Genomic DNA, 72,089 nt, shown 5'->3' with positions numbered 1-72,089 from the left:
AGGTTGGTCCAGTGTGATATCAAAGTAAGCTGTTGTATTCATCCCATTTGTCTCGGCAATATCTAGCTTGTCCCCAAAGTTTTCGTCTGATTCAGCTATGTCTAGGTTTAATGTGTAAGTAACTCGATCTGATCTTGATTCTATGAATCCATAATCCAGAGCCAACTCAGCGTTACTTTTGTTTAAATCATACTGGATCAAAACCTGTCCACTTCATGATTCAGTCAGTATAACTTGATGGTTTCTGGCAATTAAGGAGACACAGTATGCTTGCGTCTACTACAGTTAGATTTTAAAATGACCAAGAAAAGTATATCAAGGGGTCACAAAGATCTAATGATCCATAAGTTAATTCCAGATGAAACACTTCACTAATATTTATGATAATTTCAGCACTCAACTTTAGTGTGGTACACTGGTACTGCTTCATAAAACCAACGTATATTACCTGCTCACCAGCCTTGACTGGTACTGGGCTACGCAAAGAAAATATAAGATCCCTTGAGAAAAGACCAGCCCCCTTGATCTCATATGCATAATCTTCTGTGGTTATGCTGGCGCTGTGATTGATCTGTATGTTGTAACATATATTAGTCAGCAGAGTTAATTTTCAACAAAAGCAGTTGACATTTGACTAGAAACAAAACAACTATGAAGTAGACATTCTATCTGCTGCATTATAGTTGTACTAGAATTTCAAATACCAATATTAGAAGAAGGTATGAGATTGAAAATTATTATTATATTAGGCATTGTAGTTCCTCCAGGACTTTTCCTCATATCGTGACGCGAGAGTTTTGTGCACTAGGAATGACCTTTTGCAGCTTCTCGTCCAGGAAATTGTCTCAACAACTAAATTGGGACATTTGAAAACGTATTCCACGGATTTCACATATTTTCAAATTTCAGGCTACATACGCACAACGTAGTTTTGTTTTACATAATTAACAATTTATTTCATTCCCTTTGTCAGACCAGTCTATGACAGATGATATGAATGGCCACTATAGGTTTTACATAAAAGTGATATGGAAGAGATAAAATTATGGTAAAATATCTAGACACAATCATAGGGGTAATAACCTAGGATTTTCGATCTCCTGAAAGATAGAAATAGATATACTAGGACCAGGTTGGATACAGACGCAAACCAGCAGCTTTTTTTAGTTTAGGATCATACTAAAAAAAACATTCTTTGTTAACTAACACTACTTAAAATTTTAAAAAACTGCAGACAAAACTATATTGGATAAGGAGAAGAAGACTTACCAAGTCTGCCAGGGGGATGAGAACAAGATTTTGTCCACGAAGACGAGAAAAAGCCCTTGACCTTAGTATTCCAAATGCCCACAAGAAGTCTTCCACTGTTATACTAAAAGGGAAAAGCTTCTGATTTGGAAGTATGATTTCTTCTTCAACTCTCAAGAACTCACTTTTCACATAATCTTTGGCACCTACTGTTGTGCTCAATAGTTGGGTTCCTAAATAGTCATTTTTCAGTTAAACTGCTATTTTTGAGCTTAGACTCGGAATTAGGCAATCAGCAAAGTTTTTTTTTTTTGTATCGTAGCCCTACGGGCTCACGCAATAGCTTGCAAATCACGTGAACCAAGGTAAACCGCATTTAAGCGACAGGCTAGGCTTTGACTCAGGAGGCATAATCATAAATTCTCCTCCCCTCCCGTGGGAGTGAGATTCGAACCTGTGACCAAGAGGATAGTTATCCCCTCTTTAACCAACTGAGCCAACCCTTGCGGGCGGCAATCAACAAAGCTTAACATTAACACAAGTATTATTAGCTAAGAACTAGGTAAATCAATCCATTTTGATTCAACAAAGTTATATACATTAATGCAACTGGCAAGATTCAACAAGAAGCTCAGTTTAATCTCTATAAAGACAGAGCCCCATAAAAGTAATTATTAAATTCACAAACTGCTAGTTAAATATCCAAGGAGTTTGACGAAATGATCACCATCTTGATACCGAAAATTCCACACTACGTAATTACCGGGAATGGTTTAATTAAACTACAAAACTAAATGTAAATCGAGGTCGTATTCCCAAATTCAGCTTCATGATTATGCTATTCTAAAATAGATAACCAAGACAAATAGATAATCAACACTAGCGCAGCTTAATCAAAGAAATTAGCCACTGTTTATGAAAACTAAAAAGCAAAGGATAAATAAAAAAGTTAATCAACTGACCTTGAATCTCATATAGCTCCTCTTCTGACCTGCAAAAGAAGTTACCAAAAAAATACCAATTAGGAATAGCAATGTCGCTAACAATTAGGAGTAGCAATGTCACGACTCGTGACTCGAAACCCAACTCAATTTTACAATAATAAATCCAAAAATAACACAGCATAATTTGATTAACCTGAATTTGATCAAAAACAAAACAATACTTTTACTAAAATTTCATTCCTTTAATTTCTACATTCATTTTTAGCAAATTTCAGTAAAACGATACCAAATTGACACATTTACGGACACGACCATAAACCGGAAATCCTCACACACCACACAACAAATATCAAGAAACAAAAGACAAACCACAAAAGCAAACTAACCTACCAAAAGATAGTAGAATCAGTGAACTCAGGCAAAACATTAATATATTTCCTCCACCAAGATTCATCACCTCTAAGCTTCTCTCTAACAAGAAACAAAGCAACACAAACCCAAGGCTTCAATCCACTACACACATTACCAATCTCAGAAGCAGCAACAGTATCAGGATTAATCCAAAACTTCTTAGGAATCTCCAAAACAACTTCATTTCTACTTATATCTCTCTGTGCAACTAATCCTAGCCCTTCAGCTACAACACCAGGCTTAGCTGGAGACTTGTGGGTCACCACCTTTTCATCAGACAGCCATTGCCAGAATGTTTGAACTTGCTGAGCTGGAGGAGATTGAACTGGGAGGAGTGAGTTAATGTAAAAAGATGGTCTTTTTGAAGGTGGTTTGAAGTTAGAGTGATGGTGTTTTAAGATTGAAGATGATTGGTTGAGATAGAAGAGGGTTGACATTGTTTGTTTAGTTGCAGAACTGCAACTGGTGGTGAAGTGGTAAACTGGTAATGATAGTACATGCTGTGTGTGTATTTATAGCTACTGGATTTTGGATAAGATATCTTGGTTTAGTGTACATTGTTTATGTTTTGTAGAAGCTAAAAGTAATTTAAATTGAGAAAAATGGCCCTAAGTACCTAATATATAATTAGGAGTATTAAGCTCTTAATTAATTTTATTTAAATTTATGGGAATATTAACATTACAAATAATTCTTAAAAATTATAATATAGGTAACTATACAAGTATTAGGAGATAAGTGAATAGATCGACAATTCAGCCAAACCAAGTATATCGTAAAAATAAGAATACATTAACTGATTAATCGGTGTTTGGACAATTCTCGTCTTGATCAATCACAAACCGGTTCAAAGTGTATTTTTCTAAAAAACGATCAAAAGTCGTTGGATTAGGTCAAAAATTGGTCAGTTCGGTCAAATGGTGATAACTAATTAAAAAAATATTTAAAAAAAAATTAAATTCAAAATAATAGTTAATATTTAATAATAATATATTGACTTATCGTGACTCTCATTTGTCCTAAATCCTAATTTCTAATAATCAAATGAGTTTCTTCGATTACATTACATTTATTTTTCCCGAAAATTTACAGAATGATTCATTCATTTCAAAATCTCCCACAGTTGATTTGCTAGATAACTAATTTTAGCAAATCACGAATTTATATCTAATTCATATATATTAGGTATCAACTTTTTAAATTTTAAGTAGTGAGTTATGTATAAATCATCATTCGAAAAAATATATATATATATATAAATCACTTAAATATCAAATTTGTTCAATCATCTTAAAAAAATATATGTGTAAATTACTTAAATATTAAATATGAATAAATGTCATGTGATATTATTTTGTACATCTTATGAAAATTTAATAAACTTTAAATAAAATTATATATTATTATTTAATTAATTAAATTACTTCCAATTAATCTCCTAATTAATCAATCAAATTAATTAGTGATTATTCACTCAAAGATAACTCCAAAAATTTAAAAATATGCACTCCAATGGAAAATGTTAATCATGTTGTAAATTGATTGTTATTGTCAAATATTAAATAGTAAGGCTAGGCTTAAACTTGAAAATCTTCACATTACATTTAATTTCCTTGTCTCTTGTTTTGGCTATAAATAGCTTCGTTTGTGATTAATAAAAACACACCTCCGAGCAGCAACATTCCTCTCATTGTTTGCATTCTTGTTTTATCAGCTCTTCAACCCTTTCATTTAATCCAATCCAGCTATTGGTATAATATAGTTAGTATTTTACAACACGTTATCAGCACGAAGCCCTGCCGAAACTGAGAAGGTATAATTTTAATTTAAATATGCATATATATGAGTAGACGTGGTTACACCCTCTACATATAATTTATATATATATATATATGTGTGTGACTGAAGTACACGTGGTTACACCCTCTACTAATAATTTAAATATATATGGCCGGAGCACCGCCTATTAAAATTATTTTACGGTACCATTTAATTTTGGGTAATACCGAAATATAGTGGGAACCTTATTTTATAAATTGCATAATTATCGGATAATAACTTTGCCCATAACTAACTTATGCAGGATTGTCCACTTTAATTTATTATTGGTCGGAGATAACCTGTATACGCAGACGTCCGTATGGCGGGTGAAAATCCATTTGTCATTTTATATATAGATTTGTTTATATTATCAATGATAATAATGATATATACATTGATTATTGCATACTTGTTAACGCACCCGATTAAGTAGGATTTTATGTAATATTTACATTGATGAATTAAAATTTAATAATTTTCGTGTTAATTCAGATTTAGTATGACAAATATTACAAGCTTGTCGTTCATTTCCTTGGACATTTATGACGATAATTATTTATCATGGGTACAAGATGTAAAGTTGCACTTGGGTTCAAAGAAATTAAGCGATACAATAAAGGCAGAAAATAAATTCACGGCTGAAGAAAACTTTACCTCCATAATTTTTCTCCGACACCACATGTATGAAGATTTAAAATCTGAGTACTTAGAAGTCGAGGATCCTTTTATTTTATGGGAAAATCTAAAGGATAGGTTCGATCACCAGAAACTAGTTTATCTACCTGCAGCTGAAAATGATTGGGCTAATTTAAGACTTCAGGATTTTAAGAGTGTCCGAGCATATACCTCTGCTTTGTTCAAAATAAGTTCTAGGCTTATTATGTGCGGTGAGAAAGTTACGGAAAAAAGAAAAATCGATAAAACACTATCAACTTTTCACCCCAACAATATCAACTTAGCAGAGATATACAGGGAGCGCAAATTCACTAAATTCGGTGATCTTCTATCAACTCTCCTCGTTGCTGAACATAATCATGAATTGGTGATTAAGAATCATCAATCCCGTCCAACAGGATCTGCCCCATTACCTGAAGTAAATAACATGTCATTCCGGCAGAATGTACGTGGAAGAGGGTATAGAGGTGGACGGGGCCAAGGGCGGTACCGTGGACGAGGTCGGAGCCACGAGCATTTTCGTCCATATAACAACTCTGGTCACCGGAAGTGGCAATCTGAATCACAGAGTAAAAGAAAGGCATCACGAGGAGGAAAAAATGAAAATGTTTGCTATAGGTGCGGCATGAATGGGCACTGGACACGTAATTGTCATACCCCAGATCATCTTGTTAAGTTATACCAATCTTCTCAAAAATCAAAAGAGAAAATGGTAGAAACAAATTTCGCCAACAATAACATAGATGATTTCTCGAGAATCACAACTGGATGAATAAGCATTAATGGTCCGAATGAACCTAACGAAACTCCCATATGGGAGGCTGAAGATTAGTAGTGTGTATTGTGTGCTTTATTTTGTTTGAATTATGTAGTGTGTTATGTTCTTATCAAATAAATTATGTTTCTTAATTATATACAGAATGGATTCTGAAGATATATGCATTGCTGATTGTGGTGCAACTCATACGATTCTACAAAACCAAAAGTATTTTACCCAAATAACCAAAACCAAAGCTCAAGTCGGATTGATTTCCGGCGTATCTAATATAATTGAAGGTTTTGAAAAAGATAGTTTCGACGTACCTAACGGTACCCACATACACATTTCAAATGAATTATATTCTAGTAAGTCTACTAGAAATCTTCTTAGTTTTAAAGATATTCGACTCAATGATTTTCACATCGAAACTACCTCTGAGACTGATAGAGAATATTTTCTTATTACTTCCGCTAATCCTAGCAACAAGAAAATTTTAGAAAAGTTTCACTCACTTTCCTCAAGATCATACATGATGAAAATTAGAACTATTGAGTCACACAATGTCATTGCTTCCAAACTCATAGATCCAAAATCTTTTACTCTTTGGCATGAAAGATTAGGTCATCCTGGCGTCTCTATGATGCGTCGTATTATAGAGAATTCTACTGGCCATCCTCTTAAAGATTTTAAAGTTCTCTCCAACAATGACCTCCCATGTTCAGCATGTTCTTTAGGAAAATTGATCACTCGACCATCCCCTACTAAAGTTCAGCTTGAAAGCCCAATTTTTCTAGAAAGGATCCAAGGCGACATATGTGGACCTATACACCCATCATCTGGCCCATTTAGGTACTTCATGGTATTAATTGATGCCTCAACTAGATGGTCTCATGTTTGTCTTCTCTCAACTCGTAATGATGCTTTTGCAAAATTACTTGCCCAAATAATCAAATTACGAGCTCAATTCCCAGATCATTGCATCAAGTCAATTCGTTTAGATAATGCCGGCGAATTCACATCTGCAACTTTTGTCGACTATTGCATGTCTGTAGGAATCTCAGTTGAACACCCAGTTCCTCATGTACATACACAAAATGGGTTAGCCGAGTCTTTTATCAAAAGACTCCAACTTATTGCAAGACCGATGTTGTTGAAAGCAAAATTACCTACATCTATTTGGGGTCACGCAATACTTCATGCTGCTAATATTATTAGGATTAGACCAACTTCCTACAACCAACATTCTCCGCTACAACTGGTACTCGGTCAAGTTCCTAATATTTCTCACTTCAAAATTTTTGGATGTGTTGTATATGTACCGATTGCTCCACCACAAAGATCGAAGATGGGAGCTCAAAGAAGAATAGGTATCTACGTTGGTTTTGATTCCACATCTATAATTAGATATCTGGAACCTCTAATTGGAGATTTATTTACCGCAAGATATGCAGATTGTCATTTTGACGAGTCTATGTTTCCTCCCTTAGGGGGAGATAAACATTCGAATAAAGTTAATCTTGACCTATCATGGAATGCAACAGGACTATATTTTCTAGATCCACGTACCGATCAATGCAAACTTGAAGTTAAAAGAATTATTCATATGCAAAATATTGCAAACCAAATGCCTGACGCATTTAACGATTCTAGAAATATAACTAAATCTCATATACCTGCAGTAAATACTCCAGCCAGAATAGATATACCAATTCAAAAATCATATACTAAAGAATTGGTTACAGAATCAAAGTCACGCCTAAAGCGTGGTAGACCGGTCGGTACAAAAGATGTTGCACCACGGAAAAGAAAAATAAAGAAAATTGTCCCTGAAGTGGCACATGCTCCAGAAGAAGCAAATACCCCTGAAGTGGTATTATCTCCTGAAGAGATTCCATCCTCTGAAGATACGGGATTAAACAATCATGAAATTTCAATAAATTATGTGCATGATATGAAATTATGGGATCGAAGTAAAGCCATAATTGATGATGTATTTGTGTATTCCGCAGCATTGGATGTAGACATAAATTCTGATCCTGAACCACAAAGCGTGGATGAATGTCGTCAAAGAAAAGACTGGCCAAAATGGAAAGACGCAATCCAAACAGAATTAAATTCATTACGTAAAAGAGAAGTATTTGGACCTGTTGTCCAAACACCAATTGGTGTAAACCCTGTTGGGAATAAATGGGTATTCATAAGAAAGCGAAATGAAAAGAATGAAATTATGAGATATAAAACCCGAATTGTAGCACAAGGGTTTCCTCAAAGGTTTGGCATTGATTATCAAGAGACATACTCGCCAGTGATAGATGGAATTACTTTTCGTTTTATATTAGGTATGGCATTTAAAGAAAATTTGGAAACACGTCTTATGGACTGAAAGGCATATGTTATAGCCTATTTGTATATTCGAGGATTTAACTCAACTCAAATAAGAATGTAATAAGTAAATAGTGGATCTGCCGTCAAAGAGATATCACAAAGTAACATCTGTAAAAGGATTCAGAAACAACGTTCATCTACAGACTTGAGGAATTAATTCACTGGAAGAAGTTCAAGAAATTGATCAAGCCTCGGTGATATAAATCAAGATTGTGAATTTAATCAAGTGACAGAGATCTTGTTAGGGTATCAGAGAATTACAAGGATTTAATCTGAAGAAAATCAAGTATCAAAGTCAAGACATGAAGAAACGTCACAGAAGTTAGTCACTCATGAACCAGACAGTACATCGAGTGTCAATATTGAAGTGGTGGAATTGATTCATAATTCTCAGTGATTTTCAGAAGATTTTCAGAAGAATGGTTGTTGTTCAAGATTAGTATTAATTCTCTATTAATTAATTAAGTCATATAGTTTAATTTAGAAAATAAATTATATCTGCAAAGATTAATTTATTGATTAATTGAATTAATTGATTAATTAATTCTGAATTAATATTAAAAATTTTCAGAATTTTAATTGGATTAAAATCAGTTTTAATTCAGCAAGACAATTGAAATTGAACTAGCATGACAATCTGGATTGTCATACCGATTGTCATGCCAGGCCATTTTCAATAGTCTCACCGAAAGTTACACTAGGAGGAGGATTGTCTTGCCAGTTCATTTTGATTGTCTTGCTAGCTCAATGGATTGTCTTGCCGATTGTCATGCCAGTTAACAGATTGTCTTGACAGTTCAAGTAGGTCTGTTGAATGAATTATAAAAGAAGAAAAAGCAGCAGAAGTCAAATATCATCCAACAACTCAAGAACAAAAGAAAAGCAGCCGCAGAAAACATTTTATTTTTCATCTGCTAAATTCAAGATCACATTTCTAGTTATTAAAGTTAAATTCAAATCACTAGAAATCTTTCTCTTGTTCTTGTGTAACTATCTAGCGGATCAAAATCCCTAGAACTTAATCTCAAATTGCGTTTAGCATTTGAATCTTTTTATTGTAAAAATAGAAAAAGTTCATGTCGAATTTATTCTAGATTTGTGATAATTAATTTGAGATTAATCCCTTGTAATCGATACCGTTGTTGTAACACCTTTCAAGTTTAATAATATTTTAATTTAACTTGAATTTTGTTTCAATTTTTTATTCTACACTAAATTTGATTATTCAGTATTGTTTATATTCAACCCCCCTTCTACAAACATATTGGGACCTAACAATTGGTATCAGAGCCTTCTGATTAACGAACAAATCAAGATCCTAGATTTTTGTGATTTTTCAACTCCTTGAATTTTTATTTATTCAAAAATTCATAATGACTTCATAAAAAGTTGGAACCGTTAAAATTCTACTATTTGATAAAGAAATTATATCATGTGGAAGAAGAAGATGCTCTTGTTTTTACAAGTTGCAAATCCCAAATATCTGAACTTGTTAAAGAAGGGTCCAAACACTCCGATGGTTATTGAACCAGAGGTGATAGTAGATGATGTTGTGATTACCAAAGCTAGAACCTATCCAAAAGAGCCTGAGGATTTTTCTCCTGCTGAAAAAGAAGAAGCCTCCTTGGATTCCAGCCTTCAGTTAATTTTAGTTGATTCCCTCGATCCCTTGATGAACAGACATGTTATGAACTGTAAAAATTCCAAACACATCTGGGAAACTATTGAGGTGATTAATGAAGGTACAGAGGAAGTTAGGGATAACAAGTTGGAGATCCTAACCTCTGAGTATGAACATTTTAAATCCAATTCAGGAGAAAGAATTACTAAAGTGTTTGAGAGGTACAATGCATTGATCAACAACCTGAACATAAATGGAAAATATTATTCAATCAGGGAGGTCAACAAAAAGTTCCTTTTAACACTGCCAACTCATCTTGAACATAGAATCACTGTCATAAGAGAAGCTAGAGATCTGAGTGAGATTTCTTTGGATAGAATCTATGGTGTGTTAAAAACCTATGGGTTGGAGCAGATTCAGCAGAAGGAAGTCTACGGGAAAGATAGAATGGTCAGCACATCTACTGCTCTTATAGCTGAAGGTCAACAACAACAACAATCTCAACAGTCGGAGAGAATGGTATAGTTTTCCAAGGCTGAGGAAAATGTGTTAGTAGCAGAATATGATCCTCCTACTACAAATCAATCCAGTAATGATTTTTATTTCTTGGAAGAGCTGGAGCAATTGGAAGATGAGTCAATGGCCCAGATTGTCAAGAGATTCTCCAATGTCAGATTCAAGAGAAATCCCAAGTTCAAGTACAAGTCCAACTACAACAGATTCCAGACAGGTGGATCTTCATCCTCTAACACCAGTAGTTGTGGATACAAAATAGGGATGGTTGATCGGAGCACCATTAGATGCTATAACTGCAATGAGTTGGGACACTTTGCCACAGAATGCAGGAAGCCAAAGCAAGTAAGGAAGAACTCTTATGATTCAAATCAGAAGAGTAACTCTGAAAGGGCTTACCTGGAAAAGGGAAGAAGCTGGGATGATACTGATAGTGAAGATGAAGAAGATGAGAATCTTGCTCTTATGGCTATTGATGGAAAAACTTCATCGTCAAGAAAAGAGGTAAAATTTACTGATGCTGAATTAGTTTATCATCTAGGAGGTTCCTTAGATTGTGCTCGTCGTGATAATGAACTGTTAAGTCAGCAGATCAAAGACCTTGAGAAAAAGGTCAATGAATTAAGACTTGTGCACATTAATCAAGACAAGTTAAAAGAATAAGTATCTTTTCTAGAGAATAGATTTAACTGTTATTGACAACTCGAAACTATTCTCAAATACAAGATCATCGGTCTTGAGACTAAGGTTAGAGCCTACTTCAATTCTTGTTCGAAGGTTAAAGAATTCTACAGTAAGCAAGTTGTTAATCAAACATCTGGAATATGTTATGATTACAATTCTGCTATTGGAGAATTAGGCATAAACTCCCCTCCTCGTGTCTGTGTTAAAGGTAGGGAAGTACCACATGTGCTTAAGGGTGTTGATGAACCCCTCTATAAAAGATCAGTTGTTGAACCATTTGATACGACCTCCTCTATTATTCAAGAATAAATGTGTGCTGAAGATCTTGCTAATGAGAAGGTTGTTTCCAAGTCCAGTGTGTCGAAAGTTCCAGTCAAAGTTGTGAAAGCAACTGAGACTAACTCAGACACACATGAGTTGGATAACAAAACTGCCATGTCTACCATGTATAATTTGCCTGTTGTTAATCCCTCTCATAAAGCATGTGATGTTGCTAATTATATGTCTTGTACTTTTAATTTGATGTATGCTTATTTTAATGGTAAGCATGTTTCTAGTGATAAGACTACTCCTCGTCAACATGTGAATAATATGAAGCATGATAGGTCTAAGACTGTTAGTCCTTCTAAGGCTAGAAAGGAGACATTTGTGCCTAAGCCTAAACAGAAATTTGTTAAGGCTGTTTACAAGGTCAAATGTTCAGTCATTGTGAAAGTTGAGACCATTAAAGTTAAGAATGTTGTTTTGCCTGACAAAGGTCAATTCTACAAGTATACCGGGCCCAACCAAGTTTGGGTTCCGAAGAAGGTCTAATCCATTTGAAGTGCAGGGCAGTAAACAGGTGGAACCGGTAGTGTGGATTCTTGACAGTGGATAGTCAAGACATATGACCGGAGATAGAGCCCTGCTATCAAATGTGGTTGAGAAAGCTGGCTCACTGGTTACCTTTGGAGATAACAGCAAAGGTTTATCTGAGGGATATGGCTGTTTACAAGCTGGAAATATTATCATTGTAAATTTGTATATTGTGCTAGGTTATTATCAGGAAGCAATATCTAACATATAGCACCAGTGACGAGACTTGAGAATATTACGACATATCAGGCACTTGATGCACATTACACTTGGAATTGGACTCTAGTAAGATGTGTACAAGTGTACTCCTGGTTGGTGAGTCAAAATAGGAAGTCAATGCACCACAGTTCATGGACTTTGCAGTTGCAGATCTATTGGACTATGCAATCTCTTCTTCACAATCTCACTTCAGGTTGGTATGAACTAGTGTACTACTCAAGCAATCGTCAAGAACATGGTATGGCACTCTAACTGAAGTTACAGTTTAATATGAACTAGTAGAGTCGACATATTAATAACTCTCTTATTACTAGGCACAAATATATTGGTTTATATGTGCAGTGAGTTTTAGGAGTAAATCAAACTTCTTTCTACATTAGTGATTTCTTATTTCATTAAAATCTTTTGAAATCACTAGTGTACATCATTTCTCTCAAAAGATTAAATATATAATTTTCATTCCTTAAAAATCTTAAGTACATTTTATCTCTATATTGCCATATGTTCTGTGATACAGGTTCAGTCTCCAATGGCTTTCTTTCATTGACAGTCAAGAGGTTGAAAACCCACAACTTCTATCCCAGATTGTGAAGACAAACACAAAAACAGAACCAACCAACACTCTCTTACCACTAAAATGAAGTATGAATGAGCGTGAGGGAGATAGTGCCTTAGTGCACCACATAAGGAAGGTTTTGAAGTGAACCCAGTAGCTTTGTCTCCTACATAGAGGAGTAGTATTTAAACCGAGACAATTGCTAGCTCCCATACATCTTCTCAAAAAGATGTAATGGCTGAAAAGGCACAGAAACAGTTACTAGATTCATTCTCTCAATATGGTGTGTCTATTGAAATTTGCATGTCATCCAGGGTATCCGATGTAGTGTCACCACCTCAAATATAAATAATTCTTGATGCACAAGGAAAGGTTACACATACAAAGGATGAGTTGACGAAAATAAGAGTTTCGACCATTTTAAGGTCAGATTCGATTGTTCAAGGTTCGTTAATGGACCAATTGCCTTTACAGGTGTTAGGAGAGGATACTGATCCAAAAGCCATATGTCAGTGGTCAGTGTCTACCTCCTCAGGCTTAAATCCCCTGGATGCATCTACGGATAGTGGATCTGACATAGGTGCAGATCGGTAACTTGTTGACAATGATACAGATATTACCTGATGAGTCACAAGGAAATGTCTTCACAGACATTAGAAGGGAACTTTGATTTTAATGCTAAATTCGTTGGATCATTGTTTACCTTCCCAGAATTCAAATCTGGAACCCTAAAAGGGAAAATAGCAACTTGTAGATTATGACTCAGATTCATCTAACGAGTTTAACAAGGATGGGGATTTGCGAACTCCCATTGCACCACCTGTGACCTCCTTAAGGATGGCTAAAGTGATTTTCCTTGCAGGTACAGCTGAATGTTGGAGCTATGAGAGGAGTGATACACTTGTGAGAATGAGTGTAAACACGAGTGGAGAGAAGAGTGAAACACATGTGAGGTACACTAAACAGAATCACATACTCACAGTGAGGAAGAAAGATAAACTACTTGTTATTTCTTTTCCAACCAAGTGAAATATGAGAACTCCTTCAGACAACGGCATACATTCCTTCTCTAAGGGGGAGATAAAAGCTTAAGTAATAGTTTGGAGGATTCCTCAACTAAGGGGGAGAAATAGCAGGGAGGAAGAAAAAGATCCTACATATGTACACTACACTACACCATTGTTGTTTGTAACTACGGATCCTATTGTACGGGAGAGGTGGTAAACACAAGGTGATTTCCTAGTAAGGGAAGAAGCTATTTTCTAAAAGGGGAGTACCATTGGTTTTTATCTGCGGATCCTATTGTACGGGAGATGTGGTAAACGAAGGTGATCTTCTTTAAGCAGTTGATTCTCATAGGGGGAGAAGCAAGAGAGATATGCGCTTCTCAACAGGAAATGTGTTTGTACAAAAGAAGATGAAACTACTTGAAGATATGTTCAATCTAGAGGAACATCTATTTGGAATCTGGAAAATGTTAAATATAATCCAGAACTTTTCTGCTATTTACTTTGCATTTCTGTTTTTATCTTTTTCTTATTTGTTAGTTGAGTTATCCTCTAGGTATTTGTTGTTATTGTCTAACAAACAAATAGGGGGAGATTGAAAGGCATATGTTATAGCCTATTTGTATATTCGAGGATTTAACTCAACTCAAATAAGAATGTAATAAGTAAATAGTGGATCTACCGTCAAAGAGATCTCACAAAGTAATATTTGTCAAAGGATTCAGAAACAACGTTCATCTACAAAGTTGAGGAATTAATTCACTGGAAGAAGTTCAAGAAATTGATCAAGCCTCAGTGATATAAATCAAGATTGTGGATTTAATCAAGTGACAGAGATCTTGTTAGGGTATCAGAGAATTACAAGGATTTAATCTGAAGAAAATCAAGTATCAAAGTCAAGACATGAAGAAACGTCACGGAAGTTAGTCACTCATGAACCAGACAGTACATCGAGTGTCAACATTGAAGTGGTGGAATTGATTCATAATTCTCAGTGATTTTCAGAAGATTTTCAGAAGAATGGTTGTTGTTCAAGATTAATATTAATTCTCTATTAATTAATTAAGTCATATAGTTTAATTAAGAAAATAAATTATATCTGCAAAGATTAATTTATTGATTAATTGAATTAATTGATTAATTAATTCTGAATTAATATTAAGAATTTTCAGAATTTTAATTGGATTAAAATCAGTTTTAATTCAGCAAGACAATTGAAATTGAACTAGCATGACAATCTGGATTGTCATACCGATTGTCATGCCAGGCCATTTTCAATAGTCTCACCGAAAGTTACACTGGGAGGAGGATTGTCTTGCCAGTTCATTTTGATTGTCTTGCTAGCTCAATGGATTGTCTTGCTGATTGTCATGCCAATTAACAGATTGTCTTGCCAGTTCAAGTAGGTGTGTTGAATGAATTATAAAAGAAGAAAAAGCAGCAGAAGTCAAATATCATCCAACAACTCAAGAACAAAAGAAAAGCAGCCGCAGAAAACATTTTATTTTTCATCTGCTAAATTCAAGATCACATTTCTAGTTATTAAAGTTAAATTCACACCACTAGAAATCTTTCTCTTGTTCTTGTGTAACTATCTAGCGGATCAAAATCCCTAGAACTTAATCTCAAATTGCGTTTAGCATTTGAATCTTTTTATTGCAAAAATAGAAAAAGTTCATGTCGAATTTATTCTAGATTTGTGATAATTAATTTGAGATCAATCCCTTGTAATCGATACCGTTGTTGTAACACATTTCAAGTTTAATAATATTTTTATTTAACTTGAATTTTGTTTCAATTTTTTATTCCGCACTAAATTCGATTATTCGGTATTATTTGTATTCAACCCCCCCTTCTACAAACACATTGGGACCTAACATGGACGTCGTTACTGTATACATATATGGTTCACTCGATAGTGAAATTTTTATGAAAATCTCAGAAGGGTTAAAAATGGATGAGTTCAAGAAACCTCGTCATATATACTCCATTAAACTTCAACGATCATTGTATGGACTGAAATAATCTGGTCGTATGTGGTATAACAGACTAAGTCGTTATTTGCAAAAGAATGGGTATATTAGTAACCAAATTTCTCCATGTGTTTTTATCAAAAAATCACAATCTGGTTTTGTGATTATTGCTGTATATGTAGATGATTTAAATCTTGTAGGAACATCTACAGAGGTTAATGATCCTGTCATATACCTAAAGACAGAGTTTGAAATGAAAGATCTTGGAAAGACAAAATATTGTCTTGGGATACAAGTCGAGCACTTGTCAACAGGAATTTTCCTCCACCAAACCACATTTACAGAATAGGTTTTGAACAAATTTTACATGGAAAAATCTCATCCATTGACTACTCCAATGGTGGTTTGATCTTTAGAGCCTGATAAAGATCCATTTCGACCACGAGAAGATGATGAAGATGTTCTTGGTCCTGAAATCCCATATCTAGGCGCGATTGGTGCGCTTATGTATCTTGCAAATAATACAAGGCCAGATATTGCATTTGCTGTGAATTTATTGGCTAGATTTAGCTCTGCTCCGATGGACAGACATTAGAATGGGATCAAACATATATTCCGTTATTTTCGCGGAACAACAGACTTTGGATTATTCTTCCCGAAAAACTCGACATCTCAGTTAACTGGATATACAGACGCTGGATATTTGTCAGATCCTCATTTTGGTAAATCACAAACTGGATATGTGTTTACATATTGCGGTACAACCATTTCCTGGAAATCTACGAAGCAAACTACAGTGACAACCTCAACAAATCACTCAGAACTCATTGCAATTCATGAAGCCAGTAGAGAATGTGTTTGGTTGCGATCTATCATCAAGAATATTCAGGAATCATGTGGATTATCAGACATCTCTAAAAGTCCTACCATTATGTTTGAGGATAACACTGCATGCATTGATCAACTCAAGGAAGGATATATCAAAGGAGACAGGACGAAACACATTTCACCAAAATTCTTCTATACTCATGAACTTCAAAAGAATGGTGAAATTGATATACAACAAATTCGATCATGTGACAACCTTGCTGATTTATTCACGAAATCATTACCGAATTCAACGTTTGGGAAGTTACGACATAATATTGGAATGCGTCGGTTCAAGGATTTGTTACAACAAAATTTTGGAGAATGATTAGTTCTTCCGAGGGAGATTGTACTCTTTTTGCTTCGCCAAAGTTTTTATCCCATTGGGTTTTTCTTTGACAAGGTTTTAACGAGGCAGTTTATGATTCATTCCAAAATAACAATCAAAGGGGAGTGTTGTAAATTGATTGCTATTGTCAAAGATTAAATAGTAAGGCTATGCTTAAACTTGGAAATCTTCACATTACATTTAATTTCCTTGTCTCTTGTTTTGGCTATAAATAGCTTCGTTTGTGATGAATAAAAACACATCTCCGAGTAGCAACATTCCTCTCATCTGCTTATATTCTTCTTTTATCAGCTATTCAACCCTATCATTTAATCCAGCTATTATTGTTAGTATTTTCCAACAAATCATGCCTTGTTTAGTACTTGTTTAGTACATAAGCCCAATAAGCCTTAAACTTTCTTCACGATGGACTGATGGATTAAGACCTGAGACCATTTCGTTGCCCATAAATTTTTGACTCGAGGAAGACTCTACTTGTATCTTTGGCTCTACTGTTCATTTTTGTCTACAAATCGGGAGTTATGGGCCTATGGCAACAATCCGCAATCATTTTAATAGATCAGCTCACCCCCCTGTATAAGTTCAATATATTTCATGCATTTTGTTGGTTGGGCGGTCGACAAAAAATATTATAAAAAATTGTTATCAAATATGTGACATTTTAAAGTTTTTATATTGTTGATATAAATGCGGAAGAATTCATTCATTTTTTAATATAGAAGTTCATTTTTTTTCATTTAGCAAATAGAAGTCTCCCACTTGACATTTTATAACTAATTTTGGGAACTACTTTTATAACTTTGATATTTTCTTTTTTTGTAAACTATTTTATGCAGTTTAATCATTAAGTAGTGATAGTGGTATCAAATACAATAATATAACTTATAATCGATTTTAATCAATTGTGTTTATGTGAGTTAAAAAAAAATCATTTAATCTAAATAGATTATGATGGGTTATAATATTTCAAGAAACATTTAAGATATAGTTTGAAAATGTTTGAAACTTTTTTCTTAAAATGAAACTATTTGAAACCAAAAATATTAAAATAAAAATAGAGGGTTAACATTAAAAAAGAAGATAATGAAAAATGCTCTCCATACATTCAGAAAGTTAAGTCACTAGTTGTTAATTGTTATAGTTTATTGGGGGTGGTAGAAGCTTCTGCAAGTAAAAAGACAGAACTGAGTAACGGATCGACTTGTACACCTTATAAATAATAATTAATCAAACTTCGTATTAAATTAATGGCCGGCAAGGAAGAAAATGATCAACAAAGAAAAGAACACCAGGGAAATACCTAGTAAGGTTTTAGTTTGTAACCAGATCGGTACTGTAATGTTCACACATGCTCGCAGCAGTTATTATTGTGATCCTAAGCATCGTAGACTTCTAGTCCCTCCCCGAAATTTCCCTGATACGAGAGTGTTGTGTACTATGCACCTTCTCTAGAGGATCATCTTTACTACTAATCATAGTATTAAAACTTAATTTGTATGAATAGACAGCCACAAAACAGATAGGACAATCAACTCTAAAATCTATATATTCGATATACTTGATATATCCCAACAAATTACTCAAACATATTTAAATAATGCAGTCCAAAAACAGGTTGATGGTTTCAGAACTGTTTAATATTTGTTTTATTGAACACTTTTGGAAGAATTGAAGTAACAGCTGTGTAAAATTATTTAAGACAGTCAATTGACTCATCAGTGTTTAATTTTTTACTGCACATGCCTTTTCAGTTCGACACTAGAATCATCGAATAATTCTTTTTAAAAAAACTAAAAAATCGAAGAGTTTTCACGGAAACAACTCTACTCTCTATATGGTGGTTTGTGCGCATCTCATACTTGATTACTAAAGTTTTATGGATCAGATATATGAGAGAAGCCAGGCCTATTATAAATTCATGGTATTAATTCTGTAACTAGAGATTGAAGGAGAGAAAAATAAGGGAGACATTTCAATGGATACATTAAAATTTAACTTTCACAAGGGTAGTCTCAAATTGTGACATTGTCATCATTTGCCGTTTTGCCAGCAGCCTAGACCTAGCATTGTAGTGAATGTTATGATTAATGATTTTGAGTCTTTGCATAATCCAATATCAAAGGAAAAAACAGCCGTTCATCCATTGTTAAGTCTCATTGTTTGTATATGTTTGTTCTGCATGTTGATGTAACATCTATATTGAATATATCTTCCATGTACGAGGAGATTGGACTAATTCTGTCACTACAAATTCAAGGTTCTAAGCACTTCACCAGTACAGCTTGCAACTTTCATCTTCTATCAACTCTATGCATAATCTTTCTATGCATTACATGAAGCTCCTCTCTAATTAAACAACATTTCATTTTTTTAAAATTTTTTTTGAATCTTTTGACAAGTGTAAAAATGAAGTTTGGTAAAGAATTTACATCTCAAATGGTTCCGGAATGGCAAGGAGCATACATGGACTATGAATATCTCAAAACCCTTTTGAAAGAAATCCATCTTTTTAAACTGAAAACAAAACCACCACAATTAACCACTAATTCACATGGATTAACAAGAAGACTAACTCTGTATAGAGCTTTTAGTGGTTTGACTCAAAGAAACACTACAACTCCTAGAGTTAGCCCGAGCACTAATCCTGATATTGAGAGCCAACCAATTCTGGTGAATTCTGTCAAGAAACCAGACGGAGAATTTGGGTTAGAAACAATGTTTCTAATGACATCAGACGAAGGAGGTGAATATGAGCTTGTGTACTTTAGAAGACTTGATGATGAGTTTAATAAAGTCATCAAGTTTTATAGAGGTAAAGTTGATGAGGTGATGAAGGAGGCTGCAGTTTTGAATAAACAAATGGATGCTTTGATAGCTTTTCGGATAAAAGTGGATGATCCACACTATGAATGGCCGGATAGTGCTAAAGAGATGACTCGTCTTGCTTCAGATGTTGCTGCTTCAACTGCTTCACTAGCAGCTTCTACTCCTGGACTTAAAGCAAGCAGTAAGTCTTTATATTTATGCACTACACCTCTCATGTATAAGCATAAATTTATCCACATTTATATTAAATACTTGAACTTACTGTGTAGAAAGAGTGACTGTAATGGATATGATAGAAGAAGAGATATCACTTGAGGCACAGTTAGATGAATTATCAGCTGACCGAGAAAAAGGAAAACGAGAAGATGAATTTATTCAAGAACTCAAGGAAATCAACTCAAAAAATTATGATGATAAAAAAGTAGACAGTGGAAACAGAGGTGTGCAAGAAGAACTCAAGCCACTGAATAGTAAAAGGGCTAAAAGACCTGCTCCATTGGAAATACTAAACCATGTGATAATAAACAATACTCTTGAGACGCCTCGTTCATCAATAAGAGGTATCCTCAATGTTCCCAATCAAGCAGAGTTGAAATTCAGCAAGGAAAATCTTAACAAAGTTGAAGAACAACTAAAATGTGCTTTTGTTGAATTTGACCACAAGCTTCGGCTTCTCAAAAGTTACAGGTAAAGATCAGTAATTTCAGTTCTGCTACTTTATGTACATAGTTTTGTCTCTGATTTCTTGTTTCCTTGGAGACTTATTATCATTTCTAATGATGATTGTAACAGCTTCTTGAATATTATGGCATTTTCAAAAATCATGAAGAAGTACGATAAGGTAACAAGTAAACTGAGATTTCCTGCATTATTGATTATGAGGTATCTACATTCTTACAAATACGTTTCTTGATCAATTTTGTAGATCACTTCAAGATATGCTTCAAAGTCCTACATGAAAATGGTCGAGAACTCTTATCTAGGAAGCTCTGAGGAGGTGAAGTACCTTGAATCTATTAAGAACAGTCCTCTTCAGATTAACATATGAATATCATGCTTACAATTGAAACTAAAGATAATCTCATTCGATTTATGTATGCAAACTTTACAGGTAGTTAAGGTAATGGACAGGGTTGAAGCAACATTTATTAAGCATTTTTCAAATTCGAATAGAAAGAAAGGGCTTAGCATTCTAAGACCAAAAGCTAAAAGGGAAAGACATAGAGTAACTTTCTCTTTAGGTACATCTATATATTTAGATTTTTTCTAACTTTTTTGCTACATGTACTAATTTCCTTTCGGGATTTAATGCCTTGGTTTACAATAATTCATCTCCAAATTATTGCAGGTTTCTTTGCCGGGTGCACAATAACATTCATTTTTGCTCTGGTTGTGCTCATTCATGCTCGCCGTCTTCTGAAAAAAGAAGGCCAAGAACAGTATATGGTAACCATGTTTCCTTTGTACAGGTCATTTACAGCCCAGTTTCCCTTTTATTGATCTGATCATTTTTTTTTGTTTCTTATCATAATGAGAAGCACATTTTCTTTGAATAATATGTAGCATATACATTGTTTGCAGCCTTTTTGCCTTCATCGTTCTACACATGTTCATGTACGCTGCAAACATATACTTTTGGAGACGATATCGAGTCAATTATCCTTTCATATTTGGATTCAAGGAAGGATCTGCATTAGGTTACAGAGAGGTTCTTCTAGTTGCCTTTGGTTTTGCAGTGTTAGCATTAGCAAGTATTCTTGCAAACCTTGATATGGAGATGGACCCTAAAACAGGCGATTACCAAAGATTTACTGAGCTTCTTCCTCTAGGAGTAGTTGTTGTAAGATTCGATAAAAGCCCTTGTCATCTTTTTATGCTACCAAGTTCATGTAACTAACCAACAGACCTGTTTAATTTCTCCCTCTGCAGCTTGCATTGGTCATCATTGTCTGCCCATTTAACATCATATTTCGTTCCAGCCGCTTCTTTTTACTTACTTGTGCATTTCATTGCATCTGCGCTCCGCTTTACAAGGTACAGTTACATAAAATTAAACAAATGATTGCACATTTTATGGATACACGACATACTGCATTTTTTAAATTTTTTCCCCTGCATGAAGGTTGCACTTGCAGATTTTTTCTTGGCAGATCAACTTACTAGCCAAGTTCAAGCTTTCAGAAGTGTAGAGTTCTACATCTGTTACTATGGCTCAGGTGGCTATGCACACAGAGATAGCAGCTGCAGTTCTAATGATATGAACAGGACTTTCCATTACATTGTAGCTATCATTCCGTATTGTTCCCGGCTCCTCCAGGTATTGCAGTTTAACTAGTTTTAACCATTATTATTCGCTAATCGCTACTAATCTTTTCACCGTGAGCAGCTGAACATAATTAATTTTGACAATCTTCTGCATTTTGAGCAGTGTTTAAGGCGACTAGTTGAAGAAAAAGATGGAATGCAAGGACTGAATGGATTGAAATACTTTGCAACAATTGTGGCCGTTACAACCAGGACAATGTATAGCCGCAGCCGTGATAGTACTGAATGGTATATAATAGCCTGGGCTGCTTCAGGGGTAGCAGCGGCTTTTGGGACATACTGGGACCTTGTTCTTGATTGGGGACTATTGCAAAGAAATTCTAAGAACCGTTGGTTAAGAGACAAACTCCTAATACCTCACCACAGTCTATATTTTGGAGCCATGGTTAGCTCTCTGCAATAGATTTATGATTGTGCCGGCTTATTTACTTCTGTAGCATTTTAAATTAACGAGGTTCTACTTTTATCTGCAGATTTTGAATGTTCTGTTGAGGTTCGCTTGGCTTCAAACAGTTTTGGACTTTCAGGTTTCTTTCCTACACAAACAAACTCTGATCACTATTGTGGCCAGCCTAGAGATTATTCGTCGAGGCATCTGGAACTTTTTCAGGTAAAGTTAGTTCTTGATTGAAAATATAATGTATTTGCATATAGAATCACACAAATAGACGAGCAGAGGCATGAACATATGTATACATTCAGACAATGATCATGTTCATTCTTTTTCATATCTTTAGGTTGGAGAATGAACACCTGAATAATGTGGGAAAATACAGGGCTTTTAAATCAGTACCATTACCTTTTCACTATGATGAAGACGAGGACAAGGAAGGATGATTTATGTTAACAAAATTTCACTTTATGCTTGTTTGTATGCTTGTATGAGAGCACCATAATTTTCAATTTTTTTTGCTTTTGTTTGCATGGCATTTGATGTCAAACAAGATGGACCTTCACTAATCAGTCCAGAAACATTCAACTTCATTAGTTGAATTCGAGCAGCCAAACAAAATCTGTTCAAAATGTATAATGTATACTGCAACAATGTTTACATCAAAACTGATGATAATATTTGAAAATCATTAGTAGAGAACCAACTGTAATAAGATCTTTCGAAAAGGCAAATAACAGTCAAGAACCCTGAATTGCAGATGGCTGAAACTTGTATTGAAGGGGGCTAAAATGCGTATATAGCCTCCATTGCCCGAAGAATACCAGCCTTTAAGTCACCGATATCTTCAAGTCTAAAACTAAAATGAACCACATTGTCCTTTATACCGGAATTTTCCCTTTCTGACAGGGCAAGATCCCTGTTAAGATCATTACCTATATAGTTTCATTTTAGTTGAAATGTAAGCGCTTTAATCCAATTACCGAACAAATATTAACCATATAAAAACAGTTGCAAGAGAATGTAGTATCGTGATCAATATGTTAAGAAGAGTATACCTACCAGTATGACATGATTGCAGGCTGATCTACAATGCTCTCACACCCTCCAAATGAAGGAGCTATGTAAGGGATCTTCAGGGCATCAATAAACTTTCCGGTGGTCATCAAGTCCCCATCAATCTACATAAAGATGCAGCATACACCGCCAAGGACTGAGAAATTTGATGACAACTCAAAATCCATTTGGATCCTCACATCTGAGAATATTTTTTTAACTACTTGGTATTCTTTTACTAAAGCTTTGGAAAACAACAGTTCAGAAAATTAAAACTAGGCTATATGTTAACATCCTAAAGTTATTTATGCACGCCTTGTAAAAATTTTGGACTAAGAGCATATCCACCGCGTAGATCAATTCAGCACTTCAGTACATTTTTCTATTAATTACAGGAAAGAAGTGAAGGAAAGAAGTGATGCGTGAATTGAGCCCCAATTTCTGGGGGAACCAATTTCTCGATCGTTTATATACCTCACAACCCTAAAGAGGGAAGACACATTAAAATACATATTCATATCGATTAATATTTACATGTAGTAAGCAGTAGACAAAAACGAATTCATTATTTTAAATGAAATCATCCCTATAACCTCATACTAATTAAACATCATAATCTTAGAGAACATTATTTTATAATGCTATCATACACAATAAAAATTAAATCAGAAATTTTACCTCTTACAATAGCTTTCTGGTCACCGGAAGTCTCAACTCACCCTTGCCCTATTATCCTCAACGCTCTCGAAGCTCCTTTGGATATTCTTGGCTGGATGCAGGAGTCCTCACACGGTCTCTTCCATATTGCTATTTCCCAAGGTATTATTTTCCTGAATTAATCCTGATTGTATATGATACATATAAAATAATCTTTTCTATTATTATGATATATTCTTAGTAGAGTTTATAGAGAGTGAAGAAGTTTAGCCAGACATATTCAAAGAGAGAATTGAACTTCAGAAATTTTCAGATATCCTTTACATTTTATGTATGGACTTATTTATAGTAGTCCTTCTATATGGTTACAGATTACCGGGATAACCGGTTTCTTTTACATAATTACTAATAATTCTCTTTTGCAGGTTTTTTCCACGAATCTTTTATTTTCTTTGTTTGCCATTTCTTTGTCTGCCATTTCTTCTTTTGTCGTCTCTTCATATTTTCTTCATCTTTATCTTCTGTGTCTGCCATGATATCTTGCAGGATCTGTCATCTTTTCCAGGGAATCTGCTTTTCCTTTTCTTCTTTTTCCATTTTTGTCATTTTGCCTTGATATTTTGTTGTTGAAAGGAATCTTTTATCTTCTGGTAATATAGCTCTTTCATATTTTTTGGTTTTCACCATTCAATTTACAGTGTTTTGGTGTATCACACCATTTTTGTATCATGCAAAGGGATCAGAATTCCCTTTATCATTATCTTTTAAACTGATAATAGGTCTCTTTCTAGGACCTGTTATTCTTTGATAATATTCAGTAGTATGTTTTGCATGATTATATTTCATGTTTTCTATTTTATCAAGCATTATCTCTAATGCCATAGTACCTGAATTTTGTATAGTATTATCATAATATAAGGTTATTATACTTTCGGTGAAACCTCCACCATGGCTTTCAGAAATGATTATAACTTTCTGAGCTCGTAGTATATCTTGTATTTTGGACCTGAGGGTAGCTAGACCAATGGCTCGTTTTTCACATAACCATTCTTGGAATTTGTTAATATCACAGGGATTTGGCAATTTCAAGCTTTTGGTTTCTCACACAATATCTGCCATATTCCTTCCTAATTTAAATAGTTGGCATATTACTATGGGTTTTCCAACTAGATCAGTTGATGCATCAAAAACTTGTATTCCGTATGAGCCTGCTCCCATTTCCCGTACCATAGCTTCCATGGATTTGACAATTATACTTGGTAGTTTTGATATACAATACATGGTTTCATTTGTTAAGATCTTGTCAACAAAACCATGTATAAACAGGTTATAGACTATGTCAGGTTTTGCATTTTTACAACAAATATATCTGGGATATTTTGTAGATTTTGTCAGTCTACAAACATCAGGGTTAGATTTATAATCATAATATTTCATCATTTGCTCATATGTTTTCACTATCTCAGGTGAGTGTTTCAGCCTATCACTCATTGATAAATTTGACAGAGTAGTTGATATGTTGGTTGAAGGTGATGGCATGGTTGCAAGCTTTGATGAAAATGTTATAGGTTTTATTGTAGGGATTGCAACTGAAGCTTGTAGAGTTGTTTTGTCTTTTATAGCTTCCATAATTTGTTTCAGAAAATGTTGGTTCTCCTGAACCAGGGTTTCTATCTCCTTTTGGAGTTTGATGATTTTCTCATTATTGGTTGATATATGAGAAGTGACATCAGTGATATATTTCTCAAAATTTTCCATATCCTGCTAAGAACAACAAACAATTAAATTTTCCCTTTACAAAAACAAAATGCATGACATTCAATGGCATTTAATTTTCTAATAATTGATATTAATAATTCATCAATATACCTTCTATTAGGAGTGAAATAATAACCAATGTGCTTTTCTATTTCTAGAAATCCTTAAATGCTTCTTCTAGTTTTTCTGTATTATTTTCATCTAATCCTTGTAGAGCAAATTTTTTTATGAATTCTACAGCTTCTAAAGTAGTAGTCCATATTATTAAAGATCCCGATATTATTTTCCATGGTTGAGCTTGTCTGCTTGTATATTCTATTTTCATTATTTATTTTCTCTACTAAGATAGTCAGCTAACACATTTTTTGTTCCTGATATATTTTTTATTACAAAATCATAACAACAGAAAAAAGATTGCCATTTTCTTCTTTTATTTAATTCTGGTAATAATTCTATTTTATTAGTAATAAAGGCTTTTACTTGAGTATTATCCGTTCTTACTACAAATTTAACAGGCAATAAATGATAATGAAACTTCTTAATCCCATATTTTACAGCTAATAGTTCTTTTTCATTTATGTGGTAGTTTGATTCATTGGGTTTCCAAGTTCCTCCTGCATATCCACATATATGTGGCTTTTCTTTATCTATGTCATCCTTCTCATATGCTATTAGGACTGCTCCCCATCCTATATCGCTAGCATCAGTATATAATTCTAAATGATCCGTTTCTATGGGTATTCTATGTTTTGGTAAATCTTTCACCTTTTTCTTAAGAATTTTTATACAATTTTCATGTTCTTTTGTCCATTCAAAAGGTTTATTTTTTGTTAGTTCCTGTAATGGTTTTCTTAATTTAGGTAAGTCTTTAATATGATCTGAGACATAATTTACTATTCCTAAAAACTGTTGTACCTCTTTTTTGTTTTCTAATTTATCCTTAAAATTTACAATCTTTGTTACTATATGATCTTATAATTGTATACCTTCTTTATCTATTTTGTATCCTAAATATTCTATCTTATTCTTAAAGATTTCAGATTTCTTTTCAGACAATAATATTCCATGCCGGTTTATTGTTTTTATAAATTGCTCTAAATGTTTTATATGATCTTCTAGAGTTTCACTATATATTAATATATCGTCTACATATACTATGCAGAAATCTTTTAATTTTCTAAAGATTTGGTCCATTCTTCTTTGAAATATTTGTGGCGCATTTTTTAATCCAAAGGGTAATACTATCCATTCATAATGTCCTTGCGGAGCACTAAAGGCTGTTAAAGGCCTTGATTCTTTGGTTAATTTTATTTGCCAAAATCCACTTTTACAATCGAATTTACTAAACCATTTCTTATTTCCTAGTCTATTTATAAGATTTCTTTTATATGGTAAGAAATATCCATCAAATATAGTTTTCTTATTTAATTCTCTATAGTCTATTACCATACGGGTTTTTCCCCTTTTCTGTTCATTATGTTTTCTTACAAGGAAAGTCGGGCTACTATGTGGACTTTTACTTTCTTGTATTAATTTTAGTTTTAATAATTCATTGGTTTGATTATCAAATTCTTTTTGGTCTGAAGGGCTATACCTTATAGGTTTAGATCTTATTATATCATTAGGGTTTAATAATTTTATTTCAGCATATATCTTTTCCTTATCCCATAAACTCATAGGATTTTCTCCGAAGTTCGATTTTAATAAATTATTATATTTTTCAGTTAATTCTTGTAGATTATTATTTCTTTTTATTCTTAGATTGTTTATTCTTATAGTATTTATAGTACTTATTGGCATAATTCTTTTTAATACTATTCACTTATTACACGGAGTTTGTAATGATAGGGTATTTGAAGTTACTATATGTGTTTTAAAATAATCTAAGAAGTTATTTCCTAATAATATAGATTGCTTCATCTTATTCTGATATACAATAGGTAGACTGAATAATGTTTTATTTAGCTTTATTCTCATGTTTTTTGCTATTACATCTAATTCCTTCTTTTGTTCATTAAATCCTGATACCCTAGTTCTATGTGCATTAGATTTTTCCCATCTATATGAAGCTAAAACTTCCTTTTTTACTAGACATAGATCTGCTCCACTATCTATAAATATTTTTTATTTTAGGAATTTATATTTTTTATATTCTACACCTGTATCTATGTATATTGCTACCATTCCTCCCAATTGCTTTCACTAGATGATTCATAATTTATAAAGTTTATTTCATTATCAGTTTCACTAATATAAAACTCTTCATATTCATACCATCTATTGTCATCTTCTTTAATTTGTTCTATTTCCATTATGAATTGTGATGTATTTATATATTTTACTTTCTTTTCTTTCAGTTTAGGACATTTATTAGCATAATGTCCTTTTTCATTACAATTCCAACATTTACATTCACTTATATCTTTCTTTTTAAAAGGTTTTCTTCTAAACTTTCTCTTATTTTTATATCTTCTCCTATTTTCTGGTGTATTTCTAAATTTCCTAAATCTTTTTCTCTTATATCTGTTGTATTTATAAGGATAATTATTTCTATTTTGTTTGCTTCTGTACTTGTCATATGATTTTTTCTTATTATACCTCTTCTTATAGTTCCTATAGAGTTTTTTATCTTCACATCCAAATACTAGTCTTCTTTCAGTGAATCCACATATTTCTCTTAATCCTAGTTTTTTATCCTTTTTAACCTTCTGTTGTACCCTATATTCTTCACATTTTCTCATTAGATATCCTCTTAGTACTCTTATTCTTTCACCCAGAGTGTTCTCACGAGGTTCTAACTTATTATATTCCTTAGTTATCTCCGTATTATAAGGTTCTGGTAAATGATCATAATATAATTGTTGATATATATGTCCTTCTTCGGGTAAGAATCTAGCTTCATAAAAGAATTTAGTAAAACTTATAGTATATTCTGGTAACTTGTTAATTTTACAGCATTTCATGTTATTTAGATTCATTATTATTTCTATTTTTCTTTCTATTAGAACTTGGTCTCTAGCTACTATCCAAGGTTCTCCTAAGAATTCTCATTTTAATATCATATCAAATATGTGTAACATTGATTTCCAATCCGTTGCATACCTTAGTACTTCAGTTTTTAACTGATATTCTATGGACTTTATCCAATATGCTACCTTTCCAATTAACGTTTTTGAGATCAAGTTATAAGTATATTCTAACTCATCTGTATGAGTGGAATTCATTAATGCTATATACATTCCTAAATTCCAATCAGTTATTCTCCTGCTAATTTCTTGTTCTTCATATACATTATCTAAGTCTAAAAAGTATCCATTTAAGTTTACGCCTTGTGACATTGATCCTATGAATTCTTTAAATTCATTATGTTGTCCTATTGGTATGTGTTTTGGTATCGTGTTCCTATATCTTGTTATAACTTCCATATTATGGTCGGTTACTTCTTCTTCTGGGTAGTTATCCATCTCCTCATTTTTTATTCCTTCAGTTTCTATATCAGTATAATTATTTTTATCTTCTTGGTCACTATTCGATTCTTGTTTTATTATTGCATTTACATTTTTCATTCTTTCTAAAGCTTCTATTATATTTTTATTTTCTATTTCCATTTCAGAATTTTCCTCATAACTACTGTTATATTCTTCTATTATATTCACCGTTTTTCCTAAATTATCTTGTTCCGATTCACTAGTACTTGTATTATTATTTGTAGATACAGTACTAGAAACTTCACTTGTATCCTTTTTTTTTCCTTTTAACTTATTTAATTGCCTTTTCAATATTTCTATTTCTTTTTTATTTTCTTCTGTTTTTTCATTTAATTCCTTTTTTGTTTGTCTTAAATCTCTTTTTACCTCTTTTAGTTCCTTTTTAGTTTCTTTATATTTATTTTTATATTTTTTATATTTTTCTAACCATTCTTCATTAGTATTTAATCGTAGTTTTTTATTCTCCGTCCTTATTTCTTCTACTTCTTCCTTTTGTTGTTCTAATTTTGACTTTAAATATTCTATCACAGTTGTATCAATCTTAAACTCAGCTCTGCTTTCACTAGTTGTTTCCTTTTTTAATGGTTCATACTTATATTTTTCTCTTTCTAAAATTTCTTTTCCATGATTCTTTAAAAATGTTATCACGTTATATTCTTTTTGTTCTTTAGTTTCCATTAGAACTTTCCTTTTTTACTAAGTTGTCCCAAATTATCTAATACCTTTCCTATTGGTTCAGATATATTTGGTTTCATTTTACTTATATCTATCATCATTGGCTCATTAACTCTTCTCCATGCATTTATGGCTTTTAGTTCTGGCTTATTTGTAATTTCTTTTTCTGGTATAATTTTTTGTTTTCCTTCTTCTAATTTTATTAACTTGTCTAGTATCATTTTTAAAGTAAGTATTTCAGAATTATTCCATAAGCTTGTTAACTCTTCTCTTATTATTTGTCTCAAATTTTTTTTGATTATCTTGTTTTTCTACCAATCTCATTATTGCATTTAGTTTTTTCTTAACTATTATTTCTTCCCATAAATTTTTTATAAATACTGAGTCTGACATTTTATTATTTGTTGATTCGCTTCTTCCAACCATTTCCAACATCTATCCAATATTTACTAGTATTTTTACTCTGTTCTTCTAATTTCTTAATATCATTTTCTAACTTTGTTTGTCTTTCCTTATATTCTAAGTATTTTATTTGTGAATCTATTTCGCTTTCTAACATACTCTGTATTTTCTTTAACTTTTCTTTCTTATTCCTTAATTTTTCTTGTATATTCATAGTTTTTCTATAAATCTTTCTTTTCCTTGATCTACTATCTTTATTCCATTATTATTAATTTTATAATTTATCATTTTTAAGAAGTCGCTTCCTAATAATAATTCACTCGAACTATCATATTCTATTACTCCTATATTTATATTATATTCCAAGTCTAATATTTTAAACTTTAAATTAGTACATTTAGTAATAAATATTTCTCTATCATTTTCTGCATATTTGTAAGTCTGAGGTTCTATCCATTTACAATTTTCTTCATTTACCTTGCTTATATGAATAAAACTTTTGGTAGCTCCTGTATTAATTTCTGCTATACAGTCTCTTGTTATTGTTTCGTCAAATATTATCATTTTTATTTTCAAACTATCAGTATCTATTTTTATTAAATCTATCTTTCTACTCGTCATACTCATTGATCTAATTAATCTTATAGGATTTTGTTCTTTTCTAAAACTTAATCTAGATCCTTCTAATATTGGTTTAATTCTTTGCCTTGGAATCATTTGTCTATTACTAAAATCTATTATAATTTCTTCTGGGATTGTTATTTGAGATTCTTCTTTATGTTCAATTTTTTCTAATATATCATTATATAACTTTGGTACTATAATTCCTAATTCCGTTTGTTTCTTTACGTAATGGTTTCCAGTCATAGCATAAACCATTTTGGTTTCTATACTAATAACTTTACTTCCTTTTTGCATTTTTATTCCATCTAACTTATAGTATAATGTTAAAGATCTTTCTTTATTTTCATCCCTTAGTGATATGCTGAAATCGGGTTGTATTATAAATTTTAATTTCTGATATATCAAGTTTCCTTTTATTACCGCTATTAATGAATCTTGTATATTTCCTATTATTCTATCATCCAATACATATATATGTATAGGAGTATCGATATTTTTCTGAAAATATGCTTTTATTGTAAATTCTATTGCTCCAAAATATATATTTTTTAGTTTATTTGCTTCCTTTTGTTTTAATTTGGATAATTCTATTTTTATTAATCCATCTGTTATTAAATTTATTCTTGTTTTTCCATTTATGGTATCTATATCTATTACATTCTCATGTTTTTGGGCTATATACCTAACTTCCTTATTTCTTTCAAAATATGATGTCTTGAATATCTTTTTTATTGTTAATTCTTCTGTTTCACTTTGAATTTGATTATATATATCTGGTTTAAAACTTAGGGTTTGTGATGTTCCTCCTTCGTATTCATCCATTTGATAATATATATCTTGTTTTTCACTTATTTCTTCTAATGACATTTTATCCATCTATATTTTATCCAATTATATTATTTGTTAAAATTATTCTTTTAAGTCCTTGTATTCTTAGTTTATCATTTCTAAATGTTATTATCATATTTTCAAGTTATTGATAAATTCTCATAATTTCTTCGTTATTCTCTCTTGTCCATGTTATTTTATTTTTTCTTTCTAGTAATTTTTCCAGTTCTATTTCTAATTTTTCTTGATTTTTTATTAATTGCTTTAGTTTTCTATTATTTCTAGTTATTGCATTTGGATCTGTCCAATTCATTTTTTAATTTTTTGTCTTAAATCGTCTATTAATCTATATTGTTCAGTTAATACTTCTTTTAAGTCTTTTATTTCGATTTCTAAATTAGGTTATTTAATAAATTTTTCTCGTTTTAATAAAAGTTTTTCTTCCTCTGGTCTCCTAATTTTTTCATCTCTTTCTTCCAACATTGTTTGTAATATAGCTATAATATCTATTTTTTCATTTATTATTTGCATGCTTATCTTACAACTTTCAATATGTTGATTTATTAGCCTATTATATGTTGGTTCTTTATCAGCTATATACTGAATTGATCGTATCCTTAAATCTTCCATAAGTCAGATTAATTGTCTGTATAAAATTTTCTTACACATCTGTTGTGTTACTTTGTTTTCTACTATAAATAAAATTAATAGAGTTGCTATTATTTTAGATTTATATCTTTTATTCCTTTCTCTATTTATTCTTGTCGGAGGTCTCATTTAACCTTCAATTTTTTTTTCATTTTTACTATTCATGTACCTTTTACTATTCATTAGTTACTATTCACTGTCTACTATTCACGGCTACTTTTGCTACAGTGTTTTACTGTTCATTTCCCGCCTATTACTGGCTCTGATACCAATTTCTGGGGTGAATTGAGCCCATCAATTATTGAAGCTCATTTGATTCACCAAGTGGAGCTTTGAAAACTGGCAGACTAATCAAGGGATATCAATTATGCGGACCCCCTTTTTTTATCTTTTTGGTGCACATGTCTTTCAAAAGAAACTATAACGGCTATTTACATAGAATTAATAACGTTAATTATTAACGGTCATCTTTTTTTTTTCTTATTAATATGAACTTGTGAATTCATTTTTCACACAAAAAATATAATATCCACATTCATATCTTTTTAATCCAATTTTTTTTCATAAAATATACATATAAATATATAATGGGTACTAATTGGCTCATTTCTGAAGATTTACAATTATGTGTTTTGTGGGCTCGACAATCTGTTGATCCAATAACCAGTCGATATTCAAACAAGAATAATTTATGGGGGCGAATTCATGATGATTATGCAAAAAATTGGTACGACACTCCCGAAAATTCTCATGCAGAACCTCGTTCAAAAGTTACTCTTAACTCGCACTGGACACCGTTGAATAGAGCACTAAAAAAATGGCAATGTGCCAAGAATCAAGCTAGTATACACTCTGCAAGTGGAACAAATTTGGTGGATGAGGTAAGATTTTTCATTTTTACTTTTAGTATTATATTGATATATGATTAATATTAATTGTCTGCTAACTTAATATGCATATTTTGTTATTTTATTTAGACAACTCAAGCTCAAGGACTATATTTTAAGGAGATGAATAACTCATTTGACAAATGGGAATGCTATGAAGCAGTTACAGGACATCCTCAATTTGTAGACGTTTCTACTATTTCTCCTCCATTTCAACGAAACTTCCCAACACAAGTAGAATCGACAATCAATCTGAATAGCGATGATTGTATTGATGAAGAAGGTTTCACAACTCCAGAGTCTAATCGAGAAACAGAAAGTCCACCTAGTCCAGTTAGACCGATGTGAACAAAGGCATCCAAATATGCAAAAAAAAAGGAAAGCAAGCTATGACCCAAAAAGAAGAGATGTCTATAGTTATTTTCAATAATATGTAATGTAACCAAAAACAACTAGTGGAAGCCAACATCAAAATAGACGAGGAAACCCTTCCAATGTCGAGGGAGATCTTAGAACTTGAGAAACGAAATGAAGCAACCCTAATAATCCAACTGCATCTTCTTTTTTATGCCAATATGAATCTTGAGTGCAAAGAGTTGTCATGATGCGATTGAAAACATGAGTACGCATTCTATACCTCCGGCGGAAGTCATCTTCACTGAATATTGGACGATCAACGAAGTAATCTTCCATAAGATTTTTTCCCCTCGATAGTCTTTGTCTATGATGATTGAAAGATTTTCCAGGCCGTGAGCCGCGTCCTTGTGGTTCATATGTAGTATTGATGAAATCCATCACTATTGCCGCTTCGGTCACCATGGTATTCATGATTTCAGACTCTGACTCAACAATCTTTTTAATGCATTCATTTTGACAAAAAAAATATGATTTTAAGATACCATAATCAGAAGATCATGATATTATTTTATAGACAATTTTTCTATCTACAAAATTTGAACAAGACACGTGTTAGAATGTGAATGAACGAAAATCTTATCAGAAATTTAAATTTATCCACAATCTTATCCAAAATCTAAAATTATCCAACAATATATTATTGGATTCTATTTGTGGGACCATTAAATAATAGAGACGGAATAAATTTATGATATATAATATAATTATTTATTTGATGAATAATAATTGATGAATTGATAGAATTATATGGGTGCATAAAAATTAAGGAAAAAAGTGAATTTAGTGTGAATAGTAACTAACCCCATTGATTGAATTGATGCCCATCATGGTGCATATGCTCTAAGCTCAACTTTAAAAAGAGGAAAAAGAATCCAAAAATGTAAACAGCATGAAAACAGAAGTAGAGTTGTTCCCAAGTAATTTCTTTTTAAATTTTACAATCCCAATTTATTAGATAAAGAATGATTAAATAGCATATAGACAATTTCGGGTCACTAGTTTTTGCAGTAAGAAATAGGAGTGTAAATGAGTCAAAATGTTTATGAGCTATTCAAACTCGACTCGTAAAAAATCAAATTCGATTCGAAAATAATCAAGTCGAGCTCAAACTAGAGTTTTCTGAATATTTAACCAAGCTGAGCTCAAATTTCAAATTACTCAACTCGTAAACTTCAAAAACTCAACATTGACGCTCGTGTACACAAAATTATACGGCTAAATATAGTGTCGAATATTTATTTACTTTTGCATACATACACTAAACGAAAATATAAGAAATATATAAATATTTAGTAAATTTATTAAAATTTTGTGAATACATATTTTAAAATAATATTATATATATTTTTCATATATGATAAATACTAAATTAATTTTTTTTATGAAATATACTAAATTAATTTAAAATTTAAGTTTCACAGGACAGTGAACATATATTATTCGTATAATATATTTAAAATGTGATGTGACTAGTAATATTATAATATTTTTTATTTATTCAAACACGAAACAACGGTAAACACTAGGGGTGTACGCGGTTCGGATCGGTTTTGGGGTAAAAGTCGAACCAAACCGCGAAGAGCGGTTTTAGAAAATTGTCATCCGCAACCGTAAATGCGGTTGCGGTTAACCGCGTCATTTGCGGTTGCGAATTTGCGGTTATTAAAGCTAAAGAAAGGAGAAGAGATGTCAAACTGAAGATTGGTGAAAAATGGGATGAAGCTAGGAGAGTACTTGATATGCCTCAGCTGAGCACAAACAATGATAGGCAGTTTCTACATCTTCTTGACAAGCTGGAGATCTCTAATCCAAACAATGACGTGTACATGAATGCTATCAAGACTGAAGTCTCAAGGATCACAGCTGCCTTTGACAGATCTCTAAATGAAATGAGCATATTTGTATATTGTCAGATCGAAGGATCTTTCAAGGTATCACTTCATCTGTTTGAGAATCGTTCTTTATCAGAGATTTGGGTTCTTCTCAACAAAGTCAAAAGAAGCTCAGAATTGAATGAAGTTCTTCGAGAAAGGCTCAAAGAGTTTGCCAGCAAGGCTAGTCCTCAAGTGGTCAACAATCCCCATCAGGTAAGATTCTTTAAGTCTGACTGTCTTCAAATCTGCCAGCTCGATTCACAATCTCTTAAAGACTACTCTGCTAAGCATCTTGTCTGGATGGAACATCACTTAAGAACTGCTGGATATTCATCCATGTTGAAAACTCAAGCAGCCGATCTGATTCAAGCTTATTGTGAAAAGAATATTAAAAAGTACAATCAGTTCAAGAATAAGCTAAAGTCAGTTGGAGTTCAACCACTCAGACCAGCCAGCTTCACTTCTGAAAAGGATCGTGTCTTTGACAATGAGTTGCTTCAAGATTTGGAAGAAGGTGAATTCGGAAGGGAAGACAACTGAATTCAATGTAGTTATATGTTCAGTCTAGAGGAACATCTATCTTGTATTAACTTGTAAATTTCTTTTGAAATCTGGAAAATGTTAAATATAATCCAGAACTTTTCTGCTATTTACTTTGCATTACTGTTTATATCTTTTTCTTATTTGTTAGTTGAGTTATCCTCTAGGTATTTGTTGTTATTGTCTAACAAACAAATAGGGGGAGATTGAAAGGCATATGTCATAGTCTATTTGTTTATTCGAGGATTTAACTCAACTCAAATAAGGATGTAACAAGTAAATAGTGGTTCTATCGTCAGAGAGATCTCTCAAAGTAACATATGTCAAAGGATTAAGTAACATTGTTCATCTACAGACTTGAGGACTTAATTCACTGGAAGAAGCTCAAGAAATTGATCAAGTCTCAGTGATATAAATCAAGATTGTGGAGTTAATCAAGTGATATAGATCTCGTCAGGGTATCAATTAATTACAGGGATTTAATCTGAAGAAAATCAAGATATGAAGAAACATCACAGATGTTAGTCATTCATGAACCAGACAGTACATCGAGTGTCAACATTGAAGTGGTGAAATGGATTCATAAGTTTCAGTGATTTTCAGCAGATTGTCAGAAGAGTGGTTGTTGTTCAAGATTAGTATTAATTCTCTATTAATTAATTAAGTCATATAATTTAATTAAGAAAATAAATTAAATCTGCAAAGATTAATTTATTGATTAATTGAATTAATTGGTTAATTAATTCTGAATTAATATTATGCATTTTTCAGAATTGATTTTGAATTAATATTCAAAATTAAATCAGCAAGACGAATATTTGAACTGGTATGACAATTGGATTGTCATACCGAAAGTCTTTCCAAGCCTTTTAGATAGTCCTACCGAAAGTCCTACCAGTTCAATCGATTGTCCTACGAAAGTTCTACCAGTTCAATCGATTGTCCTACCGAAAGTTCTACCAGTTAAAGGATTGTCTTGCTAAGCTAAAAGGATTGTCTTGCCAGTTAAATCAATGATTGATTTAATATAAAAGAGCAACAGCTGATTTTCAACAGACAGTGCATTGAATATTAAATATACAGAAGAACACAGAACCAAGAAAACAACAGAGAACTTATTGCAATTTCTCAGATCATTAATTTCTAGTATTCATTGTTAAATCTAAACCACTAGAAATCCTTTTATTGTTCTTGTGTAACTATCTAGCGGATCAAAATCCCTAGAACTTAATCTCAAATTGCTTTTAGCATTTGATCCTTTTTATTTCAAAAATAGAAAAAGTTCATGTCGAATTTATTCTAGATTTGGAATAATTTATTTGAGATTAATCCCTTGTAAACGATACCGTTGTTGTAACACCTTTCAAGTTTAATAATAGTTTTATTTAACTTGAATTTTGTTTCATTTTTTTATTCCGCATTTTATTCGATTAAACGGTATAGTTTGTATTCAACCCCCCTTCTACAAACATATTGAGACCTAACAATTAGTTAATAAATGTGTATACTTATTAATTTATATAATATCAACTACATTTTTGGAAATATAATTTATAATAAATATATGTTGCGAGTTGCGGTTGCGGCTGCGATTTTACGATTTTCAAAAATTTAAAACCGCATCCAAATCGCGAATGAGCGGTTTTTAAAATTTAAATCCACAACCAACCCGCGTTTCGCGATTATCTGTAAAATACGGTTCGATTGGATGCGGTTGAGCGGTTCGTCGGTACACCCTTTTATTTAATAAGGGTCGAGTTTGGATTTGACAGAGTTCCAAGCCGAGGTAGGACGGTAAAGAAAATTAGGATTCAACTTCATTTTCCTTATTCCCTGTGGAACCAAGCTTAGCCCAATAAGCTAATCAGACCATATCAATTTGGTCTCATAATCTCTCTCTCTCTCTCTCAATCTCTCTCTTCAAAATTTACAGGTACATACTCTCTCTCTCTCTTGTTTACCAACTCTCGTCAATTCAATTGCGAAACCCTAAAATGTATTAAACCCCCCTTTAATTTCGCGAGATTCTTTTTAATTTAATTCGTATTATATATGTTTATTAATGATTGGATATTAATGCTGCGTTATGTATGATTGTATAGTTATTGTATGTTTGTAATAGATAAGTATACTCAAATTCAATGACACTGCTGTAATTGAGATGACTTTTGCACTGCTTAGGTTTTGATAAATGAGCTTGAATTTTAGTTCAGCTTTTATCAAGCTCGATATTTGGTTTGAACAAGCTACTAATGAGCACGGGACTTGTTTTCGAGTTCTACTCGTAAATTTTAAAGAACGACATGAATACAGGATTATAGATATAGAGTAATTTGGGGTAAATTGAAATTATAAAAGGTTAAATACTCGTGCACGTCGAGCTTTGAATGGACCTCTTATTATTTTTATGAGCTACAAGAATGATACAAATAACTATGGAATCAGATTAAAAGAGTTTGAACTTTATGTTATTTACGGTAAGTGAATTTCGGAATGTGTACTTGGTTTTAGTGTAAGTTGTAATATAAGTTGAATGTTATGGTACTCCTTGTACAAGAATGATACGATAACTTTACGATTGATTTGTAATGAGATTATTTGAATGAGTTTGAACTTGATTTTATAAAAAGCAAGTGAATTTAAAAAGTTTAAAGTGGAGTGTATACTTGGTTTTAGTATAATTTGAATATTATGTGTTACTTGTATAATCGTATGCCAGGAATTATTATTGATGTGTGTACATTTACTGTCTGTTGCAAATTTGCAATATCTTCATCGGCATACCAAATTTTTTTGAGAAAATTGTATTGTACTTCTTTTCAAGGTTCTCTATTGATTGGCAAGTGATGACGGGTACAGTATGTTTTATTTCTTGTAGGTTCTAAGTTGTTTAATATTTAACATTTTAGTTCCGATCTTGCACATTGCTTAAGCGAACCAAATTTTTCTGTTTAATTTGAATTTGTTGCCTTCATTTGAAGTTACTTGACAAAGCTGACTGCTAATATTGTTCCAAAGTAGATGTCCAAATGAGCATTAAGAAAATTAAGTGCCTGCAGTTTTTACTGGCAGGAAAATTATTTGCTGCAAAGGGTCTAAGATAATAAAAACTAGTTTCATAAATTTAAGTGCATTTATTCTTGTTTCTTTAAAAGATAACTAGTATCTTGAATATTAGTACAAACCCACGAACCCAACTTTAGGTGATTTTTTTATGTGAAGATTTGACATTAAGATGATCAAAACGTATGTTCACTTTTCACGCACGCATGTAGTCATTTCAAATACATATGGTCACTTGATTTTACTTTTTCTTTTTGTTCTCTTTCCCATTTTGCTATCTCATTTGCTTATTATATTATTTTTCGCTTTCCATCAATATCTTGCAGGATATTCCTTCTGTTATGTTAGTGGTAAACATACACCATGTTCTTTTATCTTCTTCATTGAAAAATACACTCTGCATGCCGTGTATACTTTTTCTCTAATATATATCGTTGTAAGGTGGATTTTGAGACCAGTTCCTAATAATCCCTAATCATTATTTGCTGTGAAGGCTGCTGGAGCAGATAGCAGATACTACATTTCATCGTAAAGAATTTGGCCTTTAAATATTACACACAATGTCTGTAACTGCCGGTGTTAGTGATACTGTGATTGCTATTCGGGACAAGCTTAGAGGGAGAATTGGCCAAACAAAAGTCAAAAGATATTGGCCTGGTAAAGCTCCTGAATGGGCAGATGATCCTGATGAAGATGAGGATATGCGGATGACTAGGGCTGTTGCCTTAGAGAAGGCTTTTCCCAGTCGTGAAGATTCTGATATTGCAAAAAGAGATGACCCCAGGCTTCGCCGTTTGGCAGAGAGCAAGATAGATAATCGTGAAGAGGTAAGAGCTGATCACAGGCGTATCAGACAAGCTGAAATTATTTCGACCATAGAAGAGGAGAATAGAAGGCAAGAAGGGTTAGATTTAGAGGAAGAGGATGAGGATGCTTTAGAGGAAAGAAGGAAAAGAATCAGGGAGAAGTTACTTCAGAGGCAGCAAGAAGAAGCAGCGCTTCTTCCGGAGGAGGAGGAGGATGAAATAGATGAAGAGGAGGAAGAAGAATCTGAATATGAAACTGATTCAGATGAAGAACAACCAGGTATTGCGATGGTGAAGCCTGTCTTTGTTCCAAAGTCGGAAAGGGATACCATAGCCGAACGTGAGAGGATTGAGGCAGAAGACCGTGCTCTTGAAGATTTAATGAAAAAGAGATTGGAAGAGAGAAAGATCGAGACCAAGCAATTAGTTGTTGAGGAGATACGAAAGGATGAACAAATTCAGAAGAATTTGGAACTGGATGCTGATATCGAAGATATTGACACTGATGATGACGTGAATGAGGCAGAGGAATATGAAGCATGGAAGGCACGTGAGATTGCACGGATCAAGAGGGATAGAGATGACCGAGAAGCAATGTTGAAAGAGAAGGAAGAAATTGAGAGGGTAAGAAATATGACAGAGGAAGAAAGAAGGGAGTGGGAGAGGAAAAATCCAAAGCCTGCTGCACCATCTAAGCAGAAATGGAGGTTTATGCAGAAATATTACCATAAGGGTGCCTTCTACCAGACAGATTCTGATGATCGCTCATCAACTGCTGGCTCAGATAATTTATTTTATCGTGATTTCTCTGCTCCCACTGGTGAGGATAAGATGGACAAGACGATATTACCTAAAGTTATGCAGGTTAAGCATTTTGGCCGTAGTGGAAGGACGAAATGGACTCATCTTGTCAACGAGGACACTACTGATTGGAATAACCCGTATGTGCATTACTATTATCTTAAACTTTTATTGCAGCATTTATTCCGCCTAGACTTATAGCCTTTGCACATTGCTTTTTAAAATTGGTCAGAGTCCTTCAATTGATGTCTAATTATTACAATGCTGCCTGCTTTTCTGACTTTAAGTTGTGCATTTTTATTTGTTTAAAATTTCTTTGCCTATATTTGCTTCTAGTGTAAGGATGTCAGACTAGTTGAGGCCTTTGGTTGAGATATGAATGCACTTCATAATAATTCGTATTCACACTTCCTAACTTGTTGACAGTATAGTGTTTATAACTTCTTCCCCATTTTACCTGCACCTTTGTCTAGTACTATCCTACAAGATAAGAGGCAAGGGGTCTACTAATTTGTTGTGGAAGTGCTAAATGTTGCTAGTCATTTAGCAAAAAATATAAACAAAAATATTGTTGCGAGTCTAAAACTTGACTAGATAAAATAATCGAAGACTGTTCTTTGTTTAGTAAGACAACTAGACAAGACTTCTCATTTCAGAATAGAAAATGTGCTCATGCTGTTCACTGGTTCGTAAATAAATGTTCTAATGGTTGCTTAAAGAAGACAAGAAATTTATTTTCAGGATTCATACCCAGAGTCTTGAGTAGGTTATGTTTTCAAATGCACATTGCATCTTTACGTTCTTAAAATGATTCATAATGTGTTTGCCTAGATACTGATTATGGTCAAACTACAGGTGGACTAATAATGATCCTCTTAGAGCCAAATATAATGCAAAAATGGCTGGGATGGATGCTCCAATTGCTAAACCTAAAGGCAGCAAGAAGATAAAGGATTGGGAGTCTCGATGAGTTCTCTTCCTCATCATGCAAGTACGGGGATCAGCACACATAGAAGAATGCTATTATATTGCAATAAACGTGGTACTAGTGCTTTCGTCACATTTATGTTCACTTTCGTGTCTGAACTGGGAAACTGTTAACTTTTGTAAGATATTATAAATACAAATGGTTGCACTCTTTTATGGATACACAACATTTGCATGTGAACTTACTACACAAGTTCAAGCTTTCAGAAGTGTAGAGTTCCATATTTTGTTACTATGGATCAGGTTATTATGCATACAGAGATAACAGTTGTAGTATGTACAAGACTTTTATTACGTCGTAGCTTTCATTCCATATTGGTCCCGGCTCCTCCAGTGAGTGCAGTATATCATTCCATAATTTTATTTTATTTTTGCTTTTGTTTAGCATGGTATTAGATGTCAAACAAGTTGGACATAATCAATTGTTCCCCCAGAAACGTTGAACTTTACTAGTTAGTTGAACACGAGTTGCCAAACAAAATCTGTTTAAAATATATAGTTTATGTATACTGCAAAAATGTTTTCTTCAAAACTGATAATGAGATTGAAAAACCTTAGTATAGCACCATCAGTAATAAGATCCACGGATGAGGCAAATAAAATGGAGGAACGAAGTAAGAACCCTGAACTGCAGATGGCTGAAACTTGTATTGAAGGGAAATAAAATGCCTGAAAGATATCAGCCTTTAAGTCCCCTAAATCTTCAAGCCCAAAACTAAAACGTACCAGATTGTCCTTTATACCGAAATTTGCCCTTTCTGACTGGGCGAGATCCCTGTTAAGATCACGCGTATATACTACCAATTTGGATGGAATACAAGTGCTTTGATACATTTACTGAACAACTATTAACCATATAAAACAGTTGCAAAAGAATCTAGTCAATTTGATCAGTATGTTAAGAAGAGTATACCTACCAGTATGACATGATTGCAGGCTGATCTACAATGCTCTCACACCCTCCAAATGAAGGAGCTATGTAAGGGATCTTCAGGGCATCAATAAACTTTCCGGTGGTCATCAAGTCCCCGTCAATCTACATAAAGATGCAGCAGACACCACCAAGGGATGAGAGATTTCCTGAAAACTCTAAATATATTTGGATTTGCACATCTGAGAACTGAGACTTACCTCGAAACTAACAACACCACCAAAACCAGTCATTTGTCGAGTGGCAAGATGATGCTCAGGATGATTAGAAAGGCCAGGATAATATACACAACTCACCTGTAGAAACTGAAAGTCAGGTATTGAAGGGGACGATGGCTATTTAACCTTAGGCAGTCAAAACCATTCACAGGGGCATAAATTGAAATAGTGTAGTGCATGAAAATTATCCATCAGCCTACAATATTTGAAAATTAAATTTGTGACTTATTCACCTTTTGATTGTTACTGAATAACAGATGCAACTCATGAACCAAAACCAGAGATATCTAGAATCATTGGGAGGACTAAGATAGTCGCTCCATTGATTGTTCACAAAGATTTCATTCGTTAGAATAAGACAAACCTTTATTACCCAAAATAAATGTACCTTTGGATGTGCCTCTAAAAGTCTAGCCATCTTCAGTGCTGTTGCATTTTGTTGCTTTACACGAAGATACAATGTCTTCATTCCTCGAATGATCAAGTATGCAGCATTCTGCATAAACATAAAATATCCAAAAGGAACTTCTATTACAACTCATCTTGGCCAGAATGAGACCTTTTTTGTATTCTTAGTCTCGAACTAAAAAAATTTGAACTACTTAATATTCTTGTAATATAGCTTCGGGAAACAATAGTTTAAAAAAAGAATACCAAAGGAGAACTCACAGGATTAAGAGTACCACCCATCATGTTATGGAGGGTTCTAACCGAAGCCAAAAGCCTCTCAGAACCACTAATGCATCCAGCAAGGACCTTCAAAGTTTATGAATTGTTTCAAATATGTGTCCTTCAAAGTTTAAGTTGCAACATGACATGGCTTCTGTTTGTTGCACACCTTCTAACTTGCAAAAAATTTAAACCTTTTATTGATAGGTCTTTTATTATTATTATTATTATTATTGTTCTTGTTGTTTTTTTTTATTTTCAATAAATCTCTCTTTATTGAGAGTTTTAATATAATTTTTCCTTCCTATTTGGATTGTTATTTCAATGACAGGGGCAAGTGGAGTACCACCATAAATAATCAGTTCAAAGAGCATTATTTGGTTGAAGAAAATCCTAATTTCATCTATTTTAAAATCTATTTTAAAATCCGTGTCGAAAATTGTTTATTTTTTAGGCCAAAAAATAATGTTTAAAATTGATATATAAGCATAATACTCAGGTCGTTTTCGTAATTAATTTAGTAAGTTTTTATAAAATATAAGTTTCTTCCCAGAAACAAAAAATTTAACTAACAGGAAGATGGGCCGCCTTAACCGCATGCTTTCCAAAAAAAAAAGTCTTCGACACGCATTAAGTTAAAATTACAGTTTAATAACTTTTAAAAGAAAATATTTTTTTAATAAAAATTTAAATATCTTACTTATATTCAAAAATAGAATTTTTTAAAAAAATATTATAAAATTATATTTTTATTCAACTTAATATGTGTATCATACATTTTTTTTAAAAATAATAACAATTGGGAATTTAAGGAGTACTGAACAAGATATTATCCATTGAGCTGAGAATAGTTCGGCAACTGTCTAGAATGTCTAGAACTTGATTATGAACATATCGCTTGAAATTGATTTCGAACATTTTTGGCCGAAACATTCACCATTTCGATAGTTTTTTCACAGATGGAACAAAAAATAACACATGTAACTCCCATATAATAGTATTAAATGCTCATTCCAATATCAGAATTTTCCAGATACAGACTGAATTACTGAAACAGCTAAATTTTTGAAGTGCCAACTATGAAAAAATGGTAGATTATTAAAAAATATGGTGGCCTGAAAAGCATCCAGTTTCACCACAGGTTAATGAAGCGGGGTGGTCTGTGATGACAATATGACATCCTGTTCACTTACGCATGGTATGCTCTTAAACAATTGCCATAGATGAAGATGTATATGCATCAAAAAAATCTCCCCATGACACTCAAAACACTTTTCCTTTTTTCTTTTCTTGCCTATAGAATTAACAGTTTTCATTTGATGGCCCCCTTTTACGGGACTAAATCATCTACGAAACATATATGATGCGTGGCCTCTTTGCAATGATATCTATCATGCATTCATTGTTTATTCACCTCTTAAATGTATCAATTGCTTGGTGCATTGCCCTCACCCAGTGACGATACTCGAAAGAGGACAGAGAAAAAATTATGTACCATTCTTGCTTGTTTCTGGAATAGAAGATGGCTTGATCCAAAAATCAGATACTTAATCATCCTTTTCACAGTTCTCATCATCATAATAGAAGGGGAGTGGAACTGACTTAAATGCTCGATATTTGCCAACATTATTTACATGCTCATTCTCCAACCTGCCAAAAGACAGTTATAAAAGATCAAGAAGACACCAATGAATATATTAACAGAAATGTCGCGAGTAGATTCATCCGCCACACATGCAAATAAGTACCTCTGAATTTACCCCCGCAGCGGAAGCTAGCAGACTGTCATTAAGTCTGGGGGTTTTCTAAACTCATTATATAAATATATTTGATTCACAAAGGGTTGCCATAATATATGTTACTAAGCAATATGTATGTTGTTAATCTGAGGCAACTTTAAGCAGAACTTCAAAAGGCTGCAGATAGCAACTCAAACTGAAGTCAAGTCATAGTTTCATACTATACCTGAAGAAACTCCAAATGTTACGGCGAAGGATCTCTAGGCAGGAACATAAGCTTGTTATGGCGTCACCACGCAAAGCAGACACATTGAATTTCAATACCAGTTGCAGCCAAGCAAACCTCAGTATCATATCAAGAACCTGCACAACATTCAAAGCATATATATAGGTCAACTGATCAACAAGGGTAGCAGGAATTATATACGAGATCAGGTTTAGCCATATAAAGATTACCATAGCTGTGAAGTACACACTCCTGTGCGAAACAAGAAGTTTGTCTCTCAATAAAAAGTTTTTGGAGTTCTTCTGTATTAGCCCCCAATCTACAAAAATATCCCAATATGTGTTGAACATAATTGCAATGATGGAGCTCACAAAAGCCAACACCTTCCACGTAGTTCCCTTTTTAAGATCGAATGCGGTTCTGATGGCCACAGCAACAATTGTCAGGAAGTATCTGAAACCATTGATAGCATGCACTGATTCTTTCTCCTCACATAGTCGACGAACACACTATAGAACATGTGGTATCGTCTGTCAGGTGACTCGGGTGCTCCTCAATGGTTTAAATAAATACAATAATAATATAATTATGATAGGCAAGTTAAGAATGGTAAAAGAAACTATATCACGTGAACAAGAATAATGAGAATCACGTGTACAAATATAACAAAGACAAAAAGCAAGATGACCAAACCATGTTATAGCATAATTAGCATAAGATGGAGTACACACATATACCATAGTTCTTGTAATTAACATTATAAGCAATATGAAACAATACACAACTTTAGTTTTCACACTAGCTGGGCCGTGAACTTCACAAGTGATTTTGGGCGACCAAAAGCATGCAAAAGCTTCAAGTCTTGTTAATATAGCCATGTCGGACACTTTTAGTCGAGTTCGGATAACATTGGTAACAACAGTGTTCACTTCTGAGTGATTGTCCATGCCACACAAGAAAAAAAGTCTACAGTACTTATCCCCAAGTAGGAAGCATCTCTTTAATGTACTTTAGCAGTTGCATAGTGTGATGACGAATGGATTAGGTGACAATCATTAAATATGCAAATAGAAAAATGTGAAAACCTGAAGGAAGCGAATCCAGTACGGTACAATTGCTACAATGAAATAGAATACATTGTAAACATCAAGTTCGTGGCACTTAGACTCCCCCTTGATATGTCTCCCCCAACCATAAAAGCAAGTGTAGAACTCGAAACTCCTTAGCGCTTGAACCTAAGGTCAAGAGGAAATATAAATTAGTATTCTAGCAGAAAGTTGCACGAAAATGGCAAAGGCTGCAGCTGAAATGGAAAATTTCGAACCTGGCTAGTGAGATGGTCTGCCAAGAAAAAATCTGCAAGAGTCACCTGCAGAGATTTTACTTGTTAAGACTATGTGCGCACCAGAAAAGGTAAATTGGATATTGACGAAGTACTACTCATTTACCGTGCATAGAGGAGCACAAATACAATGAAAAAAACATCGAGTAAGGAAGAAACGACTTGATCTGTACATAATATTGAAAGGACAGATGGTTATGAGAAGAATAACCTGCATCCAGTGAAGAGAAGACGTATAAGATAAAGTCTTGTACATCAAATTGATCACTTTAGTTTTGGATTCTTACACAAACTAAGCCCAATGGTATCCAGTCAACGGAATCATATTGATGAGTTCTCGAGTCCATTTTGATATGCAAGTGTATCAGAAAAGTGGAAAGCACAAGAACCGCAAGACCAGTACTGAGGAGAAAGACTTCTCGATAGCCTAGTTCAGTTCCTTGCTTGAATCCAAATATGAAGGCATAGTTGACCTTGTAGCGTCTCCAAAAATATATACTAGCAGAATAGAATAGCATATGCAGGACAATATATGCATAGAAACTGCAATAAGGTTCCAAATAATTTTTTAGAGCAAGGGCCTTCTAGTCAAGAATCCTAATAAGCTTATTGATCAAATTTGTGTTTAAGAGTATGAGGAGGTCTTCTACCTGTAAAGTGGATAAATGCTGTTCATGTATATGGCTTGCTGTTCTTTGTCCAGTACTTTCTTAGCTTCTACAAGTAGAATGGCAGCAACCAGCAGGGAAATCGCACAACCAAAGAAGAATCCTAAAATTTTATATGTAAAATTAATGAGAAAGCAATGATGTACAGGCTCAGAACACTATGACTACGAAATATATTATACCCTTTCACTGACAATAAAAAAAAGTTGAAAACGAGAAGGTGAAGAAATGAGATGCAGCAATTACATATTGTTGCATCAAAATGATGTTTTATGTACATAAGCAATAAATGCTACTGATTAGCAGTTACTGATTTACTTCAAATATGTTTACAATGCATCCACTGGAGAAAGTTCTGGTAACTTACCTGAAAAAAATGTTACTCTGTGCTTCTCCTTTTTAAATTTTGGCCTCAGCAATTTCATGCCTTCTCTGCGATCAAATTTTGAGAAATACTTGATGAAAGCATCTTCCACTCTGTCCAAGAGGCATGCAACCTATGATAGAAAATAAATGAAATTATTATACAGAATTCAGATTTATCTTGACATACAGCATAAATGCTCCTTGTATGTTGCAGGCTTAACGCACACATGATATTTGGAAAAATGGAGGAACTCTAAGGGTATCGGTGATTTACTAATCCAACTAGAATGCAAGATATTTTATCAAATTCATGTTACTTGCCTTTTTACTGCATACTACATAATATAGCTTTGTTATTGTTTGTGATTTATATCATATGTAATTTGTTCCAAAAATAAATATGTTCTCAACTGATATTATAGCATGAATTTCATTCACATCTTTATTTGCAAGCAAGTGCAATTAACAAACGTCCAAAGGTAAGAACAAAAAACAAAAGCACATCAAAGATAAGTGGAGAACCTTTTCGGAACTCCCCAGGAAAGAACTGTCCACTATTTTCATGTACGATTTTGATGCATTTCTGGATGCAATCTAAGTAAAGCAAACACATATAAACAAATATTAGTTTTCTGTAACAAATGTATGTCTTGATCTAGAGAAAATTGAATAGGAGACGTCAAACCTCAGAAACTAGATATTGATCACAATAAAAGTGTTATTAATGACTCTAACCTTTTCATACTTTTTCATAATCTTGGAAAATGCTAAGAGGTTGATGAAACTGTTTCAGAGGGTCATAAAATATTAAGACACTGAATATTAAGCAAATAAAAAAGAATCAACAAATCTTTGGAATACGTTCATGCTTGAAAATACCTGTATTGCTTTAGCAAACGTAGCTTGCGGTAGAATTCGATAAAGGCTAGTTTTAGTCTTTCTTCAGCTTTCCTGAGTTCCTCTTTGTTAAAGCTCAATTCCTTCCCCTTTGAATCATTGAGTATGCCTCTTATTGTTAATATTGAATTTTCAATTGCATTGCTCATTTTTACACGATCAAGGACTTCCAATTCAGTTGCGTGATGTATGCCAGAATCTGCCTCCTTTCCACGCACAACAACATTATCTTCTCTGGAAATTGCATTCTCTTGTGAGCTTGCAGTAGCATTGTCCACTTCAGGTGTCAAATCCACAGGTTTCACCTCTACAAATACCATGTTAGAGTAGTTAGTACTTTGTACATTTGAAGTTATGACCTAATCGACAATAAAGAAGGAAAAATAAGTGGTACTCCATGGCAAACAGTATAACATGAACTGTAAAGAAAAACGATATATTTTTGGAGATGGTTTTGCAAAAATTATCAGCCATTCAGCTCTACTTTAGATTCTAAAAGGTGCACTATTCTTTTCTATCTTAGTTATTGTATAATTATATCTGCTCGACATCCCTTGCATTTCTATCTTCAAAAATCTACACAGGCTCCTAATGTCAATCCGCAACCCCTACAGTAATTAAAAAATGAAGTTGTAAATTTCTTAAATGGTGTATATATCATATTAAGAAAATTGATGAAAAACGCACAGCTAAAAAGCTTAGGTGTAACCCCTTCAATTTGAAGAATATATATACAAATATTAACATCTGCTTATATCCATTACTGAATCAAAAAAAGTGCATTCATATTTATAATAAGTACTAGATAGTGATTATCTTGCTTTACTTGATTACTGGTGCTAATTTTAAATTTTTATTTAGGAGTTAAATGTATATCAATCCTTAATAACGTCACTGCATTTTGAACTTCGATGCTAGTAAAACTTGCATTGTTACACGTATGTTCATCAAAAAACTTATACCATTACACAAATGTTCATCAGTGATTACAATCGTACTTGTGCGAGCATTCTGATTCTGTGAGTGGTTTAGTACTATACTCTCATTCACCATCCTCTTTTCAATTGCAGCATCATACATGATATCTTAAAAAATAACAATATGAGTTGCATTATGAAATAAAAATTAATAACTGATTGTGATAATAAATGTGCACTTACCTGGAGTTTTTTCCCTACTTGGAGATGTAACTTCAAGTGCTACAGAATTACCAAGATCTCTACCCCCACGTCCCAGAAAATTGTTTTGTGCAATATCAGGCTTTTCAACCCTGATTCGTAGTGCAATCAAAGCATCCATTTGTTTGTTCAGCTCAGTTGCCTCCTTAATTACTTCCTCTACCTTGTCCTTATAAAATTTGTTGACCTTGTTGAGCTCATAATCAAGTTTATTGAAAAATGTCACTTCAGTATCACCTCCTTCTTCACTGGATTTAAGAAACTTAGTGTTGTATAACTTTGTAGAACCCTCTTGTTGTGTCGTGCTAACATCTATCACCTGGTCTTCAATATCACCTTTATTCTGATGGACACTTCTTGGTCGCGGGTTAAGACCACTAAATCCAGTGTACAACACTGATTGCTGCTGTGACACTTTCGACGGTGTTGGAGGCCCCTTACTTTGTCTAGAGTGGTGGATATCTTGTAATATTTTCTTCAGCCCATTATAGTCCATGTATGCTTCTATCCACTCGGGCACCATTTGCTTCTTAAAATCTTTTCCAAACTTCATCTTTACCTGTCTTTCCCTGCAATGCCAACACTTCAGTTTAGTCGACTCAAAGGCACTATTCTAGAACCAGAACTTGGAGGTAAAGATAGGCCAATTAAGATTCGAGATCGTAGGCTGCAAATTACGTAAAACCTTGTCTCCAGTAACAACAAATATAGATAGAACTTATTGTCACGTGCAAAATGCGAACATTGTAATGAACACAACCAAGGCAAAATTTCCTATCTATCAGCTAAGTAAATTCCCTAATATACATACATTGAAGAACACAAAAACCTCTACATTAGTGCAAAAGGCAACCTATGTAACATCCTCTAGCTAAGAGTACATTGTCCAACTATGCCTTCATAAGTTTAAAAAAAAAATCCTAGAGTCCAGTTCAATTATAACATGTTCAGACTGGAACAGGACGCGAACAAAATCAAACACAAACTATTAGTACGCACATTTATGCATAATACAATAATTACTCCATCCCGGTCCATTATTAAATCGTACTAAAGAATCCAGTTAATTATTCTTCACTTATGAACAAACATTCAATTAATTCATTCACTACAGCCTCACTCGTATCATCAACTTCACATGTTTAACGCACATAAATTTACACTCAAAATTTTACGCCTAGCATTCAACTAATCGATCTCTGCATTACTGTCTCGCAATTTAACGCCTAGCATTCAACTAATCGAACTCTGCATTAGTATTTGTTAGTCATCGAACTTAAGTATACGAAAAATATACTAATACAGTAATACTATTTACTCGAAGCACCTCATACGTCTGAATGATGTACATATACTACAACTACATATAGCACTATATCAGGCAACAAATTGACAGCATATGTATATATAATTGATGATTGCTAAGTATAGTATCAACTACACTACACGTTAACAAATTGTTCTAAGAAATCAAATATGCATCAAACGTGACAATAATTTAAAGCAACGAGAGAGAGAGAGAGAGAGAGAGCGGGAGAGAGAGAGAGAGAGAGGGAGAGAGGGAGAGAGAGAGAGAGAGAGAGAGAGAGAGAGAGCGGGAGAGAGAGAGAGAGGGAGAGAGAGAGAACCTTGTTTAGAGGGAGAGGATGGAGAGAATGAGCTTAAAGAAGCTTAGTTTTGCGGGGGAGAAAGGCATGATATAAATAGACGTGCACGAGCTTCGCATAGAATGAAGCAGCGCTATATTTTCTGGCTTGCCACAATAAATTTCTAACGACTTGCACAATAAAATATAAATTGCTGACGAGTGACGCCGATTAGATCCGTAAATTCCAGTTGTTACGTGTGCAGTGAAAGCCGTTAGTGCCTGAACACGTCAAGATAATTTCTACTTTTAGATTTTCGATTAATCGACACTAATTCGTGAATGGATTATTATTATTTTCAAATAATTGGACATACATATCTTATAAATAAAATCTGATAATTATGTGAGCGAAAATCGAATTAAAATTTTTGAAACAACAAATACAAGATATTTCGTTTGTGTTATATTTTCAGTTATCATTTTAGTACTAGTAATTTTAGAAAAAAAAATACTAGTCACCTCAAATTAAGTCCCAAATCGTTTGCACATGTTTACTTGTGATATTTACGGTTAATAATTTTTTTTCAAAATAAAATTTGATATCACGATATATATATATATATAGGGAAATGATCAAATACAAACTAAAATTAAAATAGAAAATTGGAACTAATCTAAACCATTAGATCTACCCAATCTAATGGTCACCCATAAATCACTCCACCCAACTACTTTGCACCCTCCCACACCCAATTTCAGCTTTTTCCCTCCGTTTTGATTTTTCACGTTTATATAAAAATAATATAAATATGTGATATATAAGAATCAAAAAATGGGTAAAGGTAAGTTTTTTTTTTAAAATCCGATTTCACTATATTTTTCTACATCTATCAACGATCAATTTGCATATCATATGTGTTATATTTCGAATTAGTTTTAAAAAAAAATTATTTGATTTCTAATTTTTATTTTAAATTAATTTTTATTGGAGTAACCCCTTATATATATATAATAAAATATATAATGTATCGTGACGTCTCATTCGGGAACCAATTCGGAACAATGGTTCCGCATAAATAAATTTGAGGAATAATTAAGGGTGCGGTTGGGAATGGAAATAAATATTAGGTTGAGGAAACTCAGGAAAAGCGGTAGCGTGCAGTTGAAAAGAGAGGGGATTTTACGTGGAGTGTTTATGTGATTCGCCGGTGCAATTTTTATTGCACTATTTGCATAACACGTGTCCCGTCTTTCTGTGCGTTGCAGCTGTTAATGTGATTGCTGCACCCTAACTGATTCCTTCTGTTTTCTTCTGCCGCGTCTTTAAATGTGAAATATCAATTTTCTATTCTTGTATTTTTTAGCAAACAGATTTTATATGGTAACTGAGTAAAAATAATTTAAGAACTAAATGTTGAGCACTATCAGATTTTTCTCTTTTTATGCATTTCACCAAACTTTAAATATAGGTTTTCCAGTTTTATTCTTTAATTTTAAATTTATTTACTACCCCGAAAAATATTTTCAAATGACACATGATATTATTTCTATTATAAGACTCGTATCAATGCACGAGCAATCCATTTCATTAATGATAAAAACAACCATTAACACTAGAATAACTCAACATTTGGTAACGATTTCGATAACTCTAACCCTTAGAAGAATGAAAGAAGAAAAACAATTCATGCGAAATCACAACTGTATCCATTTTCAACATGTTAGCTACCAAGCTTTTTGGTGAGGTAGACTGGTAGAGACGAGTATCACTTCATGCATAGTAATTTGTCAAACTGAATATCAAATTTATTTATAGGCTGGACTGGTCTATCAAATTCTTGTGTTTCCCTACCAATAATCTGACTTTATTACTTCTTTCACTTTCGAACGTGCAAGTCCACGACTCTTATCATTATTTTCATTACCAATTTTGTCACCCTTTTTCATTTTCAAAGGGAGTACATATCTTTATACCATACGTTCTTCCATGTAATCGCGAAATCACTACTACTTAACTGTGCCTGCCAATCCTAATTATTTGATCAAGCTAATTATATAGAATGGGAACTAAATTATTGGGCGACAGAACCTGCAAAATGGTTTGTCAAAAGTTGGTACTGGAGGTGCTGCTAGGTCTAGGACGGTATCGGTCTTGGTATATTCACTCCGGAGGATGGCCGAGAGGATAAAATGAAGGCCTTTAATTTTACACCGAAACAGCTGAAAAGACTGGTTCCGTTAGATTTCTTGGTCTCGGAGGATTAAAATATTGGAACAAGAACCAAATAAATATTATATATACTACCAAACAAGACGATGGTGTTACTAAATCAAAAACAGTGAAGGTACAGCATGGAAAAGTTTAGAGGCGATGAGATCGTAACTTATTATTCAGCGGAAACCTTCACAAAATTTATTATTCAGCAAAACCTTCACAAGCAGCTGGATCTCAAATATCACTTGGAAAAAATAGGAATCCGTTACGTTGGCTTGGTTTCAATGCGAACAGAAGAGAGACGCAAATTAGAGTGAAATTAGGCCACTGTTATCTCTTTCCTCTATAAAAAAAGGCAAAACTACAAACAACTATATATCCTTATAGAGGAGTTTGAACCTCAAACTGGAGTGCATTATTGATATATTGTACTGATAGAAGAATTGGAATTATAGAACTAGGACATACCATAGTTTTTACTAGAAGGAAGAAAGACCGGCAATTTGTCTAAACTTCTCGTAGGAAACCCAGAACACAAACTGCCATGGACCAAGCCTTGCCCATGTTGGAATGAACCCCTTCCAGAGTGCTTTAAATCCTTCAACTTTCACCGTCTTCACAAGACAATCATAAGAATTTCTATACTTAATCTTTCCTTCTTCACCTGCAGCCTGATTCATCATTCTTGTCTTCACAACATCAGCAGGACAACTCAGAGTGGTTGCTGAAAGGCCTGACATGACAGAGGCTAAAGTGTGGGCATATATGTTATCATTGGCAATTTGGTGGCCGATGACAAAACGTTTTGCGTGATCGTAACACGCTAGTTCCCCCATGTTTACCAAAAATGCTCTTTGAACATTGGGAAAGACCCCTTTCCAAAGTCCTGTTACGCCTTCCGTCCGGATTATCTTGCCTAAAGCATCATATGGGCCAGAGTACCTCGGTTGTTGACCTTGGCTAGCCAACCGACCATCTGCTTGCATTCTCACTTTAACAAGATCAGCAGGGCTAGAAAATACCTGTTCTGTTAGTGCTTAGTGCTAAGTCAGAATCCGGCATCATCCAAATACTTCTGTAAAACCAAACAATAACTATGCATAGAACATTCAAATATAGAGAAATTAATTCACTGATAGTTAGTTATTTTAATGCAATCAATCTTTATTTAGTTAAAATCACATCTACTAATGATAACGGATATGAGCAACATACCTTATTTATCACACTAATTAAAATTAGGATTGTAACTCTTATGCTGTGTTTGGTTGGGTCAAAATGAAATTTGTTGGGGAATAGAATGATACATGCACTGTTTTATAAATATACATTAAAATTTATAATTTTCATTCCTGAACATTTGAACTGGAGCTCACACACACATATTTGAGAATAAATTTTACTCCTTCCCACACTTTTTTTACGTAATCCTCGTCCTATAAAATTTGCGATCACTGATTTTCCACTCTTCCTCCAACACCTTTTCTTTGGCCTTCATATTTGTTCACCATTTTTCATTCCTTTCCCTCGAACTAAACAGAGCATTGCGGGAATTGGAGACGCAACCCAACATGTTTTAACATAATGTTATCAGAAACATTGGTTACAAAGAAATGTTAATCCTGTCTGAGTATAGTACTCGACCTTTGAATAGGCTTCTATGGCCCTAAATGATTCTAGTTAGCCAAGTTGGGTAGCTAGATGGCAACATTGCATTTAGTGATCATTAGTGCATACCGATTATGGTTTTTCCATTTATTTGAATTCAAAATTTCAATCCATGATGTACTTGAGATCTTTTTTCGTTGTCATTTCTGTCAAAATTACAAATTTAGCCAAATTCAAGCCACTAAAACAACATTAAGGATTATTTATCATTCCACCAAACAAGTAATGGAATACTAAAAAACGTTTGTAGAAATTGTCTTGTGATACAAATGGATGCTAATGACAATAATTTGGCTTTGCATCAATTGCATGCATATTGCATGTTCATTGTTTGGAATAGAAAAGTATTTGAATAGTACCAAATCCTGATATAGACTTTGCACCAACAGAAAAGGTTTGTGCAAGTGGTCGGTCAGTTGGCTAGCCATGGTTAACAAACCAGGCCGTTTGATGGTTAGAGCAAGATTATGATTATCTGGACAGGCGGCAGACGGGCTTACGAGGACCATGAAAAGAGACTTTTCATATGTTGAAAGAGCACTTCTACTAAACATGGGGAACTAACTTACAATTTATAAAATGTATTGTGTGTTAAAAGCTAGTTCACATGTTTACCAAAAATGTTATCCACGCATTTTAAATACCCGTTTCCCAAGTCCTCTTAGGCCTTTCGTCTGGATTATTTTACCTAAAGCATCATATGTGCTAAACCAGAGAGGACCTTGGTTAGCCAACTGACTGCTAACATCCTCACTTTAACAATATTATCAAGGGTTACAAGTCCCGTTCTGTAAGTGCCAAGTCAGATTCCGGTAAAACAAAAATATAACTGTCTGGAAAAGCCAAATTCTTGTCAATAGTTTAATATTTATAAATTCACAAGATAATACTACAAGCCTCTAAGATATTGCATTGCCAACATGGTAGAATAATAAACCAAACCCGAGTATCCGCTTGACTTGCATTCATTCCATTTTATATCTTCTAAGGGATTTTTAGCTCTTGATGCAAAAACAATTTCTATTTTCCGCCTAAATTAGTGATCTCGTAATTTAAAGATGAATAAACTAAGGTGAAGGAAACTTTAGCACAGTGCACCCACAGTTTCACTAGATATTCCATCACTTGCCTATTGTGTTTGCAATTTCATAAGGTTGCTTTCCTCTCAAAAACAACCTTTCGATGAAATCCAATTTACAAGGTATAGGAACTCTGGTTATCCACGCATCCACAAAAATCAAATCCCTTATTAGACGTTTCTAAAATGAAAAAATGAAACAAACATCCACAAATTTCTTAAAAAACACCAAAAATAAACAAATAATTCACTGGGGGCAATATTCACACATCAGCAATGGCAGAATTCTGATGGTGCCTGCCATCACCTGATGTGGAGAAGGATGATTTGGTGTCAGGTTTTACTACTTACAGGTTACCAAAGTCAGGCTCGACAATTCCCACAACTAACAAACCGAACATGACGCTCCCAAGAGTCGTCTCTGATCCTAGGAAGACAGTCCGAACGGGGTCTGTTTGACCTCTACGCAGTTGCATGGAGACAAAGCACTGACGCCTCCTTCACCATAGTTTACATAAGATCAAGTTATTATGACACAAGATCAGACTATGATAAAACAAGCACAGAGTTTGACCCCTCATACCCACATCCTCTAACACCCGTCTCCACGAGTCCACGTTGCTACTTAATGAGTTGATGCCTATGAATACCACCCATCATTCCAGGTAAATGATCCACTTACTCTGCTACTTATATTAATACATTTCTCTACCTACTTTCTTTTCTTATGTTTTCCGATGAAAACTTATTCTGACATCAATGGTGTTGCAGGAACACCAACCTCAATTGGACATTGCCATTTCACATGATCTGGATATCACTAATATACAACAAGGACCAAACAGACTCCGGCGAGTTGGACAACGACCAGCAAGCCTAGCTTAAACAAGAAAGTAAACTCCAACACCGTTTAGAAAACTAGCAGTACTTTACAAATTTATTTTTTGAAAGAATTGAGTATTACTTTTGTTGTTACCTAATTTTTTTGAATTGACATGACAAGTTGGAGCTCAACAAAAGAACCAGGACGTGACGAGTAGAAGTCAATTTGGACGAGTTGAAGCATGAAGGGACGAATGAAGATGGAGTCAATAACAGACCAAGAGAAAAGGAGTGAGCTGACTTGGTTTTGAGAATTACGCAACTGATGGGAGTCAACAACGTGGAGCAAAAATAGGGATTGAAGCAACAAACTAATGCATTTTTTTAACTGGATAACGGGTAGGAGAATATTATAAATGTAGGAATATAGAGCTTAAAAACAACACAACAACCTACACACCAACATACTACAGTTAGAATTAGAATTCAATTATTGTATGAACATCTATGCTATTTCTCCTGTAACTACAAATAATATTCTAGTGCATCATTCGGCTGGGATACACACCCACCCACGGTTTTTACTTCCTTACGGGGGTTTTCGTGTCACCAAATTCTACTTTGTTATTTATTTTTCTCGTTTATATTTATTTTAACATCCATCTTATAAATTAATTAGACTTGGAATTTAATCCACAAAAACTGACTAAAACAACTTTGTACAGGTTACAGAAACTTTTACTACCAACTAATAGATTTATAATTAAAATAGTGGCTTTGCATAAAATCAGAGATGTTGCAATTTAGGGTTCAAAAAATTATCATTTTCAACCAAGGGTTACTCTATTACCAATGTTCCCTTCAAAATTATGCTCACGCCAATATTTATTTTAAGTTCTAATAATTGAATCTTTCAAATTTATTTATACATTTTGGAAAGTATCACTTTTAATTTCGCTCTAATCAAGGGAATTTGGAAATGATACAAGCTAATCACAAATCCAACAAATCTCGAAATAGGCATCACAACTCTCTTTACTCTACAGATTTCTTTCTTAACAAAACCTAATAGCACCGTTTACATTCCTTGGTATACCATTACCACTAGACCTGGCCATCTGTGCGGTCCGTGCGTGCCGGGCCGGGCCGCACACGGGTTGGACACTCGAAATGGTAACACTGAACCGGCCTGTTAATTAACGAACCGGGCTCGGGCCGGGCTCGAATCGAGGAAACCGAAGTCGTAACCGCACAAGAAAATAACCGCGTACGAGTTGTGCGGGCTCGTGCGGTTAACCCGCGGGCCGTGCGTGCTTTTCAAAACACACTTCTTTCTTTCTTCTTCTTTCTGCCTTTCACTTTAGAGTCTTTCACTTCCGTTAAACTGTACATACAAAACACACTTACTTACAAACATACATATATGTTGGACGTGGTCGAATCGAATGTTGCCATTAAACCCTAACCTCATCTTCTCTCCCTCCTCATTTCCACCTCTCTCCCCGCCGTCTTCTTCCTTCCGGTGCTTCGTCGTGGTTCCGGCCGGCCCTTCATTTCCCGGGCGGTGGTCGAATCGAAGCTGAGAAGAAGAAGAGAGTAAATGGGAAGGAAATGAAGGTGAATGCGAAGGAGAGATGGTCGAGAGATAGAGAGAGTTATTTGAGTGACGATGATGATGCTCTTCCTCTTCCTATGACGTATATAATTCGTGGAGTTTATAATTTTAGGGAAAATTAGTAATGACACAGAAAATACTTACCGCCTTCTGCTGAGTAGTGCGGGTTGGTGCCGGGCCGGGCTCGGTCCCGGTTTTCCAGTATTATATTCGTAACCGGCTCGACTAATTTGACGAATTGTGCGGGTTTGAACCGGCCCGATTCGGGCCGAATAATTACGGGTTTTCATACGAACCGGTCCCGAATGTGCGGTTCAAACCCGCACATTTGGCCAGCTCTAATTACCACTATCTCACTGATTTATCATGTGTGCAGAACATATGGTTATCGCATGTTCTCACGCTAAAATGGTTCTCATTTGAACCTTAGCCTATATATAAAATAAATATAGTTACATATTGAAATGTTTCCTACTTTTCACCACTTTAGATTTTTATGTATGTAGGATATGAGAATTCCCTGTGAACTTTCATCATGTCTTGCCACTAGGCTATCAAAAATTCCTTAAGTACTATTTATATTTTTCAGAGACTATTGACATGGTAGATTTCGTATATTTAAATTATAGTTCAAAAGTCATTTAAAGTTTTAAACCGGATATGATCTTAGTAACCAGGGATTAGGCATATAGCAGCACTGACATAATCACAACTTTCGGTAATTTGATGAAAAAAAAAATACCTGAGCAACAGCACCAGAACATCCACCAATAACGGCTTTCTCTAAAAACGAAAGCTCTTGATCGTAGCTCGTAACAAAAACATTTCGAAGATGCTCATATCCAACAATCCGGGTAGGTGTATAAAAAAGATGCCTAATAATCGCCGGCGACAAGCCTTTATATAGCCCACCAAGACCTTCATTTCGAACTATCTTCCCAGCAATTTGGAAAGCGGACGCCTGTCGAGCAGCGGAATGAGATAAAGACTCGCCACGAAGTTGAAGCCTTGTTTTGGTTATATCTAAAGGAAATGTTGAGCTTTCTGCTACCATCGCTGATATAGATGTTACTGTTATCTTCCTAATACTGTTGTTAAGATTTCCTTTTTGATCATTTTCTTGAGGTTTCATTGATGATCACCGGCTCACCGCAACCCCAAACAACCTATTTAAAAGTGTAAAACCGTCACATTACTTACCAGATAAATCAAATTAAAAAAATTATCAAGCATATCTTGTCAAAACCATCACCACATGTTCATGTTGTGCAACACCTCAATAGTATGTTTACGAAATAACTAAAATTCACAATCTTTCGACATAACTCCATTCGAAACAACACTACAATCACAATATTTACCCTTAACCCCAAAATCTACAAAGATACACTCCAGAATCATATCTTTAAAATTTACACAAAACCCCAGATATAAAATTATAAAACCCTTCAAGATTTTTAACTGGGCTATAAAAAGATTCAATCTTTAACATAAATATACAATGAAAAAAAACAACGATCATGCTATATATAATTAAACATACAAAAGAGTAAAAAAATATAAAGAATGAGAATTACAAAATCAAGAAGTTTTTGAAGAGAAGCAAGAATTGAGCTTTACAATACATACATATACTTACAGATCAATTTGAAATATGATTTTGAGGTCGGAATCGGAGACAATGGGAGACTGAGAGACGGCGAGGACGCTCAGTCTGAGACTGGACAGAACTTGTAATTATCGAATATTATTTCAGAAAATAATTTGTCTTTTTGCCCTGCTTAATTAATAAAAATATGATAAAAATGCATTCTTTGCACTTAAAAAAATGCCGAAAATACACAAATTTCCAGTTTTAATGGTCCGGAATAGCCGTTGGCGGTACGTTCCGCCTTAAATACTTGTCCAGAACATGTGTATTTCATTTTTTTTTAAAAAACAACGAATATGCATTATGTACATATGTTATCTTTTTAAAAAATTAAAAAATACGCATTTCAAGAATGCATATTCACTAAAAGATAAAAATGAATATATATTTTCGTAATACGTATCTTTTATTATTTTTTGAAAAAGTGAATACACATGTTAAGAATGCGGGATATTTTGGACGAACACTCCCACCTATTAACTTTTTGGGCATTTATTCCAAAATGATGGATATGTTAATTTTTCACCACTTTAACGATAATGCTTTAAAAATATCATTTGCAATAGAATACTTTAAATTTACCATTTTTCACGGTATGTTCAAACTTCAAAGACACATGCTAAAAATCATTGATGAGTTATCAAAATTTTATCGATGAAGATTTTTCTACATTAGAGGGGTCCATCATTGTGAATAAACTCTCCACGAATAAAATTTTGATAATTTATCAATTATGGATTCTTAGCATGTGTTATTGGGTACACACTAAAAAATTCTTAAATCTAAGTAGAATTTATACATTGGTTCGTATACCTTTTGCGGGAGGTTAGGATTTCAACTTATAGCGTCTACGTGTATGATTAATTACAAAAAAGTAATATTAATGCAAAAATATTTTTTATAAAACTTAAATTAGAGGCTAATTATTGTAAATATGGTTTGTTTAATCTTGGCAGTTTGACTGGGTATTGATCTCCAAATCACTGGTATGACTTAGTCAAATCGAAATTTGAAGCCCTAATTATCCATTTCAATTATCAATTATTAAGCTCGGTAATATTTCGGAAAAGTTGAATTTTCCCAAATTTTCATTAATTTGTTCTTTTGTTTTAAAAATTTTTCATTATGTTTGATTCTAAGAATCAATTGCTTGTTTGATTGTAAATCGATACATTTAATATTTTTGACCGTTTGATTGCGAGTTTAACTAATTGGGTTTTTTAATTTTTTCGCTAGTGTTCATAAAAAAATCGATTGGAATCGTTGTCAATCGATTGTATTAATTTGTTAATAGTTTCGTTAATAATTATTTGATAATGCCGCTTGAGTTTTGTTGTGTTATTGTTCGATTTTGATGTTCTGGAAATTTTTTTGTCAGACTTATTCGATTAGTTGTCGAAGATGATCAATCGATGGACGTTTGTTGTTGTTTATGGGTGAGCCCGATTCGGTTTAGGGTGATTTTTATAGAAAAATATTAGCTAACTGTATATGTCGGTTCGGTTCAATTTCTAACTACTAACCCTACCTACATGTTTGGGGACAGATTTATTTATTCGATTAACCGTTTGTTGATTTTGGTTTTTTTCGGTTTTATAATTATTTAAAAAATATTGTTCATATATTATAAAAAATAAGCTTGAACATTATAACAAAAAAGACGTAAGTTTAGAATTATTTATATTATTATAAGATTATAAAGTGAGTTTATACAAATTTAAAATTGAAAATCTAATCGAGTACTCTGTCTATGATGGCATGTATGACATCAACGTTAATAGGAAGAACAACTTGCATCGCCTTCTGATTTGCCTATATTTTTAAGATCAGTTTCTGTGTCTTATTTAGACTTTAGAGGAGTAAACATCTGTTCAATGGCTCCGTCATGTTTGAATGTAATTTTTATTTTTATGGAACACTTATTCAATTTTAGAGCTGGAAATAAACCGAGTCGAGCTTAGTTTACTTTTAAAACGAGCCGAGCCGAGCCGAGCCGAGTATAATAATCGAGCGGAAAGTGATGTTCAAGTTCGGCTCGTTCATAAACAAGTCGAACCCGAGCCGAACTCGAATTTGTTCACGAACAACCGAACTGAGCCGAATCGAGTTTGTCCACTAATATTTTGAAAATATTTTTCAATCGAATAATCTTAAATTACAATATATAATTTTACAAGTTGTATCGAGATCAACTACTAGTTTTACCTTCAAAATTATATATGCACACTCCCACTTTACACTTATTTCTTAATCTAGCCATATCATTTTATTTTTCAAGACGATTTTTAAAAATATATCCAATTTTATTTTTAATTATTGAGACATTTGTAACTTTATAAATCGTACATTACTTTTTAAAATGAAGATGTCAAATTTTATTATGTTTGTTGTTTTAATTAAATTTGGTTTATGTAAATTACAAGTTATTTAATGATGTTTATCAAATATGAATAATAGGAGATGAATGTATCATGATAACAATTTGATAATTACATACGAAAAACTAAGTGTTAAATTTAGAAAAATAAACAAAATCTCTAAAATAATTAAATATTTAATAAATGATGAAAAAAATGTACCAGTAAAATATTTAAGTTATTAGTAATAATTTATTATTTATAATATATATAAACTTTATCTGATCCGAGTCGAGTTACCGAGTTCAAGCCGAGTCTGAGCCGAGCCTGAACTAAACGAGCCGAGTCCGAGCCGAAAAGATAAAATGTTCGGCTCGGCTCATTTATTTATCCGAGCTCATTTTCATGTTCAAGACCGGCTCATTTAAAAAAATGAACTGAGTCGAGTTCATTTAAACGAGCTGATCCCAAGTTTTGTTCACGAACAGCTCTGTTCATTTGCAGCCCTATTCAATTTTGAACAAAAATGACACACAGCTCTGTTCATTTGCAACCCTATTCAATTTTGAACAAAAATGACACACAAAGCGTCATTTTTTATGGGGTTCTGCCGCAGACACCCGCAAGAATTGGCGTTCTTGTGCTATTTTATATTTTTTTTTGTTTTTCCCTCACCAACGTGCCTTGAATTTTGTAGGGGTAAAATTTAGACTAAGATCCCGATTTTGAACTCTTATACTAAATTTGATAAAAAAAAAATTGGGTTCAATTTTTTTTGTTGACAAGAGATTTAAACATAGTTTTAGTAGATATTTTTTATATTAATTTGAAAAATATTGTTGTATAGTTTTAATTGCTTGAAAAAGGGTATCATGAAAGAATATGATTTTTTATGGGTACTCATAATGATGAATTTTAGCGGTGGAGTTCTACACAATATTTAAAAATGTTATTTATTTGATGTAAACATATATTTAATATATTGTGAACATTAAAATTAAAAATATTTTCAAAAAAAATAGAAAACATGGCAATTTGTATCGTCTGAAAATGGTACTGGATTAGTTAAAATGTCAAAATGATCCTAAAACTTATCTTAATTAACGTTATTTAATTAGCCGTATCTTATAAAATGTGATTATTAAAATTTCATAAATTTGTATTTCCAAAATTTAACTTAAGTTTTTGTTTATTAATATTCATATGCTAGTTATTCAACTTAAATTTTTTATTTTTTTCGGAAAGGAAAATGTGTGTCTGAACAAAATTGATGGCTAAAGCCATCAACGACTCCTCTGTAAGATGTTTGATGTAGTTTAGGCCCTGAAATCTGCGATTTAATGTGATCAGATATAATTTCAATTTTTTTGATTTTTGTCATATTTTATTTATATGATTAGGTTATGATGGATATGAATGTTCAAACATGATCTTATGTGTTAATTGAGTCTACTAGATGGTTATGGCTTATAACCACAGGTTAATAGTTTTGATTTTTTAAATACTGTTTGCATGTCATTTGATCTTATAATTATTAAATCTTGAATATAATTCGAATTCTTCTTGTAAGTTTATTTTGACGAGAACTCAGATTCATGGATTTTAGAAGTGTAGTTGTACACAATATATAAAAATATTATTTGTTTGATATGAATGTACATTTACTGTATTTCGATCATTAAAAATTTATTTCCAAAAAAAATAGAAAACTTCTAATTTTGCAATATAATATTTTAAGATTTTACGATTCTTTATAAATCAAAACTTTTAATTTTACTATTCACTAATTTTAATTTTTTATACTATAGAAACTATTTTATTAAATTATAAATTGAACTCTATATAATTTACTTTTCATTATTCTGTGATTTGTAGTAAAAATTAAAAATTTTAACTCTGTAAATATATTCGAAGATAATAAAATAATACATCTTATATTTGAAGATCTTCTTTCTACTAGATAACACCAAATAATTGCTAACAAATTTATTCAAAACCGACTAAATATATTATATGAAATCAAATCAAAACGTATTTACACATTTATAAAAAAATAATTTGCATGTACTAATAATTTTGATAGTAAATTTTAGTTTTATTTTTATTCAATAAAATAAATAGTGTACAAAATATATCAATAATTTTAATATATTATTTTGATATTTTAATTAATAATTTTAACAGTGTACATAATTTTTTAAAAATCAGCAAGGTTAACAACATATTAACAGCCTGTACATCTTCATTACTTTTCTCATTTACAACTGTTAGAATTATTAGAATTTTGATGCAGTACCATTTTCAGACGGTACAAATTATCATGTTTTCTAATTTTTTGAAAATATATTTAATTACAATACATTAAATGTATGTCTATATCAAATAAATAATATTTTTATATACTGTGTAGATCTGCACTTCTAAAAATTAATGATTATGAGTTCTCGTCAAAAAAATCACATTCCCCGTGATACCCTTTTCCAAGCAACTAAAGCTGTACAAAGATAATTTTTAAATTAAAATAAAAAATATCTACTAAAAATAGGTTTATATCACTTGCCAACAAAAAAAAATTGAAACAATTTTTTTTATTAAATTTAATATAAGAGTTCAAAATCGGGACCTTAAACTAAATTTTAGCCCTACAAAATCTGTACAAACCAAGGCAGATTGGAGAATGAGAGGGAAAAACTAAAGTAAAAAAATCGCACCAGAACGCCACTTCTTGTGGGTATCTGCGGCAGAATCTCATAAAAAGTGGCGTTATGTACCATTTTTTCCAAGATTGAATAAGTGTACCATAAAAATGAAACTTACATTCAAACATATCATAAAAGGGACGGAGCCTCTCTTCAATAAAGTTGACGGTAATAGCAGGTTTTTATAGTAAATAAAGAATTATATAGCTAATATTATTATACTATTTTAATAAGAGAATAAGGATCATAAGGTTAATTTTAGAATACTTTTTCTAAGGTCATCACAAATGCATGTAAATAATTAATCCTAATAATTTATTATTAAATATTTACTTACCATATATTTTGCATGTAGGAAAGTAAGCAATTTGATAACAAATATAATAAAATTAAGTCAATCATTAACTTAGGAAATTTTCCTACGGTTAAATCCTTATTCTCTTTAGTATTATTTCACATAAATTATGCTATTTTTGGGTCAATTTTTGGATAAAATTGTAACCGCTGTCAAATTATTGCGGTAATTCTGTTTAATTGCAATTGTTTTTCATTTTTTATTGGTTTTTGATTTTTTTCGATGCGGTTTTTCAATTTTTGTTTGCTCACCCCTATTATTGTTTTTTTAACATGTACCTCTATTATTGTTGATAATAGCATTAAATTATTAAAATTGTAAGCATTTTTAGAGTGACTATCATTAAAAATGAACTGATTTTTATACAAGACGGATTGGACGTATTGTTGTTCCACGGGCCAGAATTTAACCAATCCACATTTCGATAAAATATTCTTCAACATTCTAGTTACCTTCCGCAACACTCACACTTTAATTTATTTAAACCCAAATTGATTTTCGAATCATTTTACTCCCACATTATGCATATTATTTAATTAAAGTTGAACGATAATATTGTAAGTTATACTTTTTAAAGTGTTATTTTGGGATGTTTTTTCTTCTAAAAATATTTAGTTGATTTTTTTATATAGCATTATAATTATAATCAACTAATTCATTTTCTTCTTTTACTCGAACTAACGTAAGGCCTTTTTTTATTAAGTTGATTATTTTTTCATTTTATATAAGATTATAATTCTACATAATATATTTTAATTTTCTTAATAATTAGACTGCATTGTTTCCTGCCCTCACTACATATTGGCATATTCAAGTATTTAAATTAAAATATAAATGCTTAGTTAGGTTTAGGGGGAAAATTTGTTAGAGACTTGACATAATTCTCGATATGTATATAAGAAATAGATGGAAAAGAACATCATATCTTCTTCTTTCTAATCAATACAATTGGTGTAGATATACATACATACGATCTATCTCTATACTTGTTTGTTGATAATTAGCCATTGTTGATCTCTAATGGCTCCAGATTTAGCTTTAATATCAGACTCTCTCATGGTATCAGAGCAATCCTCTGATGATTTATTGAGTTCTTGATTGATTTCGATATCGAATTAATCTAAACCCTAATTTCTTCGATTAGCGATTACAATCTCATTATATCTCTTATCTCTCTTGAATCTTTCTCCTTTTCTCTCTTTCTCTCGTATCTTTATCTGAATTTGATCGTTCTCCTGATTCTAATCTTTATTTTCTTCTTGATTATGAAATTGATATGACTGAAATCGAAAATCAGAATACAAAAACTAATTTGCAGAATGCTGCAATTAACTATAATGATTCGTATTTTCTTTCTTCCACTGATAATCCGAGACAACAATTGGAGAATTTGTTGCTTAATGGTGATAATTTCATAAATTGGAGTCGTGGAGTGAAATTGGCGCTTGGTGAGAAAAATAAACTTGATTTTATTGACGGAACATTATCGACGCCTGCTTCTACATCATCAGATTTCAACAAATGGACTAGAAACGATGAGATGGTGATGTCATGGCCTACGTTTCTATGGAACATGTAATATTTGACAACTTTATCTTTGCTTCTACTACTCGTGATATTTGGATTGATGTTTCTGAGCGTTTTGGTAAATCAAATGCTCTATTGCTGTATGAACTTCATGTTGGGTTCCGAAGCATAAAACCCAGCGGATAAACGTAAATAAAACAAAAAAAAATTCGAAACCCAAAAACAGAATCCATGTATAATTGTGGGCAGATTATGGAGATAACGAATCATACCTTTCAAGAGCTTAACTTTCACGAACTCAACGGAGATCCTAGCTATCACGCTTTGTGTCTACCTCTCAGAAAAAACACCTCTATGGTATCCACACGAGCTTCTCCAAGAACGTCTCACGAACTTGGCTACAGAATGGATGTACTAGCCTCCTTCTTGACGATCCGAATTGCCCCTGCCTGTCTTTGCTGCTAGGGTTTTCTCCAAAAATGTACGCCCTCTTTAACCTATCATTATCTATTTATAATGGCTGATTAAAAAGGCCCATAACAGCAAAGCCCAACCCTAGTAGGTATTTGATTAAATAATAAAAATGAATTTCTATTATTTAATTAATAACTAAGTCATACTTAATTATTATGGGCAAAAACATTCCTTTTAATTCGAATTTATATTATCTCAATTAAGTCTTACTTAATTATAATAAAATTTGAATAATCATCAATTAATTTAAATCCATAATTTAAATTAACTATTCCATTAAGTGCTCTATTTGTGCGACCCTATAGGCTATTATTTAATTGGCAATAATTTTATTCTCTAATAAAATTATAAACAATGAGCAGTATCTAGTAATACATCATTGTTACCCAATTAAAAAATAATTAAATCGTGATTAGATAAAACCTTTCGTGATTAATGTTTTTCGTGTAATATAATCCCTTTAACCATACATATTGTAGATTAAACTCGAGGCATGTATTTAGTCATCCTCTTCAACATTTAATCCGGGTTTACTTGATCCATGAGTAGACTATCAAGACAAATTATTATTTGAGCATGTCCATGCTTTTATAATCTCACTCAATCAAGAGGCCAATAATATCTCTCCTAATTATAGGAGGGTTAAATCATTTATCTATCATTCATATTTCTCATACGACTCATGATATACCCGATGTCCACTTTTATCATTACCCGATCAAAAGTAACTTTTAATGTAGTCAAAGTATATTAATCCTCGTATAGAAATATAATGATTTCAAGTCAAAGGATCATTACACCATTATCACTGTGAGTCTTTCTTATGACTTTATTAAACATGAAGAATCTCACTGTGGGTCTGTCCAGTACCATGTACTCTCACATGTACCTATGTATTGACTTTAGAATCCCCATACTTATAACCAATGAGATGTGGTTATCTTGTCAAACAACATACTAGTCTATCTATGTATTATTATTATCCTATATAATAATACTCGACTAGGGACCTTTAAGAATATGATATATTATAGAATCTCAAGTTCAAGTCATGTACTTAAACTATACAATGTGTATCATAATTCTAAGGACATTTATTATGCTAACAAAATATCGCAGTAATTAAGGTCATAATAAATACATTTATTGAATTATCAACTGACATAAAGATTTAAAAGAATAATGTATTGCCTCTAGGGCACCTACACTAACAATCTCCCACTTGCACTAGAGCCAATAACCCATATATCTAATACCCATGGAACTAGTGTGACCATCGTGCTTTTGCTGCGACAAGCCTTTGGTCAGTGGGTCTGCAATGTTATCATTTGTGTGCACTTTACATATGTGTATATCACCCCTTTCATTAATCTCTCGAATAAGGTGAAATCTTCTGAGTATATGTTTGGCCCGGGAGTGTGATCTAGGTTCTTTAGCCTGTGCAATGGCTCCATTATTATCGCAGTATAGATCAATGAGATCTGCGATCGATGGAACCACTTCCAAATCAGAAATGAACTTTCGAATCCATACGGCCTCCTTAGCTGCTTCACAAGCTGCAATGTACTCAGCCTCCATTGTAGAATCAGCCACTGTTTCCTGCTTTGAACTCTTCCAGCTTATAGCACCTCCGTTTAGACAAAACACAAAACCAGACCGTGATACAGTATCATCTCTGTCTGTTTGGAAACTTGCATCGGTGTAACCTTTTACAAGGAGTTTCTCTTCTCCTCCATACACCAATAATGAATCTTTAGTTCTTTTCAGGTACTTAAGAATATTCTTGATTTCCGTCTAGTGACCTTCACCCGGATTAGACTGGTATCTGCTCGTCATGCTCAAGGCATACGAGACATCTGGGCGAGTACATACCATTGCATACATGATAGATCCAATTGCTGAAGCATATGGAACTTTATTCATGTGGTCCTTCTCATCCAATGATTTCGGACACTGGTCCTTAGAGATCGTTATCCCTTGAGACACGGGGACATATCCCCTTTTTGCATTTTGCATTCCAAAACGATGCAAAACCTTATCAATGTATGTGCTCTGACTTAGACCGATCATCCTTCTAGATCTTTCTCTATAGATCCTCATTCCTAGAATGTAGGATGCCTCTCCTAAGTCTTTCATGGAGAAATTGCTCCCTAACCAAGTCTTAACAGCCTTTAGAGAAGGTATGTCATTCCCCATTAGTAGTATATCATCAACATATAGTACTATGAATGCCACATAGCTCTCACTAACCTTCTTGTAAACACACGGTTCATCTTCATTTTGAACAAAGCCATACTCTGTGACTATTTCATCAAAACGGAAATTCCATCTCCTAGAGGATTGCTTCAATCCATAAATGGATCGACGTAATTTACATACCTTGCCAGCATTCCTTGGATCGACAAAACCCTCAGGTTGTGTCATGTACACATCCTCTTCAAGGCTTCCATTAAGAAAGGTTGTTTTGACATCCATTTGCCAGATTTCATAATCATGGAATGCTGCAATGACAAGTAAAATCCTTATAGACTTGACCATAGCCACTGGTGAGAAAGTTTCATCATAGTCGATACCATGAATTTGTTTGAAACCTTTTGCAACCAACGTAGCTTTATAGGTCTGGACATTTCCATCCATGCCCTTTTTCTTCTTAAAAACCCATTTGCACCCTATGGGTTTTACCCCTTCAGGTGGATCAACCAAAGTCCATACTTGGTTTTCGTACATGGAATCTATCTCGGATTTCATGGCTTCAAGCCATCTCTTAGAGTCTGGACTGTTCATAGCATCTTGGTATGTGAGAGGCTCATCTTCATCTATGAGCATCAAATCACCACACTGAGTCATGAGAAATCCATATCTCTCTGGCTCATGGCGAATTCTACCAGATCTACGAACAACCTGTGTTTGTTGAGCATTATTATTATTCTGATCTTGTTCCACTTCAGGTTCAATGCTATTTTGTGGTTCTCGATCTTCATCGAGATCTATAGTTCTCCCACTGTTTCTTTTGGAAACAAAATCTCTTTCCATGAAGACAGCATCTCGAGCAATAAACACTTTCTGCTCAGAAGGACTATAAAAATAATACGCCTTTGTTTCATTAGGGTATCCCACAAAAATGCACTCTTCGGATTTAGGTCCAAGCTTGTCAGATTCTTGACGTTTCACAAACGCCTTACATCCCCAAACTTTCATAAAGTTCATGCCTGACCGTTTCTCCTTCCATATCTCATATGGAGTCTTTTGAACCTTCTTAGTAGGAACACGGTTTCCGAACCAATCGGGAAACCCAAAGTTTCAAGGTACTCAATGTAACCAATCATCTTCAGAACATGTGGGCCAACTGGTTCACTCGCCCCTTGTTTGTAATTAAAAAGTGACTTACTCGTGTTGAACCTTTCTTGACGAGTTTGGCTTGCAAACATGTTTTGCAAGTGCTCATTGATAGTATATGCATCCATATGCATATGTTGTCTTTGAAGCTCAGCACTCATAGTTGCCAACATAAGACATGCAACATCATTTGCATCATTCTCATCCCTTGCGCGTGCTGCTCGTTCATCAGCAGTAGCACCCTCAGGAAGGGGGCCTGGAGGAGAAATATCAATGACATGAAGCTTGCGCTCCTGCCTGAGGACAATCCTCAAATTCCTCTGCCATTCTAGGAAGTTGTTTCCTCCTGTCAGCTTGTCTTTCTCAAGGACTGAACGTACGGATAATGTGTTTGTGTTGTTTGATATTACTCAGTATCTACAATAATAAAAGCGCAAAATAAACATTAGATTGTCTGAGTTAAAATTTTATGTTCATATGATTATGATATATTCATAATATATCTCCCACTATTTTGTTTTATTTACGT

The 72,089-nt window shown here is 33.2% G+C and overlaps 6 protein-coding genes across 13 annotated transcripts in view; 3 read left to right on the top strand and 3 right to left on the bottom strand.

Moving 5' to 3' along the window:
• Positions 1–3,079, bottom strand: part of LOC141673235 (ribulose-1,5 bisphosphate carboxylase/oxygenase large subunit N-methyltransferase, chloroplastic) — a 4,092-nt gene extending 1,013 nt beyond the window's left edge. Inside the window, exons 1-5 of the mRNA XM_074479966.1 lie at positions 2,583–3,079; positions 2,211–2,239; positions 1,270–1,481; positions 449–571; positions 1–204 (exon numbers count right to left, since the gene is read on the bottom strand). The exon at positions 1–204 is cut by the window's left edge and continues 201 nt beyond it. Of these exons, the coding sequence (XP_074336067.1) occupies positions 1–204; positions 449–571; positions 1,270–1,481; positions 2,211–2,239; positions 2,583–3,040 (1,026 nt within the window). The 5' untranslated portion in view covers positions 3,041–3,079. The remainder of the gene's footprint in view (positions 205–448; positions 572–1,269; positions 1,482–2,210; positions 2,240–2,582) is intronic.
• Positions 3,080–4,923: 1,844 nt separating this feature from the next.
• Positions 4,924–5,871, top strand: LOC141713170 (uncharacterized). Its single transcript, XM_074516464.1, has one exon. The coding sequence runs from the start codon at positions 4,924–4,926 to the stop codon at positions 5,869–5,871; it is 948 nt and encodes a 315-aa protein (XP_074372565.1).
• Positions 5,872–19,294: 13,423 nt separating this feature from the next.
• LOC141722782 (phosphate transporter PHO1 homolog 3-like) lies at positions 19,295–22,893 on the top strand. Of its 7 annotated transcripts, none has more exons than XM_074525061.1 (12): positions 19,295–19,808; positions 20,137–20,401; positions 20,507–20,555; positions 20,640–20,711; positions 20,826–20,955; positions 21,063–21,183; positions 21,296–21,554; positions 21,644–21,748; positions 21,837–22,031; positions 22,143–22,424; positions 22,513–22,649; positions 22,777–22,893. In XM_074525061.1, the coding sequence occupies exons 1-12, from the start codon at positions 19,295–19,297 to the stop codon at positions 22,874–22,876; spliced, it is 2,229 nt and encodes a 742-aa protein (XP_074381162.1). In that variant the 3' UTR covers positions 22,877–22,893. The 7 variants fall into 7 exon arrangements, with proteins under 7 accessions (XP_074381162.1, XP_074381158.1, XP_074381161.1 ...); XM_074525057.1 differs by having other exon boundaries at positions 19,295–19,892; positions 20,053–20,401; XM_074525060.1 differs by having other exon boundaries at positions 19,295–19,895; positions 20,077–20,401.
• Positions 22,894–38,069: 15,176 nt separating this feature from the next.
• LOC141673223 (uncharacterized) lies at positions 38,070–42,309 on the top strand. Its single transcript, XM_074479955.1, has 3 exons — positions 38,070–38,217; positions 39,841–41,094; positions 41,810–42,309. The coding sequence occupies exons 2-3, from the start codon at positions 39,908–39,910 to the stop codon at positions 41,922–41,924; spliced, it is 1,302 nt and encodes a 433-aa protein (XP_074336056.1). The 5' UTR covers positions 38,070–38,217; positions 39,841–39,907; the 3' UTR covers positions 41,925–42,309.
• Positions 42,310–44,725: 2,416 nt separating this feature from the next.
• On the bottom strand, positions 44,726–51,947 carry LOC141673214 (phosphate transporter PHO1 homolog 10). Its single transcript, XM_074479947.1, has 14 exons — positions 51,804–51,947; positions 50,158–50,744; positions 48,980–49,304; positions 48,836–48,884; positions 48,623–48,694; positions 48,102–48,231; positions 47,717–47,837; positions 47,354–47,609; positions 47,173–47,277; positions 47,049–47,093; positions 46,810–46,959; positions 45,955–46,233; positions 45,725–45,861; positions 44,726–45,409 (listed from the first exon to the last, which is right to left on the bottom strand). The coding sequence occupies exons 2-14, from the start codon at positions 50,726–50,728 to the stop codon at positions 45,307–45,309; spliced, it is 2,343 nt and encodes a 780-aa protein (XP_074336048.1). The 5' UTR covers positions 50,729–50,744; positions 51,804–51,947; the 3' UTR covers positions 44,726–45,306.
• Positions 51,948–54,370: 2,423 nt separating this feature from the next.
• Positions 54,371–60,954, bottom strand: LOC141673202 (mitochondrial uncoupling protein 3). Of its 2 annotated transcripts, none has more exons than XM_074479937.1 (3): positions 60,801–60,954; positions 59,904–60,327; positions 54,371–55,000 (listed from the first exon to the last, which is right to left on the bottom strand). In XM_074479937.1, exons 2-3 carry the CDS (start codon positions 60,291–60,293, stop codon positions 54,458–54,460), a joined length of 933 nt encoding a protein of 310 aa, XP_074336038.1. In that variant the 5' UTR covers positions 60,294–60,327; positions 60,801–60,954; the 3' UTR covers positions 54,371–54,457. The 2 variants fall into 2 exon arrangements, with proteins under 2 accessions (XP_074336038.1, XP_074336043.1); XM_074479942.1 differs by having other exon boundaries at positions 60,791–60,941.
• Between the last annotated feature and the right edge of the window lie 11,135 nt (positions 60,955–72,089).

The sequence above is a fragment of the Apium graveolens genome, chromosome 1, assembly GCF_009905375.1.
Source record: "Apium graveolens cultivar Ventura chromosome 1, ASM990537v1, whole genome shotgun sequence".
In the NCBI taxonomy this organism is placed as follows: Eukaryota; Viridiplantae; Streptophyta; class Magnoliopsida; order Apiales; family Apiaceae; genus Apium; species Apium graveolens.
Note: the sequence above shows the minus strand (reverse complement) of the source record. Positions and strands in the feature narration are given on the sequence as shown.

Bases quoted from the DNA above. Each gene is read 5' to 3' on its own strand.
- LOC141673202 (XM_074479937.1), bottom strand. From the start codon at position 60,293: ATGAAACCTCAAGAAAATGATCAAAAAGGAAATCTTAACAACAGTATT. The intron at 55,001-59,903 runs GTATTTTTTTTT...CTAACAGAACAG, and splicing joins GTTCTGGTGCTGTTGCTCAG to GTATTTTCTAGCCCTGCTGA.
- LOC141722782 (XM_074525055.1), top strand. From the start codon at position 19,295: ATGAAGTTTGGTAAAGAATTTACATCTCAAATGGTTCCGGAATGGCAA. The intron at 20,712-20,825 runs GTGAAGTACCTT...CAAACTTTACAG, and splicing joins ATCTAGGAAGCTCTGAGGAG to GTAGTTAAGGTAATGGACAG. The intron at 21,749-21,836 runs GTACAGTTACAT...CCCTGCATGAAG, and splicing joins TCTGCGCTCCGCTTTACAAG to GTTGCACTTGCAGATTTTTT.
- LOC141673214 (XM_074479947.1), bottom strand. From the start codon at position 50,728: ATGAAGTTTGGAAAAGATTTTAAGAAGCAAATGGTGCCCGAGTGGATA. The intron at 48,695-48,835 runs GTTAGAGTCATT...TGCTTTACTTAG, and splicing joins TTATGAAAAAGTATGAAAAG to ATTGCATCCAGAAATGCATC. The intron at 47,278-47,353 runs GTAAGAATCCAA...CACTGGATGCAG, and splicing joins TACCATTGGGCTTAGTTTGT to GTTATTCTTCTCATAACCAT.
- LOC141713170 (XM_074516464.1), top strand. From the start codon at position 4,924: ATGACAAATATTACAAGCTTGTCGTTCATTTCCTTGGACATTTATGAC.
- LOC141673223 (XM_074479955.1), top strand. From the start codon at position 39,908: ATGTCTGTAACTGCCGGTGTTAGTGATACTGTGATTGCTATTCGGGAC. The intron at 41,095-41,809 runs GTATGTGCATTA...GTCAAACTACAG, and splicing joins ACTACTGATTGGAATAACCC to GTGGACTAATAATGATCCTC.